Genomic DNA, 72,089 nt, shown 5'->3' with positions numbered 1-72,089 from the left:
GGAAGGCACCTGCAGAGGAGAGTGAGCTACCCCCCAATCCCTGCTTGGAGAAGCCACTCTCCCGCAGAGAATTAGAAGTAGACAAGCAGAGGGCTCTAGTAGGAAGGTACTTAAGAAGAGAGAGTTTAAGATAGCGAGGACCCCAGCCCCAGAAAGACTTGTGGATGATGCAGAGGGTCTTGAAGTTTATCCTTGCAGCCAGCAGGAGCCAGTGGAGGGATTTCAGGGCTGGAGAGATGTGGTCCATGGGCTTGAGGTCAAGGATAAGTCTTGTGGTCCTGTTCTGGATGAGTTGTAGAGGGCGAAGAATAGAGTTAGGCAGATTGATAAAGAGATTGTGCAGTAGTCCACCATAGGGCTCTGGAGACAGCAAGCTTCTAGGGGTAGGTGATAAAAGGGAGAACACCTATAAGGATATGCAGCTGGAAATTAGCCTTTCTACAAGGTACATGATTTGTGGAGAGAAGGAGAGAGTGGAATCGAAGATGACCCCAAGGTTTTTTGACACACAGGAGGGTGAGGGCAAGGGCACAGGGAGGGTGGTCAGAGTCAGGGAGGAAAAGAGGGATCCAGGGTCCCAGTGAGAAGGATCTCAGTCTTACTGGCATAGATAAGGAGGAGAAGTAAATCCTCCTCCACTCTGGGATCAGGAGCCCTCTTCCCTTGGAGAGCGAATGCTGGTTCCCATGAAGTTGCATAGTAATGCATAGTAGTGACGTTTCTACAGAGCAATTACAGAGAGGGTCCACCAGCTGGTAAACACCTTGTATTTCAGCTCATAATATTATACTAGCACAGGTTTGGAGGGTCATGGAAGCATTTCTTAGGTTGAGCAGAGTTAATAGTGTTCATGCGTCGTTCTATGATTGTGAACTGCAAGGGTAATGTTTAAGTTTTAGTTCTTTGTTTTTCACTGCTGGACCTTTGTTTAGGGGTCTGACTCTTAGGCTAGACACAGCTTTGTCACCTCACTAACGTTTGCAGACAACAGTGTCACAAATGTCTAGAAACGTCTGACCATCAAGCCTGAAAATATTGATGCAAATGAATGTGTTCCTAGGGAGAGGGAAGTCCTACAAGTTGTTAAGATCACACCTCTAATGCTTAGTAAGATAGATGCATGTACGCTATTTCAATCCACAATTTGTAAGGACATTTTTCACAGAAGTGCACAACCTTAAAGAGATCTAAATGTAATAGCATGAAAATTCTACAGTGGAAAAAAGTCATCTACCGGTGGACAGCCTCACTGTGTGCATGAACATGTTCCTTGAGGTGATGCAGCTAGTGTGACTTCACTGTAACTACAAAATTCGAACATTCAGTGTTACAGAAGTAAACACTGAAATTATACTGCTTGTGAATACTCTCACTTTTGGCTTATAACAATGTATAATACAGGGAAATGTGATTTTCCAAGGATCCTACAATTTGGTCAAGTTTGAACTCATCTCTCCCCTTCCATCCTTCTATCTGCTATTTGTCCTTCAAAAACACATGGGCCCTCATCCTAAGTTTGCCGGTCCGGAAACAAGAGACTCAGTAAGCTCACTGGCACCCTTGTTTCTGGATCGGCAAACTCCGAGACTGCCTGCCATGGCTGCTGTGCCCGACAGGTCTGACCCTGCCGGGCGCAGAGGCCATGGTAGGCAGACTGGTCACAGAAGCTTTGTGTCCCCACTCCCATAGAGTCTTTAAGTACTCTATGGGAATGGGCTCTTACAATTTGCTGACGCCTGATTTCCTGGGCCGCCGGACTCATAATGAGCCGATGGCATCGCGAAGTCAGGCGCCAGTAAAATATTACGGGTCCGGCGGCAACCTACCGGTAGCACCGGCAGTGTTACCGCCGGACTCATAATGAGGCCCATGGTCTCTCCTGCCAAAGTCTGCAGCTCTCTCATCATTCCCTTCAAATATATCCTTCTGTCCTCTTATCTATTGTATTAACCACCCGCTCCCCCGGTTTAGGCAAAACAACGTTTGCATCAGCGTGAACATTTAAATGGCACCACCCACACCTGAACAATAATCTCAGAGATGAGTCTCCATCATGCTCTAACAACACAAGGTGTATAACATTTACTCTACATATATATGTATTGTCCACATTATGTCCCTTACATAGTGTTAGGCTGCAGGGCCTGGGACTCTGTATGGAGGACTCTTTAGCAGGCTGCAGGCAAAAGACAACAAAGAACAAAGCAAAACAGAACAAAAGGAAAAGATAACAGCCTTGTAGAAGGCTTCTGTGGCCTCCTTGCAGGAAGAAAGGCCTGCAAACTACATCCCCAGCAGCCTCCGGGCCAGGGACTACTTGAACACACCCACGCTGGGTGGGGAACGTGAGTGCGGGCCCCTCACCTGCAAAAGCTAAGTAACACTACCATTAGGAGGCCAAGCGAGTGAAGAGGAGTCATGGCAGCAGCAGCAGTGCAATAGAACAGCTGCAGGGGGGAGCGAGCACATAGAAACTCAAGCCGCAGCAAGGGGCATACGCAGGGGGCACAGCCCACACTAGTCACGTCCCCCCTGCTCCAGGGAAACTATGTTACTGCGCCAGTGGTGCCATACAGCCGAAACCTCACCACCACGCAAAACACAAGAGGGCATCCTAGAATATTCACTAGAGCAGTGAATACCATGTGCATGCTAAGTAGCCACGCGCAGCTGACAAGAGAGCCACATACTGTTCTTCGAAGGTACGTGCGGCAGATAAACACTACTGCACGTATAAACCACAGCCATTTTGCCACGTGCTCTGGACAACAGAGTTCACGCCTAGTTGCAACCACGTGTGGCAAACTGCATCCGCTGCACAACAGAGCCACATGCGGCTGGAATGCCCGCATGTGCATTTTTCCGCTTTAAGCCAGCTGCGGCCGCATGTGCATTAACACTTCTGTTGTATGAGCCCAACCTTGGGGGGTAACCTAGCTGCATGTACATTAGTTGCCTTGAAACCATGTGTGTGAAGAAACATGCAGATTAGTAAGTCAAGCTCTCTTTGCAGCATTTGAACTGCTCCAGCCACCAGACCTGAGTGCGCAGGCAGGAGGCCAGCACTCAACCCAGATATAAGTCTCTTTCTGGATATCTTGCTGTATTGTGTGTAGTGTCTATGTGAGCTATATTCTGTGGGTCAGTGTGTGCAGTTCTTAGGTTACCCTGTGTCCCCTTACTTGTCCACCTCCCCTCTCCTAACCCTCTTTCCGGTTACCCCCAGCATCAGATCCTATCCAACCATCGTGTCCCTAACCCTCTTTCCCTGCTGGGGTCTAGGAGGCTTGTGTAAGCATTGTCTTACAAGTGCCAAGACCGCGGAGGGGGTGGTTGGTCCTTGCCATTGCGCCTGAAAGCTGAAGCGTTCACACATAGAGCCTTGCACCTTTCACTGCATTATATTCACCCACACTTTTAGAGCTAGGCTTCAATTATATTTAAAACAATGCCCTGCACACAAGAATAACCCACACACTTTCAATCATTTCAAGGTCATTGGTTAAAAACAGCTTGGCTCTTCATGATTACAACCTCATCTGTCATCGTATCCCCTGCTCGAGGGAACCCACACGTTCTCATTAAAACAGAGCCCTAAGCATTAAACAACCAAATCTCTTCTCCCCTTAGCCCTCTCCAGGTTATAAGAAGCCGTGCATTCACACACAGACACACACACACACTGCATTGGAATCAAAAGAACTACTGTGTATATGAGGATATGATATTCACACTGCCCAGTACCTATCTAAAAATTCATGCAAAACATAATGCAGAATTCATAAATAACATCCATCATCTGCTTACATTAATTTAAAATCTTCACAATTATGATGACATCAGTTCAAGCCGTGTAGCAAACCCAGGTATGTAAATTGAAATATACACCCTCTACTGTCACTCTCACTTTCTGTCACAAAAATCTAGGGTCATCAGTCTTTGTAGTATGTGATTTCTATTGACAGAACATATATGTTCTACCCACTAATTACCTTGCTCAACCCTTCCCTTTAGAAAACCAATACCTACTGGCCGCTAACAAACATCAATGTGCAATATCATTTGTCATTGACAGTTTGACAAAGCCACAGAAACTGGGGGATGTATGTCAGAAGAACGTGTGGAACTACGACGGGTTTTATGGTGGCAAAAGAAGGAAGAGTGCTCAACACAGAGTCGGTTAGGGTGGATGTAAACAGGGCACTCTGGGCATCGGACTGTGCCAACTCTTCAAGACAATTGACGTATGGGTAAATCAAGATGTCATCCTCCCAGTGACTCTGTGGATGCCCTGGAGCTCGAGGTTTGCACTGATGATACTTCCTGTATCACTTTGAGGAATTGATATGCATGATCTTCTGTGTTTTTATGGTTTACAATATGTGCAACGTTCTTTGATGACATGTATCATTGTAACACATGCACCAAAATCCAATTGCTCATGGGTTCTGTTAATAATTTATGCATGCATGTTACAAATTGTTACTGCTGCCTGTCTTTATAGTCATGGCAGGTGGCATTCACATGGACCCTTCTGTTATCTGATTGATTTATGCAGTTCTGGGGACCAGGAAGATTCCATTAAAATGCAATCTTCTACACCCACATAAATATGTAATGAATAGAACAGTTGTGATGTGCACCCAGTCTTTCCTCTCCATTCCACTCCAAAACTGAGTGCATAAATTGCCTGTATTGCCATGCAGCATTTCATCATTGCCACGGCAATAGGGGCATCCCCCCTCTTTCGGCTTGTTCCTTCATTAGTGGTGCGAACTCAGACCACAGCGTGTCTTCACAATTGTTCTCGCTCTAAGGTATTTTCTCCCTCTCCTGTTCTTGGAGCTCTCAGTTCCTGTAGCTTTTCCTCCGTTCTTGTTTGCTTTGTTCTTGTTCTGTTCTTGTTTGCTTGCACCTTCTTGATTTTTCCATACTTGGACTTGTTCTCCTCCTGGCCTTGCCTATGTCTCCCTTCCCTTTTGCTTGTTTGTTCTTGTCCTCTCCGGGCTTCACTGCTACCTTCGCTCTGTTCCTGCCCGCTTAAATCCCCATGGTGTTATTCCATGGTGCAGGGATATAGTGTCAGAGCACAAGCGCATAGTCACTTCATGGCTGTGATCCTGTGCCATATTTCTGTACCAGTTATCATCGACTTCAGATATCTCAGCAATGACACTGTGGCCAAGTCGGGATTGTCCACAACACTGAGGAATACATGTATGCGACATTGGCGCTCTGCGCATCTTGCCACTTTGGCCTTTTGTAGCAGCATGACACAATTTTATCAACACATCCTGGTTTGATGCTGAAGAAAAGGAAGTGGCACAAGAACTATAATGTACAACAGTGACTAAAAGACTTTTAGCTCCACCCAAATGACAATCTAGCTCTAAAATATATAGTACCATTGAGTGAATGTGTTAGTTTGCATGAAAATTGAGACATGTTCCTTAAAAAAGGATGAAAAGTATTAATGAATGTTGACTTGAGTCCCAACTGTCACTGCATTGCACTATGGGTTATTGAAGCATGAAGTGACAAGTCTGTATGCTTATAGCTTTCAAAGAGCCTGGCTATATTGTTTTTCTAATAGGCATAATGATTTAATGCTTACTGAAATGCAGAAAAATATATTTGTTGTCATGCTTTATTTTCATGTTTTTCAATTGAAAGAACATTTTACATTAATACAAACATTAACATGTCCCTTCTAGTACATTAGATGTGTTATCTATAAAACTGCACAGTGATAGGTCTGAGATTTAGTTATATACCTACATTCATTATATAAGGTTCAGGTTTATTGTGTGAGGAATATTCCTAAATAAAGTCTTTGTTTTCTCCTTTGGCTGTCTTGATGATCTTCGGCCGTTAAAAAAGTATTCGCTATTGTCCATATATCATTGGTAAGTGTTTCAACAAATGAGGCTTCCAAAATATATGCTCTCGATCTTGAACGTATTGAATGAAAATGGCCCCACACATGCATGAACTTAGATTTAATGCAGCTAAGAACTTCGCTGAGGTGTAAATTCCCCAGAGTCTCACCCATCATGTGGGGATGCCAGGACCCTCTGGGCTTTTCTGATATTGTGCCAAATTTTATGGCTAAATGGGTAATTAAAGTTGGTTTATTGCCAGACATTGAATTGCTTCTACATGTTCCACAGTCTCTCGGTATTATGATTAATGGGTGATATGGAAAAGTAGTGCCTACCATGTTCTTAATTTGTGCCAGGATTTCCTTCCAATAAGTTTGAATTCTTGGGCAACCTGTGGAATGTTTTAACCCACTAGGCTCTGCCCTGCGACATCCCTGTGTGCTGGAGGCACCAGAATCAGCAAAATGGCAGCAAAAGTCCTATGCGTGCCAAAACCTATGAAAATTGCGCTGTGAAAATGGAAAAGATAGCTGCCACATCTACTTTGCCCGTGTAAGTAGTCGAATGAGACCACACTGCTGAAACCTGTCACTGGGCTGCCACAGATTGAAAATGGAAACTGCATGAAAAGCAGTGCTTTGTTGCAAGGAAACCCAGAAATTGCTCTGAAATCCTTTTTTCCTTGGCTGCTGAAAATACAAAATAATGGTTCCAAACATCAGAAGATATCCAACATCCTTGCTGGGTAAAACCCATCACTTTATTTAAGAAATCAATATGAGCACACAATGGCCCTCATTACGAGTTCGGCGGTAGCCATGCCGCTATTGGCGGCATAGTTGCCGCCGAAATCGCGCCTGGGTCCGGGTCCTCAGAATGAGGAATAACCGGGCCATTCCGAGTTCGGAAAGCCCGGTAATTCCTCCCTCCAAGGACCCAGACCCGGTCCTTACCCATTCCCATTTCAGCCCCCATAGGCTGAATGGGAATGGGAGAGGGAGCAAACAACGGGCCATTACGAGTTGGCCCGTTGTTTGCTCCCTCTTCCCCTCGCGGGACCCGGTAAGCACGCCCGGTTTGACCAGGCGTTGCTTCCTGGGTCCCGCGAGGGGACCTCGTAATGAGGCGGTACGGGGTAAGCGGCGCTGGCACCTTTTACGGCGCCGTTTACCCCGTACCGCCAGGGTCGTAATGAGGCCCAATGTCAGGAAAAGCAGAATCTATCATCAGAATATCCACATTAAAAAGTGTGCTTGCCTGTGAAAATCTATCAAAATATGGGTGCAGTACCACCGGGCAGCTGTATGACAGCTGTCAGTAATTGCATTAGAAGCATAAACTTGTACAGTTTAAATCAAATGGTTGGAATTAAGTGACTTGCTATCAAAAGTAATATAGGTTGCAGCTATGTAATCTCTATGTTGTAAGAGACTGGAATTACAGTTCTGTTTGCCTGTTTTAAAATTGTAAGTTTATTTTTATCAAAGAAGAATTTAACAAAGTGAGTATTAAAGTAACCTGATTCAAGCTCAAAAACTACAAAGCAAATTCCCCAGTATGCCCCAACAAAAGTCACCTCTCTTGCTTCCCACCAAAAGCCAGGAAATCCCGTTCAGGTGTTGATGAAGGGGGGAGGAGATTTGGGCTGCTGCTCCTGGGAGAGACAAAGGACTTCCATGGCTGAAAGGATATGCAGATTGCAAGTGTCAACAGTAGCCCCTGCAAGAGGAAGAAGGCGGGGATTGCTCTTAAGCCACCAGAAACTTTGGGGGCGGGAACAGACATTTTTGTTGATTCTTAAAGCACAGAAAGTATATTTTTGAAAAGGACTGACAAAGGACTGTGCAAAATTGTAAAATTACAGTATTGTTAATGTGAATTTTTGGAGCACATTTTAAAAGGACTCAGAACTCTGTGCGATGTTCTGAGAAGGCGTAGTGAAAACTCGGGTTTTGTAGCAATTGTATTGATGTCAAAAGCATGAAAGTTCATATGATTATGCCCAGATATCATGCGCATATCTGTATAAAATTGTGGACAAATCAGACATTGGGTCCCGACATCGGGTTTCGCAAAAGTGCGAAAAGTTGCCAAATCCAGGCACAAGCTCTCACAGCAACGGGGCTTGGATGAATACTTGCTCCACAAAATATGTGATCTAGATATGCAAACGATATCAAGTTTGTAAAATTGTAAATATGTATTATATGAAAAGTAGATTTCATGTGCAAAAACAAAGGGGAGGTTCTTCTTGCATCATAAACCACATCGTCATGATGACACAATGTTTTCTTCTCCAATCAAGGGAGAGGAAAGACCCTAGCCAATAGAATACCTAGGGGGTGTGCCTAGGATAATTCAGCATACCCACCCCTTTAGTAAATATATAAATAGAGACAGCTGAGGGCTCACAGGACACACACATTCACCCACCAACCGATTGCTGGCGGAGAACTTTGCAAGAGAAATCCATATTCCAGACTCCAGAAACTTTGAAAGTGCTGTAGCTGCTTTCCTGCTAAGAATGATTGCCAGAATTGAAAGATCCAACCCAGTAGAGCCGTGCTGTGACCAGATAGCTGTGAAGCAGAACCAGAGCCCATGAGATCCAGTCCAGTCCCACTGTGTGGTGTCCAGAGCCTTGCTGATTGCAGATCAGAGCGCCTTGAGTCCAGTCCGGTGTGCCTCGCAGAATTCATGTCCAGAAATCATGACTGACCTGAATCCCTGACGGTTCTGTCCCAACATTGGTAGTGAGTATCCATAGCATAGGATTGTCACTAACACATGTATTGTCCATAAGTCATCCCTATCCAAACCCACTCTCTATTATATCCAGAACTCCATTGTTAGAAATTCTTTTGTCTTGCCTGAACTCTTTCTCTTATCCTATTATCTTTTGTAATAGTAGTGTAAAAATCATCTTTAAGCTGATATATTTTCTGAAGAAAGGCGAGTGTCTCGGCAGGCAAAACCATCCAGAGATATCCTGGGCTGGTGGCAGTGCTGTTGTGTAGTTTGCATCTTCATAGTCTACCCCTAGTGTAAAGAAATATTGTTTGTAATTTTAAAAGTGCATTCTTGTTTTGCAATTTTGCCTCTTTCAGAAAAAACGACCTCCACAAAAACCTTTATAACTTCTTCACCATTTATGCTAGTATTTAAGTGTCTACTTGAGCTAACATCCTAAGCTTTCCAATGATCCCAAAGCCGCATCTCAACTCCTTATAGTTATTCTGCAATCGCGCTTACCGTGCGCAGAAAGTTTGCTGCAAATTTTTTGTTTGGCTCAAATATATAACGTGTGAAATAGCTTTTCATTGCACTCAACCTCAAAATTGAGTTTTCAACTTGCTTCTCACAATTAAATCATTGCTAGTGTTTGTCTGATACCATACAAAGTGGCTCCCATGAGAATTTCAACAATATCAGTGATTTAAACCATTTTCAGTGTTTTACCTATTTCATTCAAGCCAACTTTTAAACAATTTTTGACAAGTTTGCAATCATTCCTGTTTCTCTCTCTGTGTTTGCTGGGGGGAAATTGGGATTGATATATTTGGTTGAATTCTGCATTCCTGAAACCTGTTCTCTCTCTTTCTATCTCTTTATATTGCATATTGGGGGGATTGAGGGGTGTGCAAGGGAAATATTAACCACATTGCCATTTGATTGAACAAACCCACAAAAGTATTATTTCTGTGCTGCATTATTTTTGCTCATTATTCCTCTTTCTGATTAAAGAGATTGGGTAGTGTGACATCACCCCATTGGTGATTATTGTATAATAACAAACAAACTAGCCTCCAATCTAACCCTCTACCGATCCTTATACCTACCATAAACTACTCCATCCCTGACTCTCTGACTCCTTTTAGCTTCTCTCCACTCTCCATTCCTGAAGTGGAAAATATCCTCGCTAGCCTTAAACCTTCCAACTGCCATGGTGACTTTTGTCCTGCGCCTATTATTAAGGAAGCAGCGCACGACCTAGCACCCTTCATCACTACGCTCATCAACTCCTCCGTTAGCTCTGGGATTGTTCCGGACAACCTAAAGGATGCGTGGGTCATCCCGCTTCTGAAAAAACCTACTTTGGATCCCAGCATACCTACAAACTATAGGCCAATCACCACTGTCCCATTTCTACTAAAAATCCTTGACCGTGCGGCGTACCTACAAATTCAAGAATACCTTGAATCAAACAAACTTCTGGGACACAGGCAATCGGGGTTTCGGCCATGCCACGGCACTGAAACTGCCCTTATCGATTTAAAAACGCAGATCAAAGATCTCAAAGACAAAGGCAAACTTGCGCTATTACTTCTCCTGGACCTCTCGGCTGCTTTTGATCTTGTTAATCATAAAATTCTTTGTCACAACCTCAAATCAGCTGTTCACTTCTCAGACAAATCCTCTACTTGGATCAGTTCCTTCCTCAATAATAGAACAATGCGTGTGTTCTCTCCACTAGCAGCCGCCCCACCTGCTCCGGGCTCCTGTGGCGTGCCTCAAGGGTCCTGTGTCTCGCCCACGTTATATAACGTGTTCACCAAATCCATTTTTGATATTCTGGACCATCTGGGTGTCACGTATACCAATTACGCGGACGACACCCAGATACTAATCCCTATCACAGGTGACTACACTACTGATTCCCTCGCCATCAACGCCATCTACCAGGTTATCCAAGCTTGGATGGCTCAACACGGACTGTGTCTAAATGATGAAAAGACAGAGCTCCTCATTCTTGGCTCACCACAAAAACTCACTAAACACAACCCTGCTTTTAAGTCCTTCACCATTGATGGGAATACCATCCTTATTTCTAAGGACACGAAAACCTTAGGGATTTACATTGACTCGACCTTATCCTTGACTAGACAAACTAACTCAGTCTCATCAGCAGCAGCTTATCCTTGTAAGCTTATTACTGCATGTCACCCGTTCCTTTCTACAGCTAACTGTGTGACCTTGGCCAGGACCCTCGTACTGTCCAAGGTCGACTACTGTAATGCCCTTTACCTTGGTACCAATCGCTGTAAGTTAAATAAGTTACAAATTGTCCAAAACAATGCGATTAGAGCGGCCCTCAACATTCCCAGGCGCCAGCACATATCTGACACTAGGCGTAACCTTCACTGGCTCTCTATCCCAGACCGCATTTCCTTGAAGTCTTTGGCTCTCACCCATAAATGCCTTCACAACCAAGCACCCTGTTACTTGACGAACAGATTTGCCCTCCATAGTTCCACTAGACCTCGCAGATCGGCCCAAGCCAACAGCCTCGTCATCCCACGATTCAATCTCCAAAGATCAGGTGGAACCAGCTTCCCTATCTTGGCAGCCAAACTTTGGAACTCACTCCCTAATGAGTTGAGAGCAGAACCTTCCTTCCTGAAATTCAAACACCTTACCAAAGCCTGGCTGTCCTCCCAAGACATCTAACACTGGTCACTGCCCTATTTGTACTCTGACCTACCTTTGTTTTTGCATTCTGCTTAGCTTCTTACTGCTACTCTCCTGATTGCAAAATCTTGTAATTCTACTGTAAAAACATTGTTATACTGCCATGTTATGCATTTATCATGTTGTATCCAAGTTATGCGCCCGGTTGCCCCTGGGCCTGGTGCGCTATATAAATAAATAAATATAAATATATATATAAATATAAATATAAATATATAAACCATTAAAAATAGTGTGATATATATATTGTGCAATACATAAAATAAATATTTTAACTTTGCAAACCAGCCTGATTCCTGGTTCAATGTGACCGGGGGATTCAAAGAGAGGTGCGTGATATAAGTGGTACATCGTTCAGAAATAAAAGAACTTATAGACACAAATAATTAATGAAGGGTTTCTGCTGTGCATCACACGCTAAGCATTGACTTAGGTGAAGTGCCGGGTTGAAATCACTTACAAACCCCACCACAAATGCTGCATGGTGCCAACTAGACTACACCCTCTCCAGCAGAGCTCAGAGACTTGGGGGAAGATTTTATGCAATTTATTTGGGGTAATGTGCCAATGGAAATTCTTTACACATTCTTTACTCATGATGCATTTGGAGCTTTTTTTGTCTCTTTCCCATACGTGACCAGGATTTTAACGGGATGGTAATTTCCTTTCCCACATTCTCAAATATGGATCTCTGGATCTGTCGGTTCTAAGGATCGATAACATTTTGAAACTATCTTAGCATAGTCCCCTTTCACTATAAACATCTCAAACCATTTAGGGGATTGAGTGCCAGCCTCCGGTAGTGCTCTGCTTGTTAGCCAATGGCACATTTGCACATAATGGAATCTTTTTGTTTTGGGGAGATTTAGTTTCCCTTTGCATTCAATGAATGTGTATGGGGATTTGCCGCTATATAATTGACCTACTCTAAAGAGACCGTTATCTTCCCATTTGATGAATGCAGAATACAGCAGACCCAGAGTAATTCTGTGTTACTTGTGATAGGGATAAGTGGGCTTATACGCAGCTTTATTCCCAGGAGTTTTCAGCCTCTTTCCGAATAGCTTAGAGGGCCCTTAGTAGATCATAAAAGTAACCCTTGCTGGTCCTGTGACCTTCTGGGTAAAAGGGGGAGATGAGAGTGGGACTTTGGACACTGCCTGTTCTATGGCAGCTCATCTTTTACTATTTTGTTGCTTTGCCCAGGATGACATATGAATAATTTGCGAAGCAATCAGGTAACAATTAACACGGGGGCCTCTCAATCTACCTAGAAAGGTTATCCTTCCTCAGAATTTTATGGGATACTCGAGGTAAGTTCCCTGCCCAAATACATTTGAAGATAGCCCCTTATAATTGTATGATATTTGGGTGGGCAGGGCTCTGAATACATATAGAGGTTTGGGCATGAGGATCATGTTAATCGCAGTGATACAGTCAAGCCATGAAATCTCTTGAACATCTCATTTAGTGAGTTGGTCCACAGCTGTTTTCCATAATTCTGGGATATTGGCTCGATATAAGGAGCCATAACGAGAGGTAAAATAGATACATAACTGTTGGACTGGGTTATCTGACCAAGCATGTCTTGTGAGTGTGCACAATAGATCTTTTGTTTTCATTGACTCTGTTATATTTAGCTCTTTGGATTTCTGCGGATTGATTTTAAAACCTGATGTTTTTCCAAAGTGGCTTATTCTTAAAGATAATTCTGGTAGGGAGCCATCAGAATTCCACAAAAACACCAGGATATCGTCGGCATATAAATAATTTTAGTATGGACCCCAAAGCTGAGACGCCTTCAATATTAGGGTTCACCCTAAATGCATGCACAAACAGCAAATATAAGAGGGGATAATGGGACCTGTAATATGCTTCTCCTTATTTTGATGGCTTCAGTGTACTAACCTTGGTTTATAGGATCTGGAATTTAGACATTATACATTTGGCAAAATTGTGGCTAAACCCAAATTTTCCCACTAACGTGCGCAGGTATGTCCAGTTAATGCTGTTGAATGCTTTGTTAGCGTCTAGTGCCAAAAAGTACACATTTCTGATCTGATTGTGCTCCATGCTGTAATAAATTGACTCAGTGCTCTATTTTATCATGTGTATCTCCTCCTATTATGAACCCTGTTGGGTCCAGTTCTATCGCAGCAGGGTGCTCTTGCTTTCATCTATTTGCCTGGATTTTAGCAAAAAGCTTAGCATCAGTGTTAAGGAGTGAGATTGGGTGGATTAATGTGTATTTAGTGGGATCCTTAACCGGTGTTAGGATTAAGTTTGTGGTGGATCCTGCCATACAATTGGTTGCTATTCCTGATGTTAAGAACAGGTTGAATAGCTTTAGGAGTCTAGGGCTAGTGTAACTTTATATGCACTGTAGAAAGAACCAGGGAAGCCATCAGGGACTGGGGCTTTCACTGGGAGGAGTGTTATAATGGCCTCATCTATTTCCTGTGCCATTATTGGGTTTTCTAAAGCTTCCCTCTCTTCCTTTGATAATATAGGTTGGTCTAGTGGGGGTGAGATAAGAGTCTATTTCCCAGATGCCCACCGGGACCTCTGAAAGCAGTTACGAGAAGTAGTTTCCTAGAATCTCTTTCTTCCTCTGTGGTGATCCATGTGTCTGAATCATTTTAGAGTCCACTGAGGATATTTTTGGAGAACCGGTTCTGCAATTTGACAGCCAGGATCCTATTAGCTTTGTTGCACCTGGTGTATTAAATTGTTTAGTGCTTAAAAGTGATTGGGCTGACTAACCTGCCAAAACTGCTTTCAGAATATTTCTTGCTATTATGAGTTCTCTTATGAGTTCTCTTATGGATTTTATGGGACTTTTCTGCATGTGGTTTGCCTCCAATTCCAGGGTTTCTCTGTGCTGCTCATGGGCCTTAGAGCTGTTGATTTGCCTATAGCAAATCCCTTTAGAAATGCCTTCCGAGCATCCCAGAGGATTTCCCGATCAATATTATCAGTGTTGTTATCTTTAACATAGTTCTCCAGGGAGACCTTTATGTGTTGAGCCATTACCAGGTCTTGTAATAGAGGTTCATTGAATTGCTATGGTCTGCGATGGAGGGAGGAAGGTCATCAAGTTCGTGAATCAATTGCACCAAAGCATGGTCTGAAAAAAAACCTCTGTGTCTAGAGAGATTTCTAGATTTTTAGGGATTAGGTTTTAGAGATTAAGAAAATGTCCAACCTGGAGAACCCTCTATGCACTCCTGAGTAAAAAGTATGTTCCCTGTGCTCTTGGTGAAAGAAACTCCAGATTTCAATCAGGCAGAAGTCCCTAATTATCTTAGACATCGCGGTCTAGTTTCTGTATTCTGCAGGAGATGGAGTAAGCGTTTTATCAATCAATGGATTTGTCAAGCAATTATAAAGTGCACTGATTTTAAATCTCATTATATTAAGCAACCTAAGACCCGAATGCTTTTAGAGTAAAACTGGTCTTTATTTTTTACCGGGGCCATAGATTGTGATTAGAGTAATTATATGGTCTCTTACAAGCCCCTTAATCATTAAATACTTGCCATTTGAATCCCTTAATATTGCCCGTTTTGTTAAATGCAAGCCCTCCATAGTCACCCCTCTTTTGTTTGCTGCTGCTTGATGCAAATAAGCGGTGGGTGAATACCTTGCTTGCTAGCCTTTTCTCATTGGGGGAAGCAGGTGAGTCTTTCTGAGAAAAAATAATCAAGAGCTCTTTAGCAACAAGCTTTTGTGTTATTGCCTTACGTTTCACCGGGGAATTGAGGCACCTAACATTAATGCTCCATTATTTGCAAATAGTGGAGAAAGAAAAGAATAAAGCCCGTAGGATGACCCAGTTAATCTTAAAATTTGCTAAGGACACAGCCGGGTTCCCCTTTGAGGGTATAATAATGCTTTATAAGCAAGTGTTTGCCCTATGGTGCTCTATGGACTGGAGGCCCTAGCAATGGCTGACTTAAAATGGTTAGATACTGTGGAGGGTAGTTTTTGGAAACACGCGTTGAGGTTCAAGGCCTCTGCCCCAATTCAGTATATCAGACTTGAATTTGGTCTGATATCTCTGAAAGGAGAACTATTGAGAAGACGTGGCCTATTATATATGAAAATCCACACAAATCCCAGATGTCAATTACTTAGTCTATTGGTGGCCCCAGGACATGGAAAAGATAGTTTTGAAATTTGGCTAATAACCTGTTTAGCCTTGTAGGATGGTACCCTGATTTCACAAGGGGATCATACTACGAAACTCTGAAACAGGTTTTCTCTAGAAAAGTCAACAAATGGGACTGGGTTACTAACTACACTAATGAGGAGGCCCTGCATAGTCACGTATTTCTGGCAGGGGTCGTGTATAGCTATTTGCAGCCTCAACTATACCTCAGACAATGTCCAAGTGGGAAGGTGCGGTCTTTTAGACTGAGGTTGAGGACAAATCAGTTGCAAATACTCGCATTAACAGGTCCGCAGCTGGGTCTCCTACCAAAAGATAGATATTGTCAGATGTGGAAGATCCCCGAACATCTTGAGACCGCAAAGCATATTTTCACAGAATGTAAAATATTGGGTGCCGAATATGTGACATTGCTAGGCCCTTTTTTTAATAATTATGTAGCCATTAAGTGTAATGATTTTTGATCCTATTGTCTGAATACGGATAACCAAAAGGTGCACATTGCTATGTACCAATTGTGGGCAATAATAAAAAAATGCCTAGACAGCGTTACTAGGGGAATCGGCTAGATTGTTAATGTTTTAAAAGAAATTTTGATAGAGATGTGTTCTTAAATGAGGTATTAATATTATTTTTATCTTGTTGTTAAATTGTTGTCGATGATGTGATTTAGATTTGAGTTTGTTTTTAAAGACTGTATATTGTAATAAGATGTTTTAAATAATCAATTTTTATAAAGTTTCTATGAAACTAAACAAATTAAGGATAAAAATAATAATAATTAAGGCTCCATATTATAGTGTTATGTGGACTGCTCATTCCCGCTCTGTAAATTGTCCATTTGCAAACGGATCAAAGACCTTTTGAATGCTCATCCTCTGAACTATAATGATTCGACCCTGTCATCACTAAAGTATATGGAACATGTTGCTCAAACCAGAAACCCAAAGCTTCTCCCCATTTCCCACAGAGGTCTAAATCAACAACCTAACAGTGAACATTGTATCTGCCTTAACTATCTCCTTGACCTCAATTTGGGTGTAATACATTGAGCCAAGGAATACGGTTCCTGGCTCCCTTAAACCCCTGCCCCCCAACCCACAACCTGTTCTGGAAGTAGTGATGAGCGTGCCTTCGTCTGGGTTGTATTCTTCTTGGAGAGCAATTCATCCAAATGAGACTGAACAATTATGACCTTGCAGAATGATGCACAAGTTTAATTGTTGGTTTTCTATTGGCAGAAGCTGATGAATTTTGACTGCCATTTAATTTTTCTAAACCTGTATGAGCCACTTTTCAATTAAAATCTGAGTGAGCATCATCAGTATTATTTGTGTCTTGCTCTTGTGAATGCTAGCTAGTGCTCTCTTTATTCATTATTTCGTCTGCTTCCTCTTCATTGACTATGAAGTACTGTTGAAAGTTGAGAGAAAATAGTAGTTTCATTGGAAGCCCATATCGGTAGCTTATGGACTTTTCTCACAAGCATTGAGTTATCGTGTCAAACCGTCTTCTCCTGGATTGTGTTGTTTGAGATAAATCCTGGAATAAAGTTATATTTGATAAACATAATTGGATTGAACTGGACACTTTCATGATTCTCTCCTTCATCTGATAAAAATGTACTCAAGTAAGAAGGTCTTTATCTGATGAAAGAACAAGAAGACTGCGTTCTGTCAGGAATAATTTCAGTGATGTCCTCAAGGTCTAGAATCTGACCAAACAGTTTCGACATGTATTCTTCCAGTTATTGATCTCGAAGCTCCCTTGGGGTGCCCCTCAGACAAATATTGTTGCACTGAGCACGGTTTTCATCCTCCTCCTTGTGTGTACATGTCATTCACATTTGCTCCTCCAGCCAAGTTACTCTGTTAGCCACTTCATCATGTTGGTACACCTGTTCACAAATGGTGTTTTTCTGTTTCCTCCAGTTGGTTTTCCACTGTCCTTGCATGCTTATCTAAGTTCTCTATTGATTTAGAGAGTTTTTTCAGCTCTGTCTTTGAATGTGCGTTCCTACTTACTATCTTGGTCATCTATCGTCCCCCAGGCCCTCTTGGAACTTTATATGATGTCTTTGACTGTATGCTATCTATATCCTCTGCTCTTACTATGCCACCGATCATTCTCGGAGGCTTTAAAAAAAAACTTTATTTAACTTTGCACAGGGAATCAACATCGTGAATACATTCAAACTGATAGTACATGTAAAGGCATCAGTATGATAATGCATGAACAGATTACACAATGCATGGCCATTCCAGTTTATTGTCAATGACACTTTCCGTCCATCCGGCTTACTAGTTTTTTTCAATCAGGTATTGACGGAAACCTCCCCAAATATACCTTGGTCGACTCGTAGTAGGTAGCAGGCTGGCATACACTTCCTCCTTAACATTCGCCCAAGTCATATCCCTCTCCCAATCCACCAGTGTCAGAGACATAGCACTTTTCCATTTCAAAAGTATAGTACGCTGAGCTAACAGCAAACCCATATTGATGAGTTTACGTCTTAGTGGGTTCATCTTCAACACATAGCCAAGAACGCACTCTGTCGGCTCCCAGTGTATTGGCTGACCGGCCATCAGCTCAAGCGCATCATATACCTTAGGCTAGTATTCAGTCAGTACCCCACAAGACCACAACATGTGCAACAAGTCTGCATCTTCACTGCTGCATCTTGGGCAGCTCCCATCAGTCGCTGCATACATTTTCTTGAGACATGCTGAGGCGAGGTGTTCAGCACCTTAAAATGGATTAGTCTCCACCTAGAGTTGTACGACACCTGTTTTATTAGCCTGCATATTTGGAGCCATTGTGCATCTATAAAGGAAGTGCCCAGGTCTCTCTCCCAGTCGCCCTTGATGTCTGGTGTATGGATCTCTCTATTCGACAGTGCCATTTTATATATTGCTGAGGCACATTTTTTGGCTGTTCCTGGGGAGATCGTGTAGTTTAGGCTTTGCTGCGAGGGTGGTTCTTGAGAGAATCGGGCCCATGTTGCCGCTATTGCTACCCGAAGTCTGTAATACTGTAGCTTTTGGAGCGGGGTGTCCCCCACCTGTGCTTTCATATCCCCCTGGACACAAACTCTCCATCGCAGTACAGGTCCCCATGGTGTACAATACCCGCTTTGTTCCAGCTTGTGGCCAGTACTGCGTCCCTGGGTTGTATATTATCGTGTTTGAGTCAATCTCCACCATGCCTGCCTCATAGTTAGTACTGGGTCTAAGTGATTCCCGTTCCTCTGACCTCCCGCTAGCACCCTGTGTAGAAGTGTGTAGAAGTGTGGCCCTGCTCTTCACTTGTCTTTCCAGTTCTTTGTATGATGTATGTGGCGCACCTTCCAGTCAATGCATTGCATAGTACGCCTGAGCCGCTAGATAATACATCTCGTAGTCTGGGGGCGGCCAGACCCCCTTGTTCGCACGGCAATGTGAGACGGCTCCAGCTTACCCTTGATTGCCCCTGCCACACAATGCAGAGCATGCTCCAGTTTCCCTTGTGAAGAAGGACCTGCCCGGCCACAATGGTATAGTACTGAAGAGGTGGTACAACTTAGAGTGGATGATCAGCTTTACCAGTGTTAATCGGCCCATTAGTGAGATATGGAGATGCGACCATCGTTCCAATTTGGTACACAGCTTTTCTGCTACCGTGTCATTATTCAAGGAGCGCACCAAGGATGCAGAGCGTGCAACCTCGATCCCTGGATGTTTCACTTGTCTGGGCGACCATCTTAACCCGGCCAAGTTGCTAGGTTCTTTCATGCCTTCCGTCAGCGGAAACGCTTCAGACTTGTCAATTTTTAGACAGAGGCCTGAGTAGGTCCCAAACTCTTGGACTGTGAATATCACCCTCTGCAACTACCTTTCAGGATCCCTCATGTACATCAGGATGTCATCAGTATAGAGCGTTATCAGTTCTGTCGGGCCAGCTATGACAATGCCTGCTCAAGTCTGGCACGCCATCATAATACCGCTAAGGGCTCAATCAGCAGGGCGAATAGAAGGGGCGAGAGTGGGCATCCCTGCCTGGTGCCCCCTGCTAGTACCAGCACAGCAGACAAGACCCCGTTGACGCACACCCTGGCATGTGGCTGTGTGTAATAGGCCTCACCCATATTACAAAGTTAGGACTGAAATCATAGTTGTGTAGCACCCTAAAGAGAAATGGCCAATATACTGTGTTGGAGGCCTTCTGCATGTCCAAGGGCATAGCTATCCCCTCAGTGTTACTCTGTATTCTTTCCAGAACATTGTATAGCCTCTGTATATTAGATGCTGTTGATTGCCCCTGTATAAAGCCTGCTTGGTCCTTATGCACCATATAGGACATCAGTGGGTTAAGCCGAGAAGCTGGTATCTTTGCAAATACTTTCACATCCATATTTACGAGAGAAAGCAGACGGTATGACCCGCATTCCTCCAGAGGCTTCCCCTGCTTCAACAGTAAGGTAATAACTGCTTCCCCCATTGACTCTGTTAGAACACCAGATTCCAGGGCCTCGTTCCAAACTGACAATAGCCAAGGATCCAAGACGTCTTTAAATTCTTTACAAAATTTCGCGCCCAGCCCATCAGAGCCTGGTGCCTTCCCACCCGGCAAGCTCTTTATCACCATCTTTACACTGTTATGGGTGTTTCAAGTGCATCGCAGGCCTCAGCAGACAGGAGTGTCGTGGGTATCTTGGCTAAGTACTCATCTATCTCATTCTGCGAGGCTACACTTTGTGGTGAGTAAAGATCTTTATAGAAGCCATAAAATACTTCGCAGACCTCATCAACTTTGTTCACCACCCTCCCATCCCGCCTGGTTATGCATGGGATGGACGTACTGCCTCCCTCATTCCGGAACAACTGTGCTAGGAGTTTACCAGGCCTCTCCTGGTCCCCGTATTTAAGTGCTGCCGCTGGTCTATCAAAGTACCGTAACTCCCAGTCCGCCATTTCCCGAAACTCATCTAGATTAGTTTTAATGTCCGCACATACATGAAGGGTTGGGTTCCTCACATACTCTGTCTGCAGTTTCAGTAAGGCCTCCTCTTGCTGCCTAAGCTCCCCCCTGATGTCTTGAAGAACTCCAAACTCTGTGGGCTTTGCTACTCTAAGCATGTAGACCCTAAAGGCTTGCCACAGTGTTTGTTTGTTTATTTGTTTATTTGTTTATTTATTTGGTAATGCGCGCCAGACCCTTAGGTAGCTGGGCGCAACAAGACAAGTAAACTTAAAGCTTAGTTACAGAGCAAGTCAAGTGCATATACATACATACAAGAAATATATAATTACTGCCACATCCAGTTACAGTAAAGTGGTGGGAGGCTAGGGCTCACATCTTATGTAATATGTGTTACAGTCAATGGATACAGTAAGTAGCAAATACAATGGGTGTGGTAGAACGTAACAGGAAAGGGGTAACAGTGTAGGTATGGGCTAAGCAGAGTCATTTGTTCGTAGCCATTTGAGTACATTATGTCTAAATTTAGGGTAAGGTTGTTCCATTCTGAGATCTGATGGGAGAGCATTCTAGGCATTGGCCATCTCATAGGGTGGGTAGCAGTTCTCCTGTTTATTCTTTCAGAAGGGTATGGAGGTGCTAAGTTGTTCTGGCACTTAGAGGTGAGTGAGACTGTTTAGCTTGTTTGTCCACCGACTCCTCATTGTTCTGAAAGAAATCAGTAATATGTTGTGCCATACTGGACAGAAACACTGGGTCTAATAGGGACGAGGCCTTAAATCGCCATTGCTATTTCCGGGGGGCAACTTCTGGGATGAGTAAATTGAGCAACACCGGGGAGTGGTCTGAAAGCGTTCTAGGCAATATTCAGGATTCAACCAACCAGCCCAACACCCTCTGTGATACCAGCCAGAAATTGATGCAGGAGTGCATGTTGTGTACCATCAAGTAAAAAGTGAAGGATTTCAGTGATCCAGGTCTACAATATGGGTATGAATCATGTGTGCTGCCCCTGTGAGGGTTCTGGCCATTTCAGTTGTGCGGTCTAGGACCGTGTCAAAGATAGTCTTAAAGTCCCCACCGGAGATCACCAGTGCAGTGGGATATGGAGCACATTTTCGGAACACACCTTCGTAGAACTCTGGGTCATCTATATTGGGACCATAGACATACATTAACAAAACTTCAGCGCTTCCCTGTTTCCCATGCAAGAGGACATATCTGCCACATTCATCATTCTCTGGTGCATAATGTATAAATGGTAAAGATCTGTGGATAAGTACCATCACCACTCGAGCATTGGTTGAATATGATGTATAATGACGTTGGTCTCCCCACCCGGGGGCCACCCTGCGTGCCTGGATTTCTAACAGGTGCGTTTCATGCAGAAATTGTATTTGGGCCCCTTGCCTGTTAACATACACCATCACCTTGCTTTTATAGGTGAGCCCAACTCCCTCACATTCCAGCTCAATAACTTCATTCCAGTTTGGCCCACTTTAGCCATCGACTCTCACAAAGTTCCAATCAGCCTTTGCCTTGCTGTACCATCCCATAAACTGATAATAGCACCCGAAAGTATTGAGAAGTATACTGTTTACTGGAGCGGACTTTGTTGTCAGAGCTTCGTTTTCTGAAAGAAATTCGTCAGGGGGGCTCGTATTGTTGCTGAGCTTCGTCTGCGAGAGGACGTCATTATAAGCAACACGGAAATTGCCTGACCTTCAAGTAATCCTTCTCAATTTGTTAAATTGAAAACTAAATTTGTAAATTGTAGTTCTCTGCTACGCAGAGAACCGTTAGTGAGTTACTGTCCCCTGATCCCTCACCTTTTTTGTTTTTGTATTCTTACCCCTTGCAGCTCCTCAGTGATTGGAGTAATCGGCCTTGCCACGCCTCCATCTCTGCCCCTCACTAGCTTCAAATTCCGAGTGTGTAGCGCACCCGTGCGTGCACCCGGAAGTACCGAGAAGTACACTGTTTACTGTTAACAGTGAACAGTGAGTGGTGAGTGGCTTCTGGAGGTGTCCAGATTATTCAAAACATATTTATTGTTAATTTAACCTGTACCTTTGACAGAGTTAACATCACAAAGTTAGAGGTGGCTACTTTATAAAATCCTCTCCGCATTATATATTTTCTTTAGTTCCAACTTATCTGAAGTCTGAAAGTCTGTGATTATTAGTGAAACAACTGTATTGGTATAGACCATCTATCCTAATGGTTAAACTGCACTCTCTTCGGTCTAATATGCCTAACATCGAAGCATTAACTGATAAACCTTACGATTTTCATACCACTCCTAAGCGTAATATGAATGGCCCTCCCTCCCGCGGGTCATTACGGGGCCGGTCTTTGTCACATACTAGTGACATTAGGACGTTTTATTCCGAGAGTTTATCGGGAGCGACTAATGATATGGAAAAAGAGAATGAAATACGCTGCAAAAAAATAAAACTGATGACTGTCGAGTGACTACGGTAAGCCCTGAAAAGTCTGCACTAGTAGTCCCTGCGGCGATAGATTTGTGTATGCCGTCTGATTCACTGCTTGCAGCCTTTTCTGAACAAAATACTAAATCAGAGATTATGATACATCCTGAGCCAGTGCAACCCCGTGTTGATACAACTTCTGGGGACCTGGCTCCTGACAGAGAAAACGTCAATGGAGAATCAACACAGAAAACGCCAATTGTTATAGATCCCCTAGATTGTGACGTTTCAGTTGATCAACATTGTGTAGAAGTTGAGGTAGAACACTTGTCTCAATCTCCTGTGATGTTCACAGAATGTTCTAACGACTCCTCGATCTTATCAATCTCATTTACACAACATTCCCCTAAACACTCTGAACACAGAAAGACAGGCTCTCAATGTTCTCAAAAACCTGTCGCGCTGATCTCAACCAAACTAACTTTACAGGCCATGAACACGACCTTATTCTCATTGGCGAAACTTTACGAAACGCTTGATGCAAGGCTAATGGATCAGAACTTTTTACTTAAAGAATTGCTGGAAAATAAGAATGTGGTGTCTCATTATGTGGAAAATACACTTCCTAAAAATTCAAATCTGCAAACAATATACCCCACTTTATCTACAACTGAAAAAGGAAGTGAGTAATAATATGACTGATAACGAATTAAAACAGCAAGAAGCCAACGCAAGCATTGTGCCTGCGAGCGAAGAAAAAGCAAGCTCTGGGTGTGTGATTCACGATAAGAGTGCTATTGAAATCATTGATCAACAAGGTACGAAAGACGAGGAAAACAATTCAGTAGGAGTTAGAATTATTGAGAAAAAAAAATGAGTCTACTTTGCTTTCTTCTGTAAATAATGAAACATATATTATATTTAGTGTGACAAAAAAGGAAAGAAACAAATGGCAAATCTGCAATCAGAGAATAAAAAGACTAAGAATCAGAATTTGACGACAACGCAGAAAAACAAGAACTCGCGACAATTTATAAAACTATTATCCTCACCTGACAAAAGAACTCAAGAAAAAAGTGCAGCAATTGTGCGAAAATATAATGCTATTAACAGAAATAAAGCTAATCTTCCATCCATACAATTGGTCACCAACGGAGGTTGACTAATGAATTGAGTTATAAACCCCTTGATAATCTGGTAACTGAAGATACTAAACAGGAACAAAATGCTGATTCCTTGAAGACTTTTCCCTCTTTACAATTGACTCAAATAAAAGAGCAGAGTGGTGATCACAGAAAAAGACACCAAGATACTTCATTTCTAACGTTAGAAGAAAGGCGAGTGGAAATTATGAAGTCGATGGGTGTCTTTTTCTCGTGAGACAGACAGAGCTCTAAACCAATTACGCCAAGGCCCCTTGAAACTAAGATCCATTCTTTTGGGGAGTATACCCCAAAAATATACGAGACAAAACTATATCAGAATAATACCGGTGCTGGAGTAAAAGCAGGGCCGGAACACGCTAATGCGATGGCGTCACACAAACAACAAGAAAGGAAAATGCCACAGAGAAATAGACACAATAAATGTAATGATTCTACACACGTGAGCCTTATCTTACAATGTCGAGGCGGCGAATTTGGATTATACGATTTGAATCGATCCTCTGTATTAGACGTTATGCAAAGCATACAAGCGCTGCAAGAGACCAAGTCAGATGACTTAGCTCAAACTGAATTCATCAATGACCACGATCGGTCCGTAGTGAAAATTTGGATGTCCTCTGCTATTGTTAAATACTCAATCTTGCAAGCCAGAAACGAAATATATCAATTGGGTTACTTGTTACATAACCCCACTGCAGTATCAAACACAGACGTGCCCTTTCTTTGAATGTAGCTAACATATATCCTTCAAGACATGCCAACACACATACAAATAGTACAAACGAAAGGGTACGACTAGCTGATAGACACTTTGATCCAATGACGATAAGTATTTTACAGCAGGTGACAATCAAACAAAAACGATAACAAGCTTTTCCCAGAATAGAGTGCTTGATGAATGTTAGCTACCTCGTGAAGAAAGTAAGACCCATTTCCAGTTTGTGTCCTGGAACACTAGAGGCCATATGCATCTTACCTCCTCTTCAATGTCTGTTCTAGGTCTATATGACATAATCATGTTACAAGAAATATGGCTTACTTCACCCCCTGTGTGGGAAAACCATTTTGTTATTCTTGGACCAGCCATCAAATTAGCTAGAGGTTGTCCAAAAGCGGGACTTCTTACAGCTATAAAGCTAACAAGTGGTCTGACAGCTGAAGCGTGGGCATCCCCGAACAGTTATATGCAGCTGGTCCGAATTACTTTAAACAATCATGTCATTGCCTGTATCAATATATACTGGACCCATATAGACATTTCGGACAACCGTTTTTTTAAAGATCTAACAAAATGTCTAGATAAGATTGACAAAGATCAGCTGATCAAATTCAAATTTATAATTATTGCAGGCGACCTAAATATGGACTGCATGAATGAAAAAGGGGGGAAAATGAAAGAGACTAAGAAAAAATTGAAAAATCTGATGAATGAGAGGGGGCTCTACATGATAAATGGGGCAGTATGTGGAGATATCCCTCCTAAAGCCACATGGCATCAAGGAAATGCTGTTTCTACTATTGATTATGTATACACTAATAGTGAGCTTTTTTCTATGGTCTCCTCCTTTGAAGTTTTGCAACAGATAAAAAGCGATCATAACCTGCTCCATCTCACATGGTCTTGGCCGGGTGAAATTGTTGCCAATTCTAGCTCTAAGTATATAGGTAACCTGGAAGTGTCTACTAAGGGTCATCACTTTAAATGGTCTTCAGGGAATTTAAATGATCTGCTTGCAGCGGTTTTATATCTGAAAGACATTTTAAAACCAGACTTACACTATTCACATGGAGACTATGCAGGAACACTACAGTTATTTAAGAAACCGTTCAGAACATCTACCCTAGATCAAAGATCTCATTCACACGCATATGACAAAGAGATCAGCAATAGAAAAGCTGACCTCAGAAGGGAGGTACTGTATATAATTCAACAGAATTCCAGCAATAGAGTACTTTTGATAGCTAAATGTAAAAACAGATATAAAAATTGGATAAAGCAGCGAAAAGCGAAAATGATATTACAAGATGCTCAATCTATGCTTTATTCAATAGTATCTAAGAACTCTGCCTTAGTATGGGGCCTAATTAAAACTATCTATCGAAGCAAACAATCTAAAAAACAAATAAACATGGTCCCTGAGGAAATATGGGCGCAATATTATAATTCATTGTCTGCTGAAACCCACTTTCTGGTAAGACAACTTGAGCATAGTTATAATGGGTAACAAGAATTGACCTATGATAATTTGGATATTGAAATGTATATTAAAAAACTAACAGGGTAATTCATAGAATTTCGCAGAAAAGTGTCGCAAGCGGCTGGCGCAGAGTGTCCGCGTGCGATTGTCTGCGCCAGGCACGTGCACTAAAACCGATTTCCGCGCACAGCGTATTCATGGATTTTAGGCTCCCAAACCAGCCATGGCGCAGAGTATCGCAGCGACCCTGCAGCAGCGCCAGTAACGCCCCCAAGAACGCCCTCGCGCAAGGAAAAGCCATCAAAATCGCTAAATCATCGCAAAGGGCTGCGCTAACCCTGGACCAGTTTACAGGGCTGCCAAACAAGGAACGCAAAGCGGGTAACGTGCATATCAGGGGTACGCGTGAAGTTATACACGCGATTAGCCAGGCTGCCAGGGTACGTGTATTTCAGGGGTGCGCGGGAAGTTCAACACGCGATAGTCCAGGGAACGTGTATTACAGGGGTACGCGGGAAGTTCAACACGCGATTGTCCAGGGAACGTGTATTACAGGGGTACGCGGTAAGTTCAACACGCGATTGTCCAGGGAACGTCTATTACAGGGGTACGCGGGAAGTCTTACATGCGATTAGCCAGGGCACATGTAATACAGGGGTACGCGTGAAGTTATACACGCGATTAGCCAGGGTACGTGTATTACAGGGGTACGTGGGAATTATCACACGCGATTTGGATGGGTACGTGTATTACAGGGGTACGCGGTAAGTTCAACACGCGATTGTCCAGGGAACGTCTATTACAGGGGTACGCGGGAAGTCTTACATGCGATTAGCCAGGGCACGTGTAATACAGGGGTACGCGTGAAGTTATACATGCGATTAGCCAGGGTACGTGTATTACAGGGGTACGTGGGAATTATCACACGCGATTTGGCTTGGTACGTGTATTACAGGGGTGCGTGGTAATGATCAGACGCGATTTGGCTTGGTACGGGTATTACACGGGTTCCTTGGGAAGTTCTACACGCGATTGGCCAGGGTACGTGTATTACAGGGGTACGTGGGAATTATCACACGCGATTTGGCTGGGTACGTGTATTACAGGGGTACGCGGTAAGTTCAACACGCGATTGTCCAGGGAACGTCTATTACAGGGGTACGCGGGAAGTCTTACATGCGATTAGCCAGGGCACGTGTAATACAGGGGTACGCGTGAAGTTATACACGCGATTAGCCAGGGTACGTGTATTACAGGGGTACGTGGGAATTATCACACGCGATTTGGCTGGGTACGTGTATTACAGGGGTATGCGGTAAGTTCAACACGCGATTGTCCAGGGAACGTCTATTACAGGGGTACGCGGGAAGTCTTACATGCGATTAGCCAGGGCACGTGTAATACAGGGGTACGCGTGAAGTTATACAAGCGATTAGCCAGGGTACGTGTATTACAGGGGTACGTGGGAATTATCACACGCGATTTGGCTTGGTACGTGTATTACAGGGGTGCGTGGTAATGATCAGACGCGATTTGGCTTGGTACGGGTATTACACGGGTTCCTTGGGAAGTTCTACACGCGATTGGCCAGGGTACGTGTATTACAGGGGTACGTGGGAATTATCACACGCGATTTGGCTGGGTACGTGTATTACAGGGGTACACGTGAAGTTCTACACGGGATTCGGCTGGGTACGTGTATTACAGGGGTGCGCGGGAATTCTCACATGCGATTTGGCCAGGTACGTGTATAACAGGGGTGTGCGGGAATTATCACACGCAATTAGGCTGGGTGGGTCCTCACAGGTGTTCCCTGTACACCCTCCACGGCCCCAGCAGGCAGCCCACAAAACAGGGGACTACCCTGCACACCTGCTCATGTCCCCCTGCACCCCCAGCCCCCAGCACTGCAGGGTCACCCTCCACCAGGCCCCCACTCATGTCTCCCACCACCCCCACCCCCCAGCAGTGCAGGGGCACCCTCCACCAGGCCCCCACTCATGTCTCCCACCACCCCCACCCCCCAGCAGTGCAGGGGCACCCTCCACCAGGCCCCCACTCATGTCTCCCACCACCCCCACCCCCCAGCAGTGCAGGGTCACCCTCCACCAGGCCCCCACTCATGTCCCCCTGCACCCCCACCCCCCAGCAGTGCAGGGTCACCCTCCACCAGGCCCCCACTCATGTCTCCCACCACCCCCACCCCCCAGCAGTGCAGGGGCACCCTCCACCAGGCCCCCACTCATGTCTCCCACCACCCCCACCCCCCAGCAGTGCAGGGGCACCCTCCACCAGGCCCCCACTCATGTCTCCCACCACCCCCACCCCCCAGCAGTGCAGGGTCACCCTCCACCAGGCCCCCACTCATGTCTCCCACCACCCCCACCCCCCAGCAGTGCAGGGTCACCCTCCACCAGGCCCCCACTCATGTCTCCCACCACCCCCACCCCCCAGCAGTGCAGGGTCACCCTCCACCAGGCCCCCACTCATGTCTCCCACCACCCCCACCCCCCAGCAGTGCAGGGTCACCCTCCACCAGGCCCCCACTCATGTCTCCCACCACCCCCACCCCCCTGCCACCATGGGCAGCCCCCACCAGGCCCCCACTCATGTCTCCCACCACCCCCACCCCCCAGCAGTGCAGGGTCACCCTCCACCAGGCCCCCACTCATGTCTCCCACCACCCCCACCCCCCAGCAGTGCAGGGTCACCCTCCACCAGGCCCCCACTCATGTCTCCCACCACCCCCACCCCCCTGCCACCATGTGCAGCCCCCACCAGGTCCTCACAATCCCCAATCATGTGCGTAATGGTCAGCCTCCACAGCCAAAAAGCCCGAACAAGTAACCCATTCACCCACATGGAAATGAAAACACATGTTACACCCCCAATGTTCATGAAGCAAATGAACCCATGTGCGTCACACACAGATTTCCAAATTGAATGGGAAAACACACAACATCACATGCATGAAACCAATGAGATGAAACCACACAGTGAACAATGGAAAAAAAAATGTATTGGACAAAAATACGAATGGTAAAGAAAGAAAAATAACTACAATGTAAATGTGAAAAAATAAGCTGCATGTCCGCATAAAAACACAAAAGTAGAAAATCAAATCCATAAAATTTTGTCCAAAGTAAAATGTAAAAACTCTCCATGCAACAAAGAACTATGTACAAAAATAACAAGGGTCCATCATCACAACTGAACTAAGGAAACCTCCTAAAAAACCTACCTAAATATCAACTATATACAAAAAGTGGAGCAGTGTCCGTCGACTCCAAATCCTAAGAAAAAACAAAGGAAACCTAAAACTAAAGAACTATATACAAAGGCGGCGGGCAAGTCCAGCGGCTCACTCCGTGGTGTTCCGGGCCAGGGCATCATCGAACTCCTGTTCGATGTCCCGGAGGCGGTCCAGTTCCATGGCCCCGAGGGTCCGCAGGGACGACGCCGTGTCCTCTTCCAACCCCCTGCGGATTGCCTCGAGGCACTCGGCCCGCCTCAGGGCCCTCCGCATGAAGTTCTCCGCCCTGACCATTGTGAGCCGCGCCTCTTCCGCCCGCCGCCGCTCCGCACCTATGGCGTGGCCCAACCGCTGCCACACGGAAGACACTCTCTGTCCTGGGTCCTCCTGCCCTCCGGCCGATGCCTGCCCCTCCGATGTCGAAGGCCCCGAGCCTTCATGGCTCCCACCATGTTGCTGCTGCTGCTGCTCTGCCTCTGCCCGTGCACTGCCTCCTGTTGCCTGCACATCCTCCGCCGGCTGGGGTGCAGTTGTTGATGTGGCCACCCCTGCTGGACGTCCGACTCCCGACTGTGGCAGGGATGCCTCCTCCACCAGCCTGGCCGCACTGTCAGAGGCAGCTCCACAGGGCACCCAGGTGACTGATGGGTGGGAAGATGGCACAGAGGACGACTGGCGCGTAGGGGGTCCAGTTGAGGAGGGGGTCGGAACAAGCCCCATCAGACGGAGGAATCCGGTCTGGGTGACCTGTCCCAGCAGGCTGACGTGGTCAACGAGCCATTCGAGATGACGTGCAGTCTCTCCATGAAAAGACTGCAGGTCACCTCGCATGGCCCGTTGACGCAACGCCACACCAGCCAGGACAGGCTCAACCCGGACCTGGATAGCCACGTCCGCAGGCAGAGGAAGGCCAGTTGACGTCAGCTCATCCCCTGCCTGGAAACTAGTCTGGACGTAGGCATCCCTGCTGGTGCAAGATGATGCAGGGACAGGATCGGGGACAGGATTGCACACAGGCACCTCCGCGGCGGCCTGTGCTGCCTCCTGTCCCTGGTCCTGGACTGCACCACTAGCACCAGTGGGATCCCCACCTCCAGACCCCGTCTCTGGTGCTTGCACGGCCTCCTCCTCCACCAGACCCCCCACCAACCTGGATGACTCCGTGCCATCTTCCCCTGTTGGGCCCTGTGGGGTCCCAGCTGCCCCTTCTGCTGCCGAGGAGTCCAACTCCAACCTCCGCCTCTTGGACCTCCCCCCGGCAGCTGCGGCCTGGGACGCGGCACCGGACTCCTCACTCCCCGACGAGATGACAACACGGGAGGGGAGCCGGGCCTTGCGTCTCCGGCTGGCGGTCGGATCCCCGCCGCTGTGCTCCACAGCACCTTCTCCGCCCTCTTCATCAGTTGACGCTGCAGACAGGGAGAAACAAAACACAGGCATCAGGGCACTGTACAATGGACACATACACACATGACAGTTGCACATGAGTGGCATTGGCAAACCTCAGACATGTCATCACAATCCCCAACACACATGTCATTGCAACTCGCACACATGAGCCATACCACAGCCATATCGCAACTGCCACCACCATCCATACACATACAACAGCATGAGCAGCCAAAGGTGAGCCAGACATCACATGCAACACAGGAAGTGCACCACACATGTACACACACCACCACACTTGCATGCATGTGTACACCTCTGCCAAGTGTCGCACTGTTCAGACGGGCATCCATGTCACATCTGCCAATCAGGCTTACACATACCGCAGTCACATGCATCCATGTTGCATCACTGTTGCACCCTTGTCAAATACACACACATGCACATGTACACAGTGCTCATACATGCAGCCCAATACAACATACATGCGTGACATCACGGACATGTCTACTTACATACACATTCATCCAAACATGTGTGCACGCACAACAGCATTTGCCATGCAAGCCTACACACACAAGCACCATCCATGTCTCACACATTACAGCCCTCGCATGTGTCAGCCCCACGGCCATGTACACCCCCACCCATACTCGACCCCATACAAACAGATGTGCAACCGGCACAATACCGAATAATCACCACACGCACTGCTCACAATCAGGATGCATGTACACTCACCGCTCGACTCCAGACGGGTCTGCTTCTCCAGGACCTGGACGTGGAGCGCTGGGGATATGCGTTCCAGGACCCCCATCTGTTCTTCCGACAAGTGGCCCCGGCGCCCCTTGGCATCCGCTGCCTTCAAGAGGCGCCGGGCCTTGTTCAGGGTCCTGGACCTGAAGTCCTCCCAGCGCTTCCTGACATGTTGTAAGTCCCGGACTGCCACCCCCTCCGCGTTGATGGCAGTCACGATGTCAGTCCAGATCCGAGTCCATCCTTCCTTGTCGGCGCGGGAACTTCCGAAGAGGGCATCATACTGCCCCAGGACTTGCTCCACCAGGACACCAACTTCGGTGGCACTGAAGCTGGTGCCCCTCTGCCTCTCTGGCCGGGGGTTGTCAGTGGTCACAGATGGTGTTTGCCCCGACATGACAACCCCAGAGGCAGGAGTGGGTGGGCAACTGGGTCCTGGGGCTGGGCTGTGGAGCGATGGAATTCCAGTCGGGAGTCTTCGGTACCAGCAGGGGTGGTCACAGCAACAGCACCCCTGGCTGATGTGCAGGCAGCAAATGGCAGTGCACGTGGGCAGCAGGCAGTCAGGCAGCAGCAGATGGTAGGTGGGAGCGTGCTCGGGGCTCTGGGGGGCAGTAGTTCGGCCTTCTGGGCAGGAGCGTGGTCTTCCGTGTGCTTACGCGTGGCCAGCTTGGTACGGAGTGATTTGGCACGTGAAAATCCTGCACGTCAGCGTGAAAATCGAGGAAAGGCCCTTAGCGCGTAAGCGCGTCAGCACGCATACGCGATTCTATTGGACCAAAGGCCCTCAGCGCGTAAGCGCGTCTGTGACGTGACCCGCACGGGTGTTTCCCACACAGCACGTGATGACAGAGCACACGTGGAAAGACTGCACGTCAGAGTCTCATCGCGTGTGATTGGTGGAAATGGCCCTAGCGCGTACACGCCGCGTAAGTGACGCTGGACGTGTGTGCCTGTATAAAAGGTACGCGTAGAACACCACTTCCTTGTACGTGCTTTTCGTGGAGAGCGAGTGGGTGAATTCTGTACTTCTTGTCGTTTCACACGCGATTTACTTCACGGCGTTTCAAGTTCGTATTCCCTGTTACCTCTGACAGCTTTTTCTCTTCTTTCGCTTTTACTGGTTTACCTGGGCCTGTTCCCTCAAACAGTGTTCCCTTCTACTGTTGTCCTGTCTCCTCAGACAGCGTACAAATCTTCTTTTGGCGGGGGTGTTGCCAACCAAACGTGCTCCTTTTACACGCTCGTTTACCAGGCAGACGGTGAGTCACGCACGTATCTAACATCTGTGCTTGCCCCGTGTGTAGCCTACCCCTTCAGAGGTCATTCTAGGCTGCGTGTGACACGCATACGTTCATTCTTGTGTTTCTGGGTGCCACAGCGTAGTGCAGGTTTTTCTTTCTGCACACGTGGTCTAGGAGGGGTTGCGTGCACGTCATCTCCCTTTTTTGGGCCTCCTGTGCGTTGCGTGACCCGTCATCTTTCCCCAGGGGTTACATTCAGCCTTGCTAGAGCACTAGGGTACAATTACCATCTGGTAACCAACCCCTTTGACCCCCAATTGCCCAGGACAATAGTCTACATCCACTCCCATACGCACATTAACATCAGTGCCATGGCTGGGAGGCGAGGATTCCGTAAGGGTGGCAAAGGTGGAAGAGCCACAAGTGGTGGCCGTGGTGGATCCGGTAGGGGACGTGGTCGTAACTTGCAGGGTGAGCCTGTCCCCCCATGTGTGGAGGACCAGTCACGGGCACCCATAATCCCCCCCCCCCTCCCCCCCTCCCATTGAGGCTGATGTGGCTGACACCATCCATGCTCAGCCCTTGTTGGACCAGCCCATTGTGGCACCAGACCTGGCTGACTCCATGGCTGACTTCCAGGTCAGCAGGGCTACGACACGTGCGCTGGTGCACGTTGATGCTATCATGCCACGTGGATCTGGGGCAGCAAGGTCATCTGCTGCACCAAGGAGGCAGGGTGGAGAGGCTGCAGGGGCAGCTGCGGCTCCATCCACCCCAGCCTTCACACACCCAGCCAGGACAGTGTCGGTCCTAGTCCATGCTGCTGACATTCCCCCTGACACCATCACACTAGAGCCAATGCCTGCACCAACTCCCATTCTGAGTGTGCAATCCCACACTCCTGATACAGAGTCCACCAGGGCTCCTGCCTCTAGTGTCCAGAGCGGCGCAGGACACTCAGGATCACCACCACCTTCCAAGCGGAAGAGGAAGAGTGCTCGTCCGGCACAGGCTGATGCCCCCTACACAGTCCGGCCCGTCCAGGAAGCCTAGCTTCACGGATGACGAACTGAATGCACTTGTCGAGTATGTGTCCGGACATGACAACGAGATGGTCATTGTTGCAGGATCCAAGACCACACCTGCACAACGCCAGGCACACTGGCAGACCGTTGCGGACATCGTAAGTGCCCTTGGAATCGTGAGGCGCACAGCCAATGATTGCTATAAGCGCTGGAATGACCTAAAGCGCAGGGCAAAGAGTAAGCTGGCCTCAAGTCATGCCGCAACTCTAGTGACTGGAGGTGGGTCTCCAGTAGTAGACATGGAACTCACTCCACATGAGTCAGTCGCTGGGACCTACGTCACGGAGGAACAGATCCAAGGCGTGGGAGATCTGGCTGATTACGAGGCATTGTCCGGTGAGTGCACATGCATGTGTGTGTCATACATGTGCATGGTGTGTGTGTGAGGGCTTCTGTTTGTGTGCCAGGTGAGAGTGTGTGCGCCTGAGTCGTATGGGTCAGCCATGTGCTTCATGCAATACTTCCTGCGCAGCTGCATTTGGCCATAGCAGTATCCCTTCTGCCAACAGTAGACATCTAGCCCAACTGCACGCCAGTTGCCCTTGAAGTGTCACCTTGCCACAACATATTTGCTTATTTTTCACTGTTCATTCAGTCAGTTTGTTTGCATTCCACCACTTTCACTAGGCATGTCGCTGTCCACTAGTCACATGTCTGACATGGGTATGGTAAAGTGGAGTGACTTTGTTACCTGGATATCATTTGTACACACATGTCCCTGTGCAATTGGACCATTTCAGATTGGCAGCTCCAGGTGAAAAATCTGACCTGTTAGGATTAGAAAAGCAATTACATGCGGGAACTGGACTGAATGAATAGGTGCTGCCCTCCTCTCCATCTTCACTCAATAGCAATGGTACATGCCATCTGTGTGATGGCATGTGTGTTTCACCTGGCAATCACAGGCCAATGTGTGATGCCACTGCCAGGCAGCATGCAGAAAATGTGTTCATCTTCCATCTTGGTGTCATCAGTGTGTGCCATTTGCCTGCACTTCATACGCAGTGAGGGTGCATGCATGGGAGGGTTTTAGTCATGTGGGACATGTGTCAATCAAGTACTGGTTCTCTTGCTTCTCAGCCCTCATTGTGTGCCATGGTGCTAATGCCTGTTTCCATTTCTTTGTTTTCATGTCTTTGCAGGGGAAGACGCACCTGATACTGCTGGGGTTGTGGAGATGGTGCAGACCCAGGAGGGGTCCGAGGGCCGACCAACCACCAGTGAGGGACGTGGTGTGGTGGTGGGGGAGAACCCACAAGTGCTGCAGGTCGTGCTGTCAAGGGGTGTCTCTGGCTGCACCTCCCCCGAGCTGTACTCAGGTGTTGATTCGGATGAGACCTACGTGCCGTCGCAGGTGAGTGTTCCAGGGAGGGATTCTGTTCTGTCTCACCCACCTGCACCAGGGTCAGAACCCTCCATGGGGATGTCAGTGTTGGCAGCTACGCCTTTGGTGGTTACGGATGCAGGGTCACACTCCGCGACATCTGATCCTGTTCCTGGGCCAGCAGATCAGAGGGGGAATGCAGTCCTGCAGCCTCAGGCAGTGCCGGCACAGCAAGGCGCAGTTCGCCTTGCCCCAGACAGGTGTGGTGCCCGCCGACGTGGTGGCCGTACGCCACCCGGCAATACCGCATGGGAGCAATCCATTTACGGTATGGCAACCCAACAGGCTGCATCATCCGAGATGATGGCTCAGGCCATGGATAGGGTGGCTACTTCCATTGTCCCCCCAGAAAGGCTGATGGAGCGACTAGAGCAGGCAACCGACTCCATCTGCCAGTCACACAGGGAGGACATGTTGGGGTCCAACAGGGACAGGCGGGCGGCACTGGCGACTCTGCAGGAGGCCATCTCCATTGAGTCCCAGGGCCACAGGGAAGCCCTGAGGCAGGAGCTCCTTCACCTCAGGACGACTCTTGTTGAGCTTGAGGCTTCAACACACCAAAGGACAGAACAGCAGCTGGAGCGTCTCACCCGTACGCTCTCAGCTGAGATGCAGGCAACGAGGGCGGAGGTCCGGGCATCCCGTGAGTTGTTGCATGGGGACCTCTGCACACTCATCCTCCAGAACCAGACCTACCACACCCGCATGCTTGCAGCCATGGAGGAGCAGACTAGGGCCTTGCGTGGGCTGCCTCCCATAGTGCAACCACCTCCGGATGCAGCTGCACAGGGTGATAATAGCGACAGCAGTGATACTCCCACAATAGGGTAGCCGTGTGGGCCATGAGCCCATGGAGGTGTTTTATCTTCCCAGGATCCACGCAGGTGGGTTCTGGTGTGCATCCTGTCCTCGGACCTCCTGGGTGGCCCCCCCAACCCCCCCGGGCCCATCAATGGCCATTTTTGATTGTTTCTTATTTTTATTTTTATTTTTATTTCTTTTATTCCCAATTTTTTTGGGACGATCTGTTGGCTTCCGTGGTTCCTGTGGGCATACGCTGCATTGTGGCTGGGCACATGCAGGCTTGTAATGTATTTGGTTCAGATGCTTGGGTTTGAGTCACACACACCCCTCCTGCTTCCCGTTTCCATGGGCTTGCAAAGGGTGTGCCCAAGTGACAGTGAATTACACAGTGACGTTGGACTCCCATGAGCTGTGTGGGCAGTCTGTAGTCAATACTGTGTATACATTCCTAGTGCATATTGCTGTTGTGTTGTACACTGCATGTTGCATTGATGTGTAACTCTTCTTCTGTGTCTACCTCCCAATTTGCAGGTCCCTTCCTCATGTCCACACAAGGACCTCTAGTCTGGAGATGGGGTCCATGTTGGCAGCAGTGCACCTACAACTCTACATGGCGCCAACACTGCACAGTTGGTAGTGGTGGGAGACATGAGTGGGGGCCTGGTGGAGGGTGCCCCTGGTGGCTGGGGGGTGGGGGTGGTGGGTGACATGAGTGGGGGCCTGGTGGAGGCTGCCCCTGCACTGCTGGTGTGTGGGGGTGGTGGGAGACATGAGTAGGGGCCTGGTGGAGGGTGCCCCTGGTGGCTGGGGTGTGGGGGTGGTGGGAGACATGAGTGGGGGCCTGGTGGAGGGTGCCCCTGGTGGCTGGGGTGTGGGGGTGGTGGGAGACATGAGTGGGGGCCTGGTGGAGGGTGCCCCTGGTGGCTGGGGGGTGGGGGTGGTGGGTGACATGAGTGGGGGCCTGGTGGAGGCTGCCCCTGCACTGCTGGGGTGTGGGGGTGGTGGGAGACATGAGTAGGGGCCTGGTGGAGGGTGCCCCTGGTGGCTGGGGTGTGGGGGTGGTGGGAGACATGAGTGGGGGCCTGGTGGAGGGTGCCCCTGGTGGCTGGGGTGTGGGGGTGGTGGGAGACATGAGTGGGGGCCTGGTGGAGGGTGCCCCTGGTGGCTGGGGGGTGGGGGTGGTGGGTGACATGAGTGGGGGCCTGGTGGAGGGTGCCCCTGCACTGCTGGGGGGTGGGGGGGGTGGGAGACATGAGTAGGGGCCTGGTGGAGGGTGCCCCTGGTGGCTGGGGGGTGGGGGTGGTGGGTGACATGAGTGGGGGCCTGGTGGAGGGTGCCCCTGCACTGCTGGGGGGTGGGGGGGGTGGGAGACATGAGTTGGACATGAGTGGGGGCCTGGTGGAGGGTGCCCCTGGTGGCTGGGGTGTGGGGGTGGTGGGAGACATGAGTGGGGGCCTGGTGGAGGGTGCCCCTGGTGGCTGGGGGGTGGGGGTGGTGGGTGACATGAGTGGGGGCCTGGTGGAGGGTGCCCCTGCACTGCTGGGGGGTGGGGGGGGTGGGAGACATGAGTTGGACATGAGTAGGGGCCTGGTGGAGGGTGCCCCTGGTGGCTGGGGTGTGGGGGTGGTGGGAGACATGAGTTGGACATGGGTGGGGGCCTGGTGGAGGGTGCCCCTGGTGGCTGGGGTGTGGGGGTGGTGGGAGACATGAGTGGGGGCCTGGTGGAGGGTGCCCCTGGTGGCTGGGGGGTGGGGGTGGTGGGTGACATGAGTGGGGGCCTGGTGGAGGGTGCCCCTGCACTGCTGGGGTGTGGGGGTGGTGGGAGACATGAGTGGGGGCCTGGTGGAGGGTGCCCCTGGTGGCTGGGGTGTGGGGGTGGTGGGAGACATGAGTTGGACATGGGTGGGGGCCTGCTGGCAGGTGCCCCACAGTGCTGGGGGGTGGGGGTGCAAGGGGACATGAGTTGGTGTTCATTTGTTCAAGGAGACATGTGCCTTTGCTGGGGGGCATGCCCATGTTGGGTGGGCTGCCTGCGGGACATGACCAGGGATGCAGGGTAGTCCCCTGTGGTGTGGGCTGCCTGCAGGGGCCGTGGAGGGTGTACAGGGTACACCTGGGAGGACCCACACTGTCAAATCACATGTGGAACTTCCCGCGCACCCCTGAAATACACGCGCCCAGGCTATTCGCGTGTGGAACTTCCCGCGCACCCCTGAAATACACGCGCCCAGGCTATTCGCGTGTGGAACTTCCCGCGCACCCCTGTAATACACGCGCCCAGGCTATTCGCGTGTGGAACTTCCCGCGCACCCCTGAAATACACGCACCCAGGCTATTCGCGTGTGGAACTCCCCGCGCACCCCTGAAATACACGCGCCCCCAGGCTATTCGCGTGTGGAACTTCCCGCGCACCCCTGAAATACACGCGCCCAGGCTATTCGCGTGTGGAACTTCCCGCGCACCCCTGTAATACACGCGCCCAGGCTATTCGCGTGTGGAACTTCCCGCGCACCCCTGAAATACACGCACCCAGGCTATTCGCGTGTGGAACTCCCCGCGCACCCCTGAAATACACACGCCCCCAGGCTATTCGCGTGTGGAACTTCCCGCGCACCCCTGAAATACACGCGCCCAGGCTATTCGCGTGTTGAACTTCCCGCGCACCCCTGAAATACACGCGCCCAGGCTATTCGCGTGTGGAACTTCCCGCGCACCCCTGAAATACACGCGCACAGGCTATTCGCGTGTGGAACTTCCCGCGCACCCCTCAAATACACGCGCCCAGGCTATTCGCGTGTGGAACTTCCCGCGCACCCCTGGAATACACGTAGCCCGCTCCCCCAGGCCCGATCGCGTGAGTGACTTCACGCGAACCCCTGTAAGACACGTAGCCCGCTCCCCCAGACCCGATCGCGTGTGAAACTTCACGCGAACCCCTGAAATACACGTAGCACGCTCCCCCAGGCCCGATCGCGTGAGAAACTTCACGCGAACCCCTGAAATACACGTAGCCCGCTCCCCCAGGCCCGATCGCGTGAATAACTTCACGCGAACCCCTGTGATGCACGTACCCTGCTGAAATCGCGTGTTAGACTTCCCGCGCACCCCGGTATACACGCACACGTATTTTTTGTCAGCGGGTGTCCGTGTTTGTGGGTACCCCTTTGCACGTCATTTTTCCTGGAGGGCCACAGTATGGGACATTCATCATGGCAGTATATAGGTGCTATTTGTTGGCGCACCTTTTGGCGCACATTTCTTACAGCCGCAGAGACGCTACCGCCTGCTTTCTTGTGGCGGTCGTGTTTGTGCCTGTGCGCTGGTTTGAGCGTGCGCTTTTTTCCCCTATTCTATTCCATGAATACGTGTTGTAGGCGAGCGTGTGGGCGTTCCGCGCACTTGTGCCCTGTACTTCCCCCGTGACGCCCACATTTTGGCAAGTTGTTCCCCATTCCGAGTGTTACGCCCGTGTTCCGCCTACTTTTGTTGCGTGCGCCGCGCTATGTGCGAATTTCGCTGTGGCCTGTGCGATTTTCGCTGTGACCTGGCGCACGCTGTTAGATGGCCTGTGCGCCAACGTGCGCCGCGCACTTTTTTATCGCACATCCGCTGGTTTTCTCGCGCACGGCCTTCCATGAATCGACGTGCGCTGCTTTTCGTGCGATTTTCGCAATTGCACTGCGATTTTCGCTATTCCACTGCGATTCGCACGTTTTTGCCCACTTGCGCCGCGCTAATTATTCCATGAATCGGCCTGCAAGTAAGTCGAAAGCCCCTGGACCAGATGGTCTTTCCAATGTTATGCTAAGGACAAATCCTGAGATATGGGCTGCTATTCTGGGAGTCATATTTAATCAAGTAATCATCAGCAAAAAAATTCCAGCTTCTTGGCAAAAGTCAATTATTGTCCCCATCTACAAAAAAGGGGACAGATTGAACTAAAAAAATTACAGGCCCATTGCGCTTCTTGATGCGCCAGGAAAAATCTTTGCACGTTTGGTACTGAGAGATTTTAACAAATGGACTAAGGAATCAAGGCTTAATGATCCCTTCCAAACAGGCTTTACTGTGGGCCTCGGCCCTTCTGTGAACTTACAAGTCCTGAACGCTATTGAACAACATGAGCTGCAATTTAATCAGCCAGTTTACATGGCTTTTATCGATTTCGAGACCGCTTTCGATTCTGTGTCAAGAACAGTATTGTGTGACAAACTGGTGAAAAATGCATGTCCAAAGTATTTAATACATTGGATAATGCAATTTCATACGGAAACTTCCATACAATTTTGCTTGACGATGGATGGTACAATATCGAAGTCGATTAAAACATACAAGGGTCTGAAGCAGGGGTGTCTTTTGGCATCAACCCTCTTTAACTACTTCATAGCTGATGTTGTGAAGAAATTTAGGAGAGTAACATCAGATGCGCCTCGCCTTGGTCAATACGCAATCCCTTGGATGTTTTGCGCAGATGACCTGGTCCTATTAGCGAAAACGACTAGGTGGCTTCAAAACTTACTTGACCAACTGGGGGAATATGTACAAGAAAACAAATTGATGAAGAATGTACCCAACAAGAAAGTTAGAGCATCTTGTTTCTTGTGGTCCTTAAAGGCTCAATCTTTAGAGAATGTTACCCAATATAAATATCTAGGAATGAATGTTAATACATCTAGGGCAGATACTCCGCATCTTGAAGAATTGAAAAGAAAAATCAGCACTTCTATTTCGCAGGCATCTATCGTAAATCACAAATATTGCACTTTCTCCTTGAAACCAATAATCATGTTTTACTGCCAAAAGGTAGTGCCGACGGTACTCTATGGTGCTGAGACCAGGGCTTGGAGAAATGAGATGGCCTGGCTAAGATTGGAAGGACAATTCTGGAAAAAGGTTTTACATGTTCCAAAAGCTTCACAGATGTGTTTGTTGAGGTATGAACTGGGCTTATCATCACTAAACTGTATGTATATGTGGAGACTATGCAAATGTATTATGGTGCAACAGGATAACTCTCTACTGCATGTCTTGTCCAGTTATATGAGAACGAGTGAGCACAAAGTATTGGGCACTTGGCGTCAACAAATCAGACATTTTTTGTTAAAAACTGAGGTTTCAGAAGAAGTATTAATGATAAACCCTAAAAGAGCAAAAGAAAAAGTTATGATTTGGGACTGGACAAATACATATGAACAATGCCAAAATACTAAACATGCTACATCTCATAAAATAGTCATAAAGAAAGTTAGGACTACTGAAAGTTACTTGTTAAAATTTCCTAGTGCTTAAGCAAGAAATGCTTTCTTAAGATGCAGAATGAACTGGTGGCATACAAGAAATATTTTAGCCAAATAGAATGTCATTACTAAAACGAAAATCCAAACATTTCTGAAACTATATATCATCTAGTGGCGGAATGTCCGACGTTATTGCACATGAGAATTGAATATTTTAAGAAACATTTTGAAACATATATTCCACTTTCAACTGAATTCTTTTGGCATCGAATCTATAACACTCAGATAACAACTATAAGATTAGCTGTCGTGAATTTTTTGAAAGCATTAAAATTAAAAGAAAACTTGATAGAAAAATAATAATGATAATACAAATGAAACTTACTTTAGAGAAGCCTTTTAAAAATAGCCCAATCATATCTTCACATATTCTAGGATGTGCTCAAAGTAATGGCATAATATTTATACAAAATGTAAAGGTAAAAACATGGTTAACTATATGTAATTATCTTATTTTATTTTGTGGTTATGATTTAATATGTTTTAGGGTTTTTATCAAATGATAATATGTGTAATAATTATGTATATTGGTTTAATTTTGTATGTATAACTTTATTTTTTGCATATATTATTTTCTATTTTTGTATATGATTCTGGTTTTTAGAAATATGTATTGAAAACTTGATTTGTTCAACTATATCAATAAAAAAAAATAAAAAAATAATAATAATAATAATAATAATAGCATTTTGTGATTAACCTGTGCATTTTCAAAACCTTTCCCCCCAACATCCCCCGATTCCTGCCTCCCCCACCTTCATAGTACCCAGAACTTTAACTATGTTGTCCCCAAATCCCTCTCTTATGAACTATTACAACCACAGCATGCACCTGCATTGGGGAAACTGCTTATGTGGTGGATAGAGCTCCTAGCTTACTCAATTACAAAACTTGAAGAAAACTCGAACCTTCGCAAGTACTCAAACCCTCTTTACCAAAACTTGTATTGAATTGCCAGATCACTGTGAAAAATCAACATAGCCAAGAGTACAATGATGGGCCCTGATCGTCCTCATCCACCATCTGCCGTTACAGTTAGCATTTTAAAGTTTCTGTTTAGTCATTGGTAAAGCCACGTTATGCAGTCTGCATTCCATGGTCCTGTGCCACATCGCCAACACAATGGGTACCTTCACACGTAAGTCAAGGCCTTCCCCAATATCACTGCCCTTCTGCCGTCGACTGTGTTTCTGGTAGGGGGATGTTGCCCTCCACAAACGATGCTGCTTCCTCCGGAACGTAAAGAAATAGTTTTTTTTCTTAAATTGTATACACAGCCTGGCTGGGTACAACAGGGTATCTGACGCTCTCTCAGCTGTCTTTTGACTCCCACAAATGAGCGCCTCTCCTGTTGTACCGCCATTGTGAAATCGGGAAAAATGCAAATCACAGTCGAGCCCAATTTCAACTCTTGCTTTTCTCGCGCTGCTCTCAACACCACATCCCAATCGCGCTAGTTCATTAGCCTGGCAATGTCTTCCCATGGGAACGCCCCGGGCTTAGGTTTTGCCACCAGTGACCGGGTGCTGCACTCCACCACAAACATTTGTGACCAGCCAGGGTCTCCAAGTAAGTTTTTTAGCAGACCTTCAACAGCAAGTTCCATTGGATCTTTCAGTGCGTCCTCCGGTACTCCTAATATGGAATATTATTACGCTGCTATCTCACCTCCAGGTCTTTGCACTTTGGCCATTGTCGTGACTGTGTTTTGCAATGATTCTATGGCATCTACCGCTGTGCCTATCGGAGACTCCGCTTCCGTAATGCGATGTGTGGCTTTTTCCAGCTGGATTCTAATTGTGGAGATGTTAGCGTTGATTCCATCTAGTTTAACGTTCATTGACGTGAATCCTTGCTGCATAATTGCCACCACTCCTTGTAGATCCATAGGGGATGGTATGGATGGATGTTGTTGGTGCGTCACGGCCACTCGCTCCCTCATTGCTGACATCTGCGTGTTTAGTAGTGGGTTTAGCAAACTTATCCATGGTCCCACTGTTCGTGTGGGCAGGTCCTTTAGGCATTATAGTAGAAACCAGCACTACCCACGCATGCAGACTGATACTCCATAACACGATGGACAGGATGGCAGTGTTCCTCTTGTACCTTGGGGGAAGCTGTGGATCTCACTCATCTGAGGTATTTCAGTGTTGTTCTTGTTTAAATGTAGAGAACAATGTCATAGGGCAGCCCAGTTCCCACCGTCCGTACTAAGGAGAGGGGAAGGGGGCCGGGGACCCACTCGTGGGCACCGGGTGAACAGAGCAGTCAGGCTATCCCCATCGACAATGGCAGAACCCATTTGCTCACAGAGGGCCCATATGGACCCCAAGGCTGGAATTGAGCCTGGAATTGAGTGTTCTTGTTGTAGGGGGAGAGGCACCCAGCCGAGGAGTGTGCTGTCAGGTCCTGGAGCCTACGCTCCGTGCAGTCCAGACCCCGTCCTGCCTTAAAGATGTAACTAACAGCGGCTCCTGGGCCACCTGTCCCAGGTTGCGCCCTCTGCTGGGCAGAGCACGGGAGATCAAGGGTTGCACTCCATCATGTGATCAGAGCATGAATTGAGGCTCCGGGATGCAAATAGCATAGGGAGGGAGCAGTTTGTGTAGTATAGCTCTCCGCTCCTCGGCCACCAGTAATATCAAATACCCCTCATAGCAACTTGTACTAGGGGCACTGCGTCATGGAGCAGTGGGGCCAAGGGATGCCCTGCGTACCAGGATAGTGAGAACCCAGTGAGGGGCCCGTGCACATTGGTATGACCAACATTACCGGGTGCATTTTATTGTCATTTATTTTTTTATTTTATTTACTTGAATTTATAAAGTGCAGAACGGCCCGGGGTCATCACTCAAGCCGAATTACCCCAATAGATTGTCACCTCCACTTAGTGCTGGCCTTATGTCCTACGAGCGGTGGCAGCTCATGACACCTCCTTAGTGCTCCGGTCAGAGTCTCAGCAGTGAGAGATTCAGGCAAGCCAGCGTATCCACTCAGTGGCACAGACCACCGTTCGTGTCTCCTGGCCATCAGCACGAGCTGGATGATGTTGGCCCCCAGTAGCCATCCAATATCTTGCTTTGTCGTCCTGCAGTGAGTGCCCAGAGCCCGCCTGCTCTCGAGCACCACTAATCTGCCCGACAGAGCGGACAGTCCAGCCAGACCAGCCACCCCACTCACCTCTGAATATACGCAGTGATCCCTGCTGTAAATCAGTGAGGGTGCACTCACCATTTCTCCCCTTCACGAGTGGCAGCGGCTCCTTCGTGTGTGGCAGTGCAGTTCCAGGATGCTGCATAATGTTGTAGACCGCACAATGGAACCAGCGGGTATGGATGCACCCTTCTTTGTGCACCCCCACACCTGAGCATGGCTCAGATGCACCTCTCCTCCCTCAGAGTTGGCTTTGACGCAGAGGCCTCCAGACAATTAATGCTATGTGGCTGCGTGTGTGTTGGGGCAGAGGCCTATGCTGCCGAGGGAGCTATCTCAGGCATTATCACAGCAATGCTCCCCAAATTCGGATAGGACCTGCAGGGCACCTTCATGTTGTGATCTGGCAATCTGTACATTCAGATTTTGCTGGGAGATTTCAGCGTCGACGGAGCTCACGCAAACACGGCCATCTTGCCGTGTGAGCAACAGCACCCCCATTCTCAGAGACTTTAATATGCATGACACCCTAACTGATCATACATCCTGCTCTTTGATTTTATCTGCACTCTCTTATACTCTTATATTGCTTTCTTCTGCTGCCAGTCACATCAAATGTGGGGTTTTAGATCTGATCTTTATTTCAGTCAACTGCTCTGTTATTGATCCAATTCAGACTCATGCTATTCCTTCTGCTGAACTTTTCTTGCTCTCCTTATCCTTTGTACTTTCTTCATCTCCTCCTTGCATAATCTACTTTTACTTTTTTTCCACTGTGACACTCATAATCTTGATCTCTATGCTCTTTTTGATTGTATTCCCTCACATCCATCCTGCTACTTTGATTATCTTGTGACAGGCATTGACAATGCGCTCATCAAGCTTCATTGAATTTTAAAATGTCAGCTCTTACAAATGTCTTTTTAACCAATGTAACAATATGCACTCTGAATTAACCCTCTCATCTCCCTCGGTCCCCCTCAATCTCATGACAGAATTATATTCTACAGGTAAGTAAGGTCGTAAGGAGCACAACCAATCTGTTATCAGTCTGACAGTTTAATGGAAAGTCCATTAAGTTCAGGGCTTTCAATCTGACTGTTGAAGAAAGGGGGCCCACACAGTCGTAGATATCTTTGTGGTGTCTCTGATGTTTGCTGTGAGCTTTTCCACGATCAAGATGTACCATCCTTTGTCCAAGCAGAGATCAATTGATGGTGGTGATTTTTGTTCCCATTTTCCCATGCTTCCATGGTTACTTTCATTATGCAGTATAGGCCTTGGTCCCGCATGGGTTTTGAAGCTACGGCTGTGTCCGTGGGTGGTACCCAGCTACTACCTGTACATAAAGACCCATATCTTCCCAGAGTGAGTATTCTTGTACCCATTGCACCATCGGGCAAATTTGGGCCCCCAGTAGTAATTCAATAGTCTTGGGAAGGAGAGTCTCCCTTTGTCTCATGATGAGAAGATTGTATGTTTATTGCCCCTACATGGTCCCCTGCCCAAATTAATTTTAAGAGTAACATTTTGCAATCTTTAATTGTCTCTTTGGGGCTATGGAAAGGAACTGATTGGAAAAGATATAGCAGTCTGGGCAACATGTTAATTATTTACTGTCATCTTTCCAACTCACGAGGGTAGCAGAGAGTTTCACTTTTAACTCTCCTTAATGGGCTTCATCAGTGTGACATAGTTGGCTTTGAATAGGTCACTCAGGTTGGCTGTCAGCATTATTCCCAAGTACCTTACCACTTTTTTTGGAGCCCACAGTTAGGGAACGCTAAGATTCTAACTTGGCCTTTTATCTCTGGGGGATATTTAAGCTAAGGATGTCTGATTTGGTGTGATTCACCTTAAATTCTGATACCGATCCAAACTGTTGAAGTTATGTTTCTCGCACGGGAGGGGGAGATCTGGGGATTTGCAATAGATATTAAGATGTCGCCAGTGAATAGATTAATTTTGTGTGGGTCTTACTAAAGACAATGGGCCTCATTACACGGATGGCGGAGAACCATGGCGCTATTAGCGCCATGGTTCATGCCGGTAAAATACCGGCACCGCCTTGGCGGAAAGGGTAATTACCGCCCCATTCCAAGGTTGGCGGGGCGGTAATTCCCCCTTCCACCATTGCCCTTCCCCATTCCTATTTTTGCCCCATAGGGCATAATGGGAATGGGGAAGGCGCTAATTACGGTACCGCAAATTGCGGTACCGTAATTAGCTCCCTGGGTCCCTTTGCGGGTTGGTTTTATCGCCTGCAAAAAGCAGGCGTTAAATCCCCCAACCCGCATAGGGACCTCGTAGTAAGGCGGTAAGGATTTACCGGTACCAGTATTTTACCGGTACCGGTAAATCCTTACCGCCATCCGTGTAATGAGGCCCTATGCCTGAGATTTCATTGTAAGCTCTAATTGGTGCTGCCTGGGGTTCCATAATTAGTATAGGTGGCAGGAGGCATCCTTGCCCTGTGTCTCTGGACAAATGAATAGGTGCTATGAGGTTTATGGAACTCTTGCGTTTTACTAGCTTCATCACCTTTTACTTCCCCCTTTTTATTTGTCACTCTTATTTATTTATTTTATTTGTTTATTTCGAATGCTCCATAGTCCGTAGGCATCAGGGCACACGTATAAACATGTATAAACATGGACACGTATAAACATGGACATTCAGCAGTAAGACAGGACATAGAATGAGAAACTAAGGGGAATAATTGAAACAGTAATGTTTTCAGATTTTTCCTAATGAGTCAGTTTTTCTTCAGTGCCCAAGCTCACAGGAAGAGAGTTCCAAGCACTGGCCACTCTAGAGGGGAATGATCTGCCCTTTCCTTCAGCGCGGTTATCGCAGGGAACAGTAAGTAATTGTGTAGAGCAGGATCACAAGGTCCTGTTGGGGTTATGTCACGTAAGTGACTGCTTCAGATAGTCCAGAGCATTACTGTGTAGGCATTTGTGAATCAAAGACAGGATCTTGAATTGGATCCTCTTTTCCGCATGCTACCAGTGAAGCTCTTTCTCGAAGCTTTTGACATGCCCTAATCTAGAAGTGTTGTAGATTACCCTCACAGCATCATTTTGGATGACCTGTAATTTGTGTACATTTCCTTGCTAGCTCTGCTAAATAGGGAATTGCAATAGTCCAGTAGTCCAGCCGGGCATTATTATAGCTCTGACAAAGGTCTTGCAGTTTTTACATGAGACAAGAGGATTAATCTGATGCAGGACTTTGAGGTGGTAGTGGCAGTTTTTGACAACATAGTTGACATGAGCATCGGAATTGAGTGAGGCCTCTTATATAGTATCTAGAGTATTTACTTTCTTGACCACAGGGATAAGGCAGTCATCTACTTCAAAGCTAGAGTAAACATGATTTAAGTTGTGCCTTGCAGAAATGGTGCCAAGTATCATGAGCTCCGTTTAAGAGCTATTGAGACACATCCAATTATTAATCATCCATTCCCTGACGGCTAAGTAGATACAGTTGAGAATGACTGAGTCAGTGGCATAGTCTCTGCTCAGGTCCATTATGAGTTGGAAGTCATCGGCATAGTTGATGAAATCGAGGCACATTGGGCCTCATCACGAGTTGGGCGCTAACGCCGGCGCTATTAGCGCCAGTGCTAATACCCCTACTGCCAAACCCCCTGGCGCTATTAGGGCCGGATCACAGGTTTGGCGGAATGGTTATTGCCCATTTCCCATTGGGCCCATTCGGGAATTCCTCATTCCCCATTGGGCCCAATGGGTAAAATTTGCGCTATTTCCGCCGGCAGATTTCCTGCCGGTAGTAAAGGTGCCGAAAATTGGCAAATTTGCCGGGGATTTCCCCCAGCTCAGAGCTGGGGGGAAATCCATCAAGGTCATGATCTGGCGGACCCTTAAATGCAGCAGTAATAGCGCTACCGCCGCATTTAAGGGTTACCGCCAGACTCTTGATGAGGCCCATTGTCTCCAGTTTTTTGCACAGGGATTTAATATATGTATTGGCAGGGAGTGTTATCCATGCCGACCTGCGTTCCAATCGGAATTGTGAGGGCAGAATTGGGCCTGAACTCTTCGTATGTGATCACAGTCTGGAAAACCTTAGCTTTCTTCCGAAAATGTGGAGAGGATAAAAGAGAAGGGGGTTTTGCAGCAATCAAAAAAGCAATTATGGGAAACAAAGACGCTCGCTTGGTGGTTTGGAGAGCCGCATGTTTGTCAATTTTAGCGTCCTTAAATGAATCAGAAGCAACGCTGTGGTCCAACATAGCCAAAATAAAGAGAAAACTATATGACCTGGATTGGAGTTCTTTGTTGGATCAGAGACATAACTCTAAAATGCATGGGAGCTTTCCGGATGTAAGAGCAAGAGGGGTAGTGCCTATGTACCTTACAAAGTTTCCCTGTAAATATAGGAGCTCACAATTTTTGCGCTTTAGACTGAACCTATTTCCAACGAAAGATGTAACTGAAGTCCAGAAACAGAAGGACCAACAGAAATTCACATGTAGACTCTGTTCCAACAAGAGAGAAACCTTGCTCCACTTGACATTGTTGTGTCCTGTCCTGAGAGACTTGAGGACAAAATGGTTGGAAATCTACATAAAACAAGCCTGGTCTTTATCAGCAGATGAGTGGTGGAAAAGACTTTTACTGGGAAGCCAGCTCTCCATCACATTAGCTTTGTTAGCTTTCTTGAAGGAAGCCTTTGGGATCCTGGAACAGGTCAGATAGGGTTATACGCCCTGTCAGCTGGCTAATGCAGTTTGGGGCTGCCTAAAAGGGCAGCATCTGACGCGTTGGTCTAAAAACTTAAACGGGAGATGCATGCTTATAGACCAGTAGAAATTATGAATGGAGTCGATACGTAAAAAGACTCTTCTTGGATTAGGTTAGCGTAAATGGTTATTATTGTGATGAGTTGTGTTGGCATCTCCTGTGGAAATTACGTGAATTTGGAGGGTTTTATTCTTTTTACTTTTTTCTTATGTGTGTTTATAACTCCGGATGGAAAATGCTTAAAGTTTAAATTTAATTAAAACCCCAGCAAATATTAGAACTTCCACTCAGTAATGAGTTTATACACTCAATGGTCTGACTAAAGCATTTCCCTGGGCTAGCACGTGTTTTAAGAAGGTGTGAGTGGTCTAACAGATCAAAAGCATCTGAAAGATCTAATAAAATCAGCAATCCTGTCTGCTTTTGTCCAGCCTCTCCAGCATTTGCTGCTGTAAGTCCAGCAGGGCGCTTTCTGTCCCATGATTTCTTCTAAAGCCTGATTGCTTCCGGTGGAAAGCCAAAGATGCCTCAAAGTGGGTCTGTAGCTGTAGCATGGCCACCGTATCTAAGATCTTCAGCAGGAAAGGAGCACTGGTGATTGGACTTAGATTTGCAGGATCCTTGCGACTAAGCCCTGGCTTCTTTAGAAGGCGGGTTACTGCTACTTCCTTGATAGATGATAGCACATTTCTGCGTGTGAAGGAAGCATTGGCAAATCTTGTAAGAAAAGAGGTGAAAATACTACTGTTTACTTAGTATGATTTTAGTTGTTATAAGATCACCTGCACAGGATGTAGGCCTAATATTACCTAATGTTTTAACCATTTCTTCAATGGATATGGATTTAAAAGAGAAGCCTGGCAGTAGGCCTGTTTCCCCTTGATCATTCTCTTGCTCATGTTCACAAGTTTCCCCTTAGTCAGTCTGCCAGTTTTGGATTTTGTTACGGGCCAACAACAATTTATCTTGAAATGCTTTTCGTACTTTTTATGCAGTTTTCTTTCTCCGGGGTGAATAAATCGGATAGGGCTGTTGGTTTATCCCATTTATTATACATTTCAAAACGTTTCTAGAACTATTTCCTGCATTCTCAATTTGTTCATTATAGAATTGTTTTTTCGCATCAAGGATTTCTTTCTTGTAGCCTTTTTCCATAGATTTCCACCTGTTTTGATTCTTGGCCCATACTCGTTCAGCCTGTCTTTTTTCTTTCTTCAGGGTACATAGCACAGATGTGAACCATTCTTGTTGGTTTGCATGGTAACGCACTACCTTAGATCTCAAAGGTGAACTTTAATCAAGTAGATTAGTGAAATGCAATTTATACATTTCCACCACTTTGCATAGGGGGGTCAAGGTCAGATGAAGTGGCCATAATGGACTGAATACATCTTTCTAAAACTTCTGTATTAAGCTTATTAAAATGTCTATTTAGAATTTTTTGGGGAAGGACTCGAAAGGGTCCAGTAACTTCTGGTAAGTGTAGCATGTAGTCAATGGTGCAATGATCAGACCAGATACATGCTTTGGTTGCAGTGTGGCTTGTGTCAATATTATGTGTCGACACCCAGTCCATGAACTGACCACCTCTATAGGTAGGCTCATGATTTTGAACTAGGATGCCCATGTTGGCAACCTTTTGTTCCAAATCAGGAGCATCCTTGTCCTTTATATTCCGTTTCCACCCTTTCAGGCCCCCCAAAAAGATAGTTGCAGTGTTAGGTCTATTCAGGGGCTTCAAAAGATGAACTATCTCTTTGTTAAAGGATAGCATCTCAGACGGGGGTCGATAGACTAATGAAAGTTGATACAGTTATAGTTGGTCGGGTAATGTTTAAGTGCAAAATTTCACATCCTGGACATTCGATGTTAGACTTGTAAAGTCTGAGTTCTTTTTCACTTTCTGAAACTTTATTTACACAACATGTACACTTATAATTGTGACTCCATCCCCCTGGCCCTTTAGGCCCTTTAGGTGATTTTTACAAAACATATTATAGCCTGGAGGAGTAGCAAAGTTGATACTTGGGCCTCTTCCTTTCTGTAACCAGGTCTCTGTAATGCCCTACTTATTATCAATGATGTAATCATGTTTTTCCAGGGCATATTTGGGTACGGAGCGAGTGTTAAGCAAAGATAGCTTCAATAGGTTAGGCAAAGACCCTACATTGCTGTCCTTTATCTTCCTGGGGTTCAGTGTGGGATCAGTGTTTGTTGGTGTTTTATTTTTTAACACTGGGAGTGGCGTGAGGTAGTCTATGTTATCATTTGACTTACCAGCCTGAGTTCCATCATGCTGTAGGTCTATTGCACTCCCTTGCATATTTTCTTGGAGGTCTGATATTAGTGACAACAAATTATTGGGATGAGCTGCTGTAATCTCTGCATGTATGTTTGCTAAGAAGTTTTGCACCAGCGCCTCTCTTTGTATTTTCGGTGCAGCAAGTTGGAGCATAATCTCGGGGATGGCATCCCATAGTAGTGTATATAAGGATAGTCTGGGTGTAGGGTGAGTCTTACCCAAGTTTTCAGAGCAGCTCTTGTATAGTGTTCCGCCCGTTCCACGTCCAGACACACACCAGCCAAATGCGCTGGTGCTAACGCGCCAACAATGAAACTTACATCCTGGACTTGCAGGGAATTCTTTGAGACTACAGATTCTCGCCACGTGACTATTAGCAGGAGTTAGACTGCAAGTCACTGCGATCGCAGAACGGTGATTTCAGACAATGGAGTAAACTCAGACTTAGATGGAGTGAGCCCGAAATTTCAGTAAGGTTTCCCAATTTTTAGCACTACAATTTTCAAATTAAATGTGTATAAACGTATACACTGCTTTCATTCTAAAGACATTAGCTAGTACATTTCCAGATGTGTTGCTGTGTTCGTAGTAACCTTGCATCTGGAGCAAACACGTGTATCCAGCTTTTTGGGTTATTAGTGGTTGTAACTCGTGTTTCACACTGGCTAGTTGTTTAAGTAACATTTTCGATGGTTGATTTTGAAAAGCCTTCTCTTTTACATTGACTTCTTCTAAACGCTCCTCTTCACGATTTCTCACTCATTTCAAAGTGGCTTCAGCCTCTTGCCACTACTTTTACGGTATCCCAGTCATTCCCTGTGAATGTATCTTCTGGTTTATTGAGAGTCAGATATTCTCAGAATGTCTTTTTCAGTACTTCCAGGCAAGTCACGTCTTTAAGGATTCCCAGTGGCAAGCACCAGGTTTGGGACCTTTTTCCAGGATGAAAATTCTGAAGGGCAGCTGGAACCATTCTATGATCCATCAGGGATATTTGTTCTATGCCTACTCTAAGTGTCTGTTGCATTAGGCATGAAGAGAAGAGTATGTAGTCTATCATGGATGCCAATCTGTTTACCAGGTGTCTATCAGGTTAAGCTATCCACCGAGAATGAGTGTCTCACCTTCACAACAGGATTGCAAAGTGTTGAGGAAATTAAGCATCAACAGCTTCTGGGCTGTGCTAAGTGCATATGCTATCATCACTCTTCTACTGAGTAGATGACCACTAGCAATTACATACCTACCCGCCATGACCTTTTTACAAAATGGCATTTTAAAGACTAGGAACAGTAGGGCTACCCCCACCTTTTTACTAGCTGCTGAAGCATGAAATAGTAAGGGGCAGTCCTTATAACGTAGTCTGAATTGGTCTGCTTTGCATAGGTGGGTCTACTGGAGGCCACTATGTGAAGACGGAGCTGCTTCAGTTCCCAAACAATGTGTACCCTCTTCTTAGGTGTACTAATGCCTTGCACAATTAATGTACCGAGATTCTGAGCCATAGTTGCCTATTAGGTATGTTTTTTCTAATGTGATATATTTGTCAGTAGAGCATGTGAATTGAAAATGTAGCTATGGAGTCACTGTCAGTTGGTTTGTAGTGGTTTGATCTGTATCTGCAAAGCTATCCTCTATTTAATGTATAACAATTCAGTGCTGATACAACAAAAAGTCTCACCAGTTCTCCAATATAGGCCATGTGGTTGACCCTTGGAGAGACTCCACCACCCCACCCCATCCCAAACACCCAACACAATCTGAATACACAAACGGACCCCATATCAGGTTGAGGTTCTGTCAGGCTTCTTAAGGAGAGCAGACCCATTCACCTGTGTCTGATTAGGTGTCATTTGTTATTGCAATACCTAAAGAGAGTAAGTCCAATGACCAGTGACCGATCATCAAGGAGTCTGTGCCAATTCCGTATCTTTCGTGTTCTGTTCATTCTCCTGGAATGTCATCTTGGGAGGATTCACCTGCCTGTGTGTAACCAGTTGCTTAACTTGCCATTTTACATTTTGTTCACGTTCATTCTTTTGACTTCTTGGTCTGCCAAGATGAGTAGTCTTTGTTCCTGCTGGGAGCTTCCCTTCTGAGTGTCTGCACTTGTTCTTTCTGATGTTTGTTTTGGGAGACCCAATAGTGTTGAGACCGCTTCCAGAGTGAAGACCGTGTGGATCTTCCCGTCTAACTTAAACTGCAAACCAAAGATTTATGTCCAGGTGTATCTGATGTCTCTTTTCAGGAGTTCTTCCATTACTTGCTTCATTTTTCTCCTTTTCGCCAGAGCGATTTATTTGACATCTGAAAGACCTGAATTTTGCTGTTCAGAAGCATTATATGTCTTATTTTCCTTGCTTTGACTACTACCGATTCTTTGATTGTGAAGTCATGCAGTTTTACCATGATGCTGTGGGGGGTGTTCCTTGTCCAGTCTTGCAGGACACACTATGTGGACTCTATACATCTTCATTTCTGGTTTTGTGGTATTTGAGAGCATCTCTTTGAATAGTTGCCCTATGCAGGCATCTATGTCTCCTCCCTCAGAGCCTTCTTTCAGAAGCCCTATACATAGATTGTCTTGTATAGCTTTGTTTTCAAGGTCATCACATTTTATGTGTAGAGTCTCAGTGGATTCTTTTAGTGTTGCAAACTTTTCCCAGATTTTAGGGTGGTCAGTTTCCATATGGGTGATAGCTCTCTCATCGTGGTCTACCCGTTATTCCAAATTAGTTATATCTCTCCTGTTTTCTCCAATGAATTCATACATTTCCTTCGTTAGCACAGCCATTTCGGAATGGAAATTCTCTTTGATGTTGTTTGTCAAGGATTGGAGTGAGAGCACAGAGAGTTCCATAGTAAGCAGGGATTCACTGGTAGGAAGGACTTCCACTGAGTCCTCTTCCCCTGAGGGCTTCTCTAGATATGGTGGCTTCTTTGAGGGAGTCAAAAAGGGTTGAATATTGATGTCTTGTTAATTTTTTATCTGTCTGCATGGGACTCTCTTTCAATCAGTTGTTTGCCGCTCCTCGGATATTCTCATTTGATGGGTTGTGGTCCCAGAACCTCCATGGACCTTAGTGTCTACCAAAAGATCATACATACCTTCCCCTAGTTAGGAATAATTCTCAGTGTACTGGCATTTCAGTGGGCTACTGCACTCAGGGAGGTTCCGGTTGTTGAGTGCCGCCCTCAGGTATGCTGGTACTTCCAGACATCTCCTTGAGGACCCTTGGAGCTCAGCTGTTCCCACTTACCACCAGTGCATTTCTGTGGGTGTCAGGGCGAGGCTGAGCGTTTGATGTCCAACCCTCACTGCCGCCCCTGTAACCCAAGGTCTCCCTTTTGTTCTCCAGGCCTGCTCCGTGCATGGTGCTTTTGACCTCAGCTATGCCACGTCGGCTGCTCTCAGCTCCTGTCTTGAAAGCAAGACCTGATCCCTGTTCGCACTACGCATGATCATCTGAAGTGCCCACCACTAAACAGCCTGACCCCGCAGATCTGGCTTGTTGGGCCCTCCACGAGTCTGCTTTGGTCCACCGCAAGCCACTCAGGGTCTATGGTGGGCCACCATTGTGAGCTCCAATTGGATGCACCGTTATTGGCACCAGGGTAGTGTTGCGAGGTGCTGCGGGACCTTTGGAGAGTTAGAATCGCTCCCACGATGGTTCAGGAAGTCACTGCAAACGTATCAATTTCTGTAGCTTTAGGCTGTTTAAGAATATGAGAGAAGGAGGCGGGGACAAGCTGGCGCAGTGAGAGGACGCGCCTCTTTATCCTACTCCTAACTTCCACTGTATGACACCCGATCATGGGTCAAACATTTAGATTATATATAAATGAGAGAACAAAGAAAAGAAAAGTGGGTGGTATTTTCAAATTTGGAAAAAATGTTTCATATGTATTTAAAGAAACATATTCTTAAAGATATCTAATAGGCAGAGCTGTTCTATGTTTATGAATATGAATCATTTATCATGTAGAAGAACTTTATCAACCATCAAACTTTACCATATGTGACAGGGTAGGTAGCCTGCCCTGTCAAGAGGGTTTGGCAACCCCTCTCAACCCTGGGTTGGAGGCTTATAATGGTGGAAGCCAGAACCAGTCCTACCCAAGAGGTGAAAGGTGGCATTTGTGAGAGCCCCAGTTCATGTCCCCTCATTAAGTGTCTCTATGTGTGTTGACAGTACCACTTCTGACCACTCCTTTCATGGATCACATGATACTTGCCAAGTCTTACCTGATTCTTGTAGAAAAACTAAAACTACCAGCCTGAACTGTGCAAAAGACACCAACACATTGAAGGACAGAGAGACACAGCCACAAGCGATAGTACCACTGAAAAGTAAGCTGGCAAAACCTCCACACTATGTGACCATCATGATCGTGAGCCTGCAGAGCAGCTTGCACAGCTATTTTACTCACATAGTGCTCAATTCATTTGAGACATTTCATTCTTCTTCTGACAAGGCCACAGGACTAGCAGCATGCAATACCGGCTTACGGACTGTCCCAACAGGACATTACACAAAATGGAATTGCTGTTACAGCAGGCCACCATTGCTGATCTGAGGCACACCCACCTGAGAAAAAGGGGTTGGGCTTAGACCCTTTTTTTATGAATTGCACTGTTTGTTACACCTCTTGGGCTGGGAAGAGTAGACACGATTAGCCAGGGGAACCAGAAGGGGAGAGCCAATGGGGAAAATGTGGGAGGATAAAAGGAAGGACAGCAAACAGGAAGGTATGGGTTGTTTAGGTGAGGGCAGAGGATTATGAAGTGGCAGACCAAGAGACCAAAAGAAGGAAGGATGGTCGGAAGATGTGAGTAGGTGATTTGCAGAGAAGGTGAGGTGTTGGTTAATGAGAGAAAGTGGTACTATATTGTGATTGTGCATGTGCGTTCTGTGTGTAAGAGGGGTAGAAGAAGAGTAGGGATTGAGTAGAGGAGTAAAGGAGTAGAGGAGTGACTTAGGGAATGAAAAGAGGGTGGCTCTGGAAAGGGTAGAATGGTAGTTATAGTGGTGTGGAGAGAAGAAGGAGTAGGAGTATAGTGTGGCAAGAGTAGTAGTAATAGTGGGCGGGAGAGAGGAGATAATAGTAGTTGTGTGGAAAGGAGAGAGTAGTAGTAGTGGTTTTGAATGTGGAGAAGAGAAGGGTGGGTAGTATCATGAGTAGTCAGGTGAGAAGTAGAAAGAGGAAGTGGTAGGCGAGAGAGTAGGAACAAGTAAAATCGGAGGGTGGAGGTAGGTGAGCGAGAGATATCTCAGAGAGACAGTGGAGAAGGTAGCAGCAGATTTTTTTTTTTTAGCAGCGGAATACAAATGGGAAGTTGGGCAGAGTTGGTGGGGGGAGAGTAGAATAAGCACAATAAAAGGGCAAATGTATATAGGGACAGGAATACCAGGACATGAGAAGAAGATGCCTCTGGGGCTTGAGTGTCTGAAAGGCACCCCCCACAATCCCTAGAATCAACCTGGGATGTAGGATAGGTCGCATCTAGAAAGTCCCTGAGGGAGTTAAGTAGAAAATGCATTTGCCTTTAGGCCATCACCTTGAAGAAGGCAGAACCTCAAACAGAAGGGGTTACTGGTCTCGTCATATCAATACAAATCCTGAACTGTTTCTGGGGGTTGGTATGTTATTATGGCCATCTGTGACATATAGGATTATCAAAACAATCCTCGTGGGAACTTTAATAATATTCCAGAACATCCCAGTAGGAGGTTCAGTATTAAAGAACATCATCCATGTGTCATCTTCAGAAACATCCGGCACAAGTACTGTGGGGGTTTCAATACCTTCACATACTGTCATGAGCAGGGTCTTTTTATATCATCACACTCCAATCTTTATGGAATCTTGTTCAACCATAAAACCCCTTTTCTGATAGTTATTTAAACCCATAAGCAATTGGTGTCAACTCTAATATCAACACACAATGTGGAGTAGATGTCTACTATCTCTTTACACACTGTACTTGTGTGGAATACAAAGAAATCACACATTATCCTTTTGAGGATGTCAAATCATTTGTCACAGTTCCTGTAGAGACTTCCTTATCATTATACACCTCCCTTTCAGTGACTTATCATCACTCCACACTACTGCTGCAGATTTCAGTTTTACCACAATCCCCCATTGCAGCTCTAATATCAATGAACGTCAACCATAGTATCATCCAAAAGATGATACTATGCGTCTCTTCGTCGGCTCTTCTTGTTATCTGTTGGTCTTCTTCTGGTTCCCTCTTTTAGGGCTGTTCTCGTCCTCTGGTATGGATTCAGCTTTTATTATGCCCAGCTGAAAATGTGCACTTCACACACCACCTCCTCTCTCAAAGGCTGGTAAAAGAATGAAATACTCCATCATTACAGGCTCTCTCTTTAAAGCCCCTACCCTCCCCTGATTGGACAAAGATCCAGGAAGTTCCCACCGCCTTTCCCACATAGAGAAGAGCAGTTCTTTATTCCTTTTTCCCTTTTCAAACTGAACGTATGGTTTCTCTGTGTACTGGGTTCAGGTAAGAGACTGTTCCTTTTCTGCTGGTGTTTCTGCTGGCATCTGTTACTATGGCGTTTTTCTCCAGCCCCCTTGTCTCTGGCACCAGTGTCTGCTGCAACTCCTGGTGGCCTTGGCTTTGTCGGCCTGTGTTGTGTCACCACCCCCCCAAGCTCTGACACTTGAGCATGGAAATGGAGAGTGACATAAAATCCACCTGAACCAACCAACATCCGGAAACACGAATTGGTGTGAAGGAAAGTGGTTCTATGGACAAAAACCACTGTATAACCCTGGGATTAGTGTCCTCATTTTGGGCCATCCAGACCAACAGGGCATGATCAGTAAGGAGCATGAAGTGCCGTCCCAGTAGGTTATAGCGCAACGATTCCATTGCCCATTTTACTCCAAGACATTCTTTCTCGATAATGGCATATCGGGTGGATGGGGACCAGATCAGTGGTATGGGCACTGGTTTAGCGCTGGCTTTGTGGGGGGTAAAGGCCTTCTGACAGCTTGGTTGTGATGAATGGGCACTGCGAGGAGCCTGGTGTTGTCTCACGGCCTTGCAGGGCGCATTGCTTTCAATGCAACAGTGAAGGGACAAGAGGAATCTTCCATGAGAACTGGCCATGCAGGCTCGTCTTGTCTATCTTGTCTTACTGCTCTGGGCCTATTCATGGTTTTCCATTGAGCTAATAGTTGTACTGCTCTGCCATGCAAACTGTGTGCCTGCCATAACTGCAAAATGGCATTTGTGTTCTATGCACTATACGTGTAAGCATCTGTTATTTCTGTTCTAAGATGGTCATGACGAGTTTCTTAACACATATCTTCTCCCACCTTATACAATACACAACCTCATGTGGGATTCCCCTTACCTTAAAATGCCTAGGGGGTGGGATATGCTAATTTCCATCTCAACATTCCCCCCTTTCGTTACTTCTACAGTAACAAATTCTTCCCCATGTTTACACTCATTTTCTAGTCTTAATGCTTCCTCATTGGCGGGTGTTCGCTTAATTGGCATCCAGGCTCTACAAACAAGCCTCAAGCTTTCTCCTGCTCGCGCATATTCCTCTGGGGTACATGTCATTTAAATTCACCCTCCATCCCCAGCCAGGTAACCCACACTTCTTTGTAATTTTCAGGGTCCGGGGGAGGGACAGTGGTTGTGTGATACAAGCAGTCAACTATATCTCCTACGGGAATTGGGGCCATGTGGTGAATGGGGTGCTCAGTTTATACTTCTATCTCACTTGTATTGTGAGGTTCCGTTGCACCGCCAATTGAGACCATCATCATTCTGCATTCTCATCAGCCTGAGGGCATGCAGCTCCACTGTTATGACTTTGAACCCTTGCTCAATGTCATTTGCCAAATGGATCAGCTCCCATCTGACGATTTGCAACCATTTGGCATTTGCTTGTTTCTTTATGCTGGGTATGAATGATGCAAAACATTTCTTTGCCCAATTATAGAGCTTGTGCTCATCAGGTATTTGGGCGAGTTGTTCAGATGAGTCTGTTGATATGTAATTGGAGGATCTTATCCTTCTTCGCAGTTGATCATATGGCTCAGGAAGGATGCAAAAGTCTGGTGGTGGCAGTGTGTGCTCTGCTTCGGTTGTTGAGGGTAGTTGTAGTTTGGTGGTTGAAGGTGCTTCTTCAGATAAGGGTCCCCCCTTCAGGTGTTCTTCTGGGACTATTAACAGGGCTGAGTGCAGCAAAGCTAGCGAACAGTAGTTCCTACATGATGCTGGGAAGTGCAAGTACGCCTGTTGACTGCACACCCAGTAGTAGTCCATCAGCAGTGTGGTCCCCTTCCTGAGGTCTGGAATCATCAGGGTTCTGTTACAACGTTCATTCAAGCCAACAGAGATAGATCCTTCACTGAAAAAGCACAGTTCACAAGTCTTTTCTTGATGCACTTTTACTGGCTTCTCGATTGCCGTGATCCATGTCAGTTTTTGTGATGTGCTCTGTCCAGGTATGTCCACATGTTTCTCTCACTAGGGCCACTCTTTCTTCTGGGAACCCTAAAAGTCCTTCAGCCTTACAAGTGAGAGTTGTCTCTTGCTATTTATTGTTCACATATTTTGCTCCTTCAATCACAAGGTAGGGCTGTTTTGGACAGGTAATGTTGCTCTGACTTGCATCTGTATTGATGAGTTCCAGATGGACGTTGCGTACCTGGAAAGTGCCTTTGAGACTACACAGCACAAGATTTATTAGGCATTGTGCCTTTATAATTGGTACTTCCTGTGGTACTAAAACCTTGGGTGCCCCAGATGTGTGCAGTATTAAGGAGCACACATAGCAACTGCTTTTAGTTGTTGACCTTCCCACTGTACTCATGTCAGAAAACCAACTGTTGGAGTGCTCGGGATGACGTATATCTTCAACCGCATCCAGGCATAGGCCATGGTATGCATCATATTTGGGTTTGCGTGCTTGTCTTTTTACTCTATTATGTTGTGAGATTTGGTTTTTTTGTAACGTACTTCTACTGTTTGTCCTATTTGCAGTGCTGTTTTCATTACACAAAGGGTTTTTACATTAGGAAGTACTAGTTCAAACATTTTGCTCATACACACAGTAGTGTGGGTGTTGCTGTTATTTGTGAGGGTCATATTATACATAGTTCTGCTTAGGTTTTCAGATTCTGTTAAATTGAAAGGTGTGCTTTCATTCATTCTTTCTTTCATTCGGGTTTGGGCTAGGAGACAATTCAGTTAAATGAAAAAGTGTCCTTTTGTTCCATTTCCCCAGGGTTCCTCCCCCCTTCTTTTAGATGACCCACCCAGATAAAAGATGCACCCCAATATATTCCTAATGAAAATATTAAGGGGCCGATTCATAGATTCCAGTGCAGAAGCAGTGCAAGCACTGCGTGCCGAGATGAGTGCGCGCCACGCGTGCGCCAGCCTGGGCGCAAAGCAGCATCTGCGCACCACGTGTATTCATGGATTTCCCAAGCAATTACCAGCCATGGCGCAGTGAACATCCATCTGCGCCAGTAACGCCCCCAACACCGCCCCTTGCGCTGGAAAAAGCCAGTGAAATGGCCAATAGGCGCAAGGCCCTGCACCATCCGTGGCCCAGCACACAGCCCCCCTCCAACATAATTGCGTAAAAAATCAGAGCGTACCCCTCTCGCACCAGCCAAATCACATGAAAAGGCCCTTGCGTACCCCCGCAAAATCCAATCGCGTGAAAAGGCCCTCATGTACCCCGCAAAATCCAATCACGTGAAAAAGCCCTCACGTACCCCTGCAAAATTGCATACCCCACTCGCGCCAGCCAAATCGCGTGAAAAGGCCCACCCGTACCCCCGCGAAATCCAATCGCACGAAAAGGCCCTTGCGTCCCCCTGTGAAATCACGTACCCCGCTCGGGCCAGCCAACTCACGTGAAAAGGCCCTCGCGTACCCCTGCGAAATCCAATCACGTGAAAAGTCCCTTGCATACCCCGGAAAAATCACGTACCCCGCTCGCACCAGCCAAATCGCGTGAAAAGGCCCTCACGTACACCTGTAAAATCCAATCATGTGAAAAGGCCCTCGCGTACCCCTGCGAAATCATGTTCCATGCTCCCGCCAGCCAAATTGCATGAAAAGGCCCTTGCGTACCTCCGCAAACTCACATACCCCTCTTGCGCCAGCCAAATCGTGTGAAAAGGCCTTTGCATACCCCTGCAAAATCGCATACCCCGCTCGTGCCAGCCAAATCGCGTGAAAAGACCCTCACATACCCTCGGAAAATCGCATACCCTGCTTGCACCAGCCAAATCATGTGAAAAGGCCCTCGCGTACCCCCGCGAAATCGAATCACGTGAAAAGTCCCTTGCATACCCCGGAAAAATCAAGTACCCCGCTCGCGCCAGCCAAATCGCGTAAAAAGGCCCTCACGTACACCTGTAAAATCCAATCATGTGAAAAGGCCCTCGTGTACCCCTGCAAAATCATGTACACACTCCCGCCAGCCAAATCGCAAGAAAAGGCACTCGCGTACCCTCGCGATATCACGTACCCTGCTCGCACAAGCAAATCGTGTGAAAATGCCCTTGCGTACCACCGCGAAATTGTGATCCCCACTCGCGCGACAGCCAAATCGCATGAAAAGGCCCACACGTACCCTTGCGAAATCACGTACCCCGCTCACGCCAGCCAAATCATGTGGAAAGGTCAGTGTGTGCTACCCTCAGCCAAGAACACACCCCGCAGGCAGCCCACACCACATGGGATCCCCCCATTACCTGCGACCATACCCGCAGGCAGCCCACACCACAAGGGCCCCCCAGCACCTCTGACCATACCCGCAGACTGCCCACACCACAAGGGACCTCCCCATCACCCGTGATTTTGCGGAGTACATGAGGGCCTTTTCATACCTGCAGGCAGCCCACACCACAGGGGACCCCCCATCATGCTTTACCATACCCCACAGGCAGCCCACCCATCAACATACCCCGCAGGCAGGCCCCGACTCATGTCTCCCCACCAGTAAGGGCAACCTGCAGGCATGCCCCGACTCATGACTGCCCACCCCCACCAGTGATGGAAACCTGCAGGCAGGCCCCGACTCATGTCCCCCCACCAGTGACGGCAACCTGCAGGCAGGACCCGACTCATGTCCCCCCACCCAACACATTTGTCCACCATTCAATCATGTAGCATATGTCCACCACACACTGCACCCACACGGTGCACCTCAACACTCATCCATTGGTCCTGATCCCCATCACATGCCCCATGGCATGGGAATCACAAACTCACAAATACATGCATGCATGTCTGCACACACATGAACAACATTGCAAAACAGCAGGGACACGTAGTACAGGCAAGTAAGATTTAAACATGCACCAAAACATTGACAGCAGACACTACTTGTACTCCACTTGTAAAATGTATTATTGATGTATTATTGATGTACGAGGTGCAGGAGCCCTCAAGACTGCAGGAGCAGTGGGCTAGCCCTCCACCAGAGTCCATCCACCCTAAGGTAGACTCCCTGCCTATTTTTAGCCCCCTGGGCTCGAAGGTTCCACCCACTGAAAAGTGCTCCTCCTAGCCCCATAATTACACATGAGCAGTGTAAATTATATTTTTATTGAAAAAACGACCTAAAAAGCGCATTTCGAGCATTTTTTCTGTGCCTCCATTGGAACACATGAGGTGTTTCTGCTTCAACATGGCCACCAACCTCCTCCTTGCCAAGAAGGCGACCACATGACATCCAGGAGAGCCCCCATTGGCCAACTGCAACTACAGAATACCAATCAGGCGCCGGCAGGCAAACGCCGGCCCCCTCATCCAAAGGATCCTCATCACAAGGAACTTTTCCTGTCTGGAGCCTGTCCGGAGGCACCTGAGGCCTGGGCCAAGGACTCTGCCCATTTTCTGGTAAGCCTTCCCTGACCCTGCAGCTTGCCCACACCTCCCCAGAACCTAACCTTTCCACCTAATCCCTTCATGCAGTACACCTTGTGGGTGCCTCTGTTTTTCACTGACTTTGGACAATTGCTTGCCATCACCTGGTCTATTGTTGATATATAATATCTCGCTATACTATTTAGCGCATTTACCAGTATTGCTTATCCCCTTGTACTGTATCTTCTTGTGCAGCCAACTGCTACCTATTATGCCCTGCCACCAGTTAGCCTCTGCCTGCCCCACTTAGAAAGTCGAATTTAGGCATTGTATTTTGTTGAATTGTGACCCACTTGTGACCTGCCTCTGAACTACCTAGCACTAGTCGCACGATCCCCCTGTCATTTATGTCACATACCAGCAGCACACACCAGCTGCACACACACACACACACAGCCACTCTCCACGATCATGATGCCCAAGAATGCACCTCCCAATCATAGCATAGTTTCAATCTCCCGCACTCTCCCTGCCACACTCCGCTCAGCCAGCCTAACAGCCATCCTTATAGCCCTCACTATAATAGCCTCTACGCCTCCCCACATATTCCCAGCACACCTCACCCAGCTCCCAGAACTAAATGCACATGCCGCAGCACCAGACTACAACATCACACAGTCTCGGCCACCTAGCCTAGCCACCAGACTCCGCAATCTCAGAAATCGATCACTTCCTAGGTATTTACTCTGCTCACCCTCACCCATCACGACTAGAAACACCAGATTAGGCACCCGCACTGCACCACTGCCCCATACTAAGATGAGCATAGGCACTGCCCCTCGCCCCCCACCACCCCAACATGCCTCTACACTACTTCGCACTAAGCCCCTCACTACCACACACCACAACAAGCACACTTCACCCCATACTAGTACAAACAAAAACATCAAAGGCACACAACACCCACCTCTTAAATGTGCACTACTGAACGTATGCTCCCTACCTGCACATGCCCTCGAGATAAATGATCTACTATCCACACTTAATCTTGACTTACTTTGCATCACCGAATCCTGGCTCAATGATGCCTCCTGCCCAGCCATCGCACTAGCCCTATCCACAGGCTACACCATCATTAGGCAAGATAGATGTTTTAAGATTGGAGGGGGAGTCGCCCTTATCCACAAAGACTCACTATCCATCAGATTAGCAGACCATTGTACATGGGGTGGTAATGCTGATATCCTATCAGCCAAGTTTACGCTCTCCCCCAATAATCTAATCAACATCCACATCCTATACAGACCTCCCGGACTCCCAGCTGACTTCCAAGAGCACCTCTCCCATCGACTCAGCAACAACATTAAAAAGTCCTCCAAAATACTTCTATTAGGAGACTTAAATTTAGGATACAATGATCCTAAGGATAAATCCGCCGCAACCCTAGCTAAAGAACTTGCAGACTTAGGTTTCTCCAAAAGAGCCCTCACCCCTACTCACTCCAAAGGCCGCACCCTTGACTGGGTCATGGATCACAACTGTGCATCCAACATTACCTCAAACACTGCCCTTCCTTGGACGGACCACACATGCATCGAATTCCTCATCCCCACCAACCCTAAACCTAAGACTCTCACCCAAGCACCACCTGCCACAATAAGAAGTTCTAAAAAACTCAACGCAGACAACTTGCGTCCCCACCTTAAAAGCCCCTGCCTAGCACCACCTTTCTCTCAGGTCCCAAATATACTATCAGCTATCTTCAATGATACTCTCACCAATGCCATAAACACTATAGCCCCACTTGAAAGCAAGAAGGAAAAAAAATAATTTCACTGCAACTCTTGGTTCTCGGAAAACTCCAAACCCTCCGAGCTCAAAAGCGCCAGTCGCTTAAAAACTGGCAAACGGATCTGAGTGATCAAAATAAGAGCCTCTCCAAACAAATAGCCCTCCAATATAAAAAAGCCATCTTAGCAGCAAAATCCAACTCCTTCAATGATAGGATCTCAAAGGCCAACTCCCAAGCTAAAGAACTATTCACAATCTTTAATGAATTAGTCACTCCTCTGGCTACCGCTGACGAGATAACTAAAGACAAAGCCTGGTGTGCCAGAATTCAGTCCGCCATGCTCAACAAAATAAAACTCCTCCAGAACAAAATCCAAAACCACTGCAAAGCTCTCCCAAACCAAAAAACCAACCGCCCTACACAAGACAAGCGTAGTAATCTCAATCACGCTCAATTCTCCTTCAGAAACGTCACTGAACCTGAGGTCCTTAATCTCATCAAAAACCTCAAACCATCCCTCTGCAAAGCTGACATTTGCCCTCCCAAAATCATCAAGGAATGCGCCAATGACCTAGCACCCCTGATTACTGCCTTCATTAACGCATCTTTCCAAACAGGAACTGTCCCAAACAATCTCAAGGAAGCCTGGGTGCGGCCACTTCTAAAAAAAGGCCACACTTGACCCAGCGCAACCCAACAACTACAGACCGATAACGACAGTCCCGTTCCTCCTAAAAATCCTGGACAAAGCAGCTCACATCCAGATCCAATCATACATAGAAGCTAACTCCATACTAGGCAAAAGACAATCTGGCTTCCGTGTCGGGCATGGAACAGAATCCGCCTTATTAGACCTAAAAAATCAAATCTCACAGATCATGGACAAAGGCAAACCTGCCTTGCTCCTCACCTCGATCTATCAGCTGCTTTTGACCTGGTAGATCACCAAACACTCACCACCCACTTCACCCATGCACCCCATTTCTCTAATTAAGCAGCATCCTGGATCACTTCCTTCCTTGAAGGAAGAGCCATGAAGGTCTACTCCGACACAGCTAATGCTGATCCTACCACTATAAACTGCGGTGTCCCCCAAGGATCTTGTACAGCGTCCACCCTCTATAACCTCTTCACAAAACCCCTCTTTGACCTACTTGACTCCATGGTTGCTGCATATACAAACTATGCAGACGACACCCAAGTACTTTTACCCCTACTTGGACTCTATCACCAAGACGCCACGGTCCTTCACAACATCTATGCCACTATCCAAGCTTGGATGGCAATCAATGGCCTCTGTCTTAACAGGGAGAAGACTGAAATTCTCATCCTGGGCCAGACAAACACATTATCAAAACTAAGCCACCAATTCAACAACTTCAACATAGACAACTCAACCATCTCCGTATCATCCTCTGTCAAGACTCTAGGTGTTCACATTGATGCAAATCTATCGATGAACAAACAAGTCAGCGCCATAGCCTCTGCATCAGCGTTCAGCACCAAACTCATCAATGCTATTAAACCCTATTTATCCACCCCCAACCGCTTGGCCATAGCTAGAGCAACTATAGGAGCCAAACTCGATTATTACAATGCCCTTCTAGCTGGCCCTCCGCCAAAAACATTCACAGACTGCAAATCACACAAAACAATGCCCTCAGAGCCGCCATGAGCATCCCTAGAAGAGACCATATATCCCACGCCAGATGTGAAGCCCGGTGGCTCCAGGTCAAAGACTGTATTACTCTGAAAATCCTCACCATCACTCACAGGTGCATCAACAAAACCGCTCCAGCATACCTATCTGAAGCAATATCAAGGACTACATCCACTCGCCCCACCAGAGCTCAGTACACCAACCAGCTACACATACCACGCTTAAAGAGAACCACAGCGGGAGGTTTACGCTTCTCCTATATTGAACCGAAACGCTGGAACTCACTCCATGCCACCCTTAGAGCTGAAACTTCCATCTCTGTCTTCCGTAACAACCTCAAGGCCACTCTCCTCAACTAGCAAGTGGAGGACTGCCTCCTCCACTTCTGCCATGTATATTGTAATATAACACAAATGTAATATAACTATATTGTAACCTGTATATGTACTGCTAATGACTATGTAACTATATTGCAACCTGTATATATATTGCTAATGACCATGTAACTAAGTAACTAAGCTTTGTACTGTAACAAGTGCCACGATGTCCTCGGGCTGTTGTGCGCTATATAAATACGAATAAAACAAACAATTTAAAAGAAACACATTAAAATCAAATCAGTGAGATAATCAGCATCATAAATCCAAATGAAATCCCATACCATAAAAAAAGAACATTTTGATACCAGAAATTAAAGACTCCAAAATGTGGTCTATATCCATTGTTCCATATGAAAATCCAAATCAAATACAGAATAAGACCATTGCTCCATGGTAAAAAAAACATTACTTAAAAACAAAAACATCCAAAGTATTTACAAAGTTCACGGATCCATGATCCCAAAAATGTACCAAACATCCTAAATGTCCTATTAAAAATAACTATATACAAGATGCGGAGTGTAGCAGGTGCATTCTTTAATCCAAAAGGCATAACCTTAAACTGGTAGAGGCCTGCTGGTGTTGAGAATGCAGTTTTCTCCTTGGCATGGTCTGTCAGGGCTATTTGCCAATAGTCTGACGTCAGATCAAATGTACTGAGGTACTTGGCTGCACCAAGTGTATCCACCAGTTCATCTGTCCTTGGCAAAGGATGCAAATTGACAAGGGGGGTCCTGGGAGTCTCTCTGCCAGACATTAGTCCTAGTTACGAGAGACTTACCCAGAGTCTTTAGCTCACTATCTTTCACAGAGAAGAAATATCCCAAACGTATCAGTCTTTGTCCTGCCCTGGGGCAGTCCAGCACTGAAATGCTGGGCAATTCTCCTCTGAACAAGAGTACCAACAGCATCCCCAGACAGGTGTTTCGGTCTGGTTGGACCTCATCATTAGGAAGGAGCTGTGCCTCTCTAAGAATAGTGAGCAAGGGGTCCACGTCTGGATTCCCCTAGTAACTTAGGGTTGGACCCAAAGTTACTTAAATATGCAAATTGACAAGGGGGGTAAGTCTCTTGTAACCAGAACTAATGTCTAGCAGAGAGACTCCCAGGACCCCCCTTGTCACTTGGCAAAGGATGGGCATCAGTCTTAGTGACTGCATTTAGAGCTCTATAGTCCACACAGAATTTCAACTCCTTGGATCCTGCCTTTGGTATTATAACAACTGGACTAGACCATGGACTTGTAGAGGGCTCAATAACCCCGAGATCAAGCATCTTGTTGACCTCTCCTTTTATGGGGATCTCACATGTTCTGACATTCTGTAACCTCTGCTTTTCACAGGTAAACAGTCACCAGCGAGTATATCATGCTGGTCCCAAGGGGTTAAGCCTGGTGAAAGTGAAAACAGGGAGGCAAACTGATTTAACAGAACCTTGCACTCCTCCTGTTGTTCAGATGTCAGATTAGAAGAGAAATTGACTCCTTCCGTGTTCTCATCCAAAGGTTGGCCTCTGAGTAGGTCAGGTAGAGGTTCACTCTCCTCCTCCTCTTGAGCTGAAGCTAGAAGCAAAGCTCCCACTTCTGGTCTCAAGACATATGCCTTCAAACGGTTGGTGTGAGAGACTCTGGGAGCCTCCTTAGGTCTGCCTAAATCCACCAAATAGTTCACGTCTCCAAGTTTGCCCACAACCTTGAAGGGTCCTATCAATTTGTCCTGCAAGGCCCTTTGAATTGTTGGCACCATAGCTAGTACTCAACCATGCTGGCCTTCTGGTCATGCCAATGTTTGACCAGAGCCTGACCTGCTTTTAAGTTATCATTAGCTTCTGCCATTATGTGTGACATTCTCCTCCGGAGACCTATCACATATTCAGTCACTCTGACTGACTTGGAGGAAGGAGCACTCTCCAACCACTCCTTGATTGGATGGCCATAGAGAAGTTTGAATGGACTGCAACCAACTCCCTCCTGAGGAACTTCTCTATAAGCAAAGAGAAGGCATGGCAGTAGAAGGTCCCACTTTCTTTTAAGAGGTTCCTCTAAAGCACCTATCATGTTCTTCATAGTATGATTAAGCCTCTCTACCAGTCCATTTGTCCGTGGATGTTAGGCTCTAGAGAAATTGTAAGTGACACCACAGTTTTCCCACATGTCTTGCATGTAGTGGGACATAAAATTGGATCCCCTGTTGGATATCACTATTTTAGGAAACTCTACTCTGGTAAAAATACCAAGTAGAGCCTTAGCCACAGCCTGAGCCGTGACAGTCCTTATAGGTATTGCTTCAGGATACCTAGTAGCATGGTCTACTACAACCAGGATAAACCTATTTCCTGAAGATGTGGGAGGGTCAAGGGACCCAACAATGTCGATGCCCACCCTCTCAAAAGGAACTCCCATCACTGGGAGAGGCACCAGGGGTGCCACATTGTTGGCTCCACTCTTTCCAGAGGTGTGGCAAGTGTGACAGCTCCAACAGAATTTGTCAACTTTTGAACCCATCTCAGGCCAGTAGAAGTATAGGGAGAGCCTTTCCTTGGTCTTTTTGAAACTCAAATGACCAGCCAAAGGTATCTCATGGGCCAACTGTAGGAACGGAAGTCTATTTTTTAGGGGCACTACAAGAATTTTGCAGTCCCCAGGGATACACTCGGTTGCTCATCGAGCTGAGAAGCGGCCTGTAGGTGAAGACCTTCAAAAGTAGGACACTCTCTAATTCCTCTGCTGAAGTCTGCCCTGTCGGGTCCACCTTCTGCCAGTAAAGACAACAGCTCTGGATGGTCAACAGGATCCAGATCTAAATCCAAAGTTAAGTCTTATTCCAGATCTGACTCTTCAGAAACTGGATCACCCACACAGGATTGTACCTCACACTCAGCTGCAGCAGGTGGAGGAGTCACAGGTGTGACTTTGGACAATCTTGGGGATGTCCTTGTGGGTAGCACAGGGGTGCTATCTGCTTTCTTCTTGGAGGTCTTGGGTTTCTCCTTTGCCTCTTTCTTTTCTGAAATAGCAGTGAGCAACTCCTTTGGGGTGGGGGTGATAGTTTCCTCTATCTCTTCCCCTGGAGAGCCTCTCAAGGTCCTCTCCATTGCAGACCTGCTGAGCTCCTGTTTCCTTTTACTGGGAGACCTGGGAGTACTAGACACAACTCCAAGAGTTTTCAGGGCATTACCCCCAGGCACTTCACTCTGCACACTAACAGGTATTTTGTCATATCAATACACTGGATTAGAGTTGGTAACTGGGGAAGCATTAGGGAGGGCCTTCAGCTAACTTGGTTTAGTGTTTGGGTGCCTTAGCAACATCCTCCACCTTGAAAAATGTTTCATCAACCACAGTTATGCTGGCTCCAGTGTCTCTGATGGCAGGGTCTCCTGGCCATTCACAAGAACACTATCTTTTTAATACTCTTTAGTATTATCTGGGATGGAATTATAGACATCTAAATTCTGTTGTTCCCACAACCCCAGGGACACTAAAGAAACACTGGCTGAGACTCTCATGGGTTCATCAGCAAGTACGTGAAAGCTTCCACTTGCCATAGGTACTTCCTCCTCGGGTGAGAAGGCTAAGGAGACAGTGTGGACCCCTGAAGGTTTACCCTTACATCTGGGATCCCCTTTCACATGGTCAGTTGACCCACAAACATAACATTTCTCAAATGTTTTTGTGAATATGGGTTTGTTTCTGACCTCCATCTGGTTCGGGTCCAGATGGTACACTAGCCTGATTTGGTTACCCTAGTGGTTTGCCCTTATGTTGCTGTTTGGGCCCTCTTTTGGATTGGAGGTATTAGAATTCTCCTTGCTATCTTTCTTTGGCTACTTTCCCTCATCCTTCTTCTGAGTTGCCCCAGAATCCTTGTAAGTAGCCCTGTTGGCAACCCACAGGTCAGCAGCCTTAGCTAACATCTTTGGATCTATCTCCTTAGAATCAGCCATGTGCTGTCTGAGCTCAGAAAAGCTGGCATAACAAATTGACTTCAACATAACAAGATTTCTCATACCTTCATAAGTGTTTACTCTGTAACCCTTAACCCAACCATCTACGTTTTTCAAACATGCACATGCCCAGGTATCACAAGGGGTACCATCATGCTTTTAGAGGGTCTTAAACCTCTTAAGGTACTGGGAAGGGGTCTTCCCAAATCTAGCAATTAAAGCTAGCTTGACACACACATAATCCATCCTATCCACCTCCCCCAACTCCATCACAACATCAGATGCAACAGTGGGTAGCCTAGAGAAGAGCCAGGGAAGCAACTGATTCCCTGTAATGTCATGAATCCCATGGTTATATTCAAAAATTACCAACCAATCCAAAATATCAAGCTTAGCCTCATACATAACAACAGTTTCTTTAGGCATACAGGGTCTCTTAGGACTGGAAGACCTAGAAGACTCTGGGAAAGAAGCATTTTCAGTAGACAACTTTTTCATTTCTAGGGCATGATTCAACTCCATTTCTCTGAGTTTCAGTTCTTGATGCTTTTGTTCAGTTTGAGCATTAATAGGTTTAAATTCCAATTCAAGCCTAATTTTTTCTAGAGAAAGGAATTCAGGACTAAGTGGAGGACTTGATGGGGTCCCAGTGGACAAAGGTTGAGGTTGCTGAACAGCTAGAGAACATGGTGATGTTGCCATTATTCTCTATTTGGAGGTC

The sequence above is a fragment of the Ambystoma mexicanum genome, chromosome 4p (assembly GCF_040938575.1).
Source record: "Ambystoma mexicanum isolate Mex_15411 chromosome 4p, UKY_AmexF1_1, whole genome shotgun sequence".
In the NCBI taxonomy this organism is placed as follows: Eukaryota; Metazoa; Chordata; class Amphibia; order Caudata; family Ambystomatidae; genus Ambystoma; species Ambystoma mexicanum.
Note: the sequence above shows the minus strand (reverse complement) of the source record.